This window comes from Muscardinus avellanarius, assembly GCF_963383645.1.
Source record: "Muscardinus avellanarius genome assembly, chromosome: 5".
NCBI lineage: Eukaryota > Metazoa > Chordata > Mammalia > Rodentia > Gliridae > Muscardinus > Muscardinus avellanarius.
The window spans coordinates 123,603,607-123,675,695 of NC_137790.1; the positions used below are offsets into that span (position 1 = coordinate 123,603,607).

At 44.6% G+C, this 72,089-nt stretch overlaps 2 protein-coding genes across 2 annotated transcripts; both read left to right on the plus strand.

Moving 5' to 3' along the window:
• Positions 1-7,059: 7,059 nt before the first annotated feature.
• TM4SF1 (transmembrane 4 L six family member 1) lies at positions 7,060-16,224 on the plus strand (the record flags this gene model as incomplete). The annotated part of the gene is made up of 5 exons (XM_080695490.1): positions 7,060-7,236; positions 9,457-9,546; positions 9,636-9,781; positions 13,423-13,603; positions 15,952-16,224. 5 exons carry the CDS (start codon positions 7,060-7,062, stop codon positions 15,964-15,966), a joined length of 609 nt encoding a protein of 202 aa, XP_080551616.1. The 3' UTR covers positions 15,967-16,224.
• A 40,189-nt stretch (positions 16,225-56,413) lies between these two features.
• TM4SF18 (transmembrane 4 L six family member 18) lies at positions 56,414-67,471 on the plus strand (the record flags this gene model as incomplete). The annotated part of the gene is made up of 6 exons (XM_080696596.1): positions 56,414-56,478; positions 56,555-56,748; positions 59,731-59,820; positions 61,926-62,068; positions 64,278-64,458; positions 67,406-67,471. The coding sequence occupies exons 2-6, from the start codon at positions 56,572-56,574 to the stop codon at positions 67,469-67,471; spliced, it is 657 nt and encodes a 218-aa protein (XP_080552722.1). The 5' UTR covers positions 56,414-56,478; positions 56,555-56,571.
• Positions 67,472-72,089: the final 4,618 nt, after the last annotated feature.

Sequence of the window (72,089 nt, forward strand, 5' to 3'; positions counted from 1 at the left end):
CTGGTTTAAGAGACCCTGTTTCAAAAATACAGAAAATAGGTCTGGGAGTGTAGCCCAGAGGTAGAAGGGCTTCCAGGAACCCCAGTACCACCAAAAAAAAAAAAAAAAAAAAAGAAAAAAAGAAATAACACGGCTGCCATGAGCCATGAAGGGCTGATGAACTGGATTATTCACTCCACTTGGTCTTCCTTCAACACGAAAATTATGCTTATATGGCAATGAAGGGAGTTTCCCCTGAATCATCCTTAAAGCCACATCCTGTACCCTAAATGGACACCATAGAGAACCATGAGAAGCATGGCTTGCTGCTTGTGTGAATGATGGAGATAACTCAAATTTTCAGATTTAAATATTAATATCAATTTTGCCCAGTTTTCATTTTTCATAAGTTTTTTCTTCTTTCTTCTTTCTTTCTTTTTTTCTTTCTTTTGTTCTATATTGTGGATTGAACTAAGGGGCATTCTACCACCAAGCTACAAACCCAGCCCTATTTTTTATTCTTGATTTTTTTTTTTTTTTTTTTTTTTGCGGTACCTGGGACAGAACCCAAGGACATTATACCTCTGAGCTACAACTCTAACCCTAGTTTTTAGCCTTTATATTTGTGAAAAAAGGTTCCACTGAGTTGCAAAGGGCCTCACTAAGTAGCTGAGGCTGTCCACAAACCATGATCTTCTGATCTCCACTTCCCTAATGCTGGGATTACAAGCATGCACCACCAATCCCGACTTATTCTTTATTTTGAAACAGGATCTTACTAAGTTGTGGAGAACCTCACTAAGTAGCTGAGGCTGGCCACAAACCCGCAATCTTCCAGTCTCTGCCTCCCAAATACTGGGATTACAGGCATATGCCACCACACCCAGCTTCATAAGACATTTTAACTTTGCTTAAAAGCAAATAACCTTAGAACCAAACCTATTTAACCCCCCTATTCATTGGAACAAAATTTGGCAAATATTTGTCAAGAGCCAGCTAAATGCCTAACACTGTGCTAGCTGTTGAGCCCTCAAAGAAGGAAATAGAAGGTCTCTGCTCTCTGAGACCTCAGTGAAATAGGCAGGTTGAGGAGAGGACCCTGCACTGTGGTCTGATGGTGGTTGGTGTTAACTGCAGAGTGGGGGTCAGGAGCAGACCTGGCATGGGGGGGGGGCAGAGTGTGATCGAGGGTATGACAGAGGATGTAATAAGTGCAGTCCAGGGAACAGGCAGGGGAGGTGAAGACCAGGGCAGGAGGAACAGTGCCTTGCTTATAATGGGGCTACAAACCCAAAACATGGGGTGGAGAACCATGACCCGCAGGCACCTGTGGGCGCGTAGCACAGTAAAAATACTCCTTTCAAAGGTCGCCATGGTTTGAGGTGATTCCAGAGAAGGTGAAGGGGACTGACGTGAGTTTTTCTATAACTGAAGGAATGCTAGTACTTAAAATTTTGCCAGGGAAGGTAATAAAGGGATCCAATGCATATCGGAGTGATAGAATCCCAGAAAAGTCAATAACACGAGTCATACGTGGAATAGCCACATCTTTCCTGAGAGAGGGGGGGCACAAGTAGGAAGTCAGGATAAGCAGCGTTTATTGAGTGATTGCTAACTGCCACGTGCCTCACGCTTTGCACACGCTGACTCACTTCTGTGTATCACAACCCCGCGAGGCAGATTCTACTATTACTCCTTTTTCAGAGAGGTTCCCTCAGTGAGGACTCCTCTATCCTGCACCTGTTCCCCTTTACTGAACTCATCGCCATCCAAGACACTCTTCTTTTTATTTTATTTTATTTTATTTTATTTTATTTTATTTTATTTTATTTTGGTGGTACTGGGGTTCCTGGAAGCCCTTCTACCTCCAGGCTACACTCCCAGACCTATTTTTACATTTTTATTTGGAAATAGTCTCCTAAGCCAGCGTGCGCGGCTGGCTTCGAACCTGCGCGATCCTCCTGTCTCTGTCTCCCAAGCGCGGGGATTACAAGCGTGCGCCACCATGCCCGGCTTTTTATATTATTTTAAATTTATATATATATATATATATGTATGTATAATTGTCGTGTGTGTGTGTGTGCGTGTGTGTGTGTGTGTGTAAAATGGTGGATTAATCAGCTTTGCATTGTTGTGACAAAAACCTGAGAAAAACAACTTAGAAGAGGGAAGAATTATTTTGGCTCATGGTTTCAGGGTTTCAGTTCAGGGTTGGCTGACTTCAAGGCAGAAATCACATGGTAGGAGGGCTCGGCAGAGGAAAGCGTCTCACCTCATGACAGCCATGAAGCAGAAAGAGAGGGGGGTCAGGGGTCAAGGACAAGATACAGTCCCCAAGGGTAAGCACTCAGCGACCTTCTTCCTTTAACCATGCCCTACCTCCCTATAGTTTTCACCTCCTCCTAGTAGTCCAGTTGAATTATTAATCCATCAAGTGGATTAATCCATGGGTGAGCTCAGCGCCTGCATGATCTAATCAGTTGCTGAAGCCCCACCTCTGCACCTGGCTGTACTGGGGACCAGGCTTCCAAGCATGAGTGTTTGGGGACATTTCAGATTCAGCCCCTAACTAATGGGCACTCCTTACAGGCAGGGATTTTGTTTTGTCTTGCTTATTGCTATGTTCCTAGCACTTAGGAACTTAATAAATACTGGTGAACAATGAACGAATGAATGCTGGAAACCAAGCTACAGAATGGTTAACAACTGAAACCAAAACATATCCTGGCAGCAGCAGGGCCTGGGAATCATGGTGTGAGTAGGAGTGAGGGCTTTGAGCTCCTGAGCTCATAACAGAATTGAACGTGGAGAGAAAAGGCCATAAGTCTGGTAAGAAGAGGCGGAAAACCTTCGATTTGCTTATGCATTCAACTGTTCTCCAATATTTACCAAGCACTTTTTTGTGTGTGGTACTGGAAATGGAACCCAGGGACGTTCTGCTTCCGAGCTATACTTCCATCTTTATTTTTTATTCTTTATTTTGAAACAGGGTCTCACTGAGTTGCCAAGGGCCTCATTGAGTAGCTGAGGCTGTCTTCAAACCGCGATCCTCCCATCTCAGCCTCCCAAATGCTGGGATTACATGCGTGCGCCACCATGCCTGGCTTACCAAGCACTCATAATGATCCGGACATTGGCCTAGGCCCTGAAGAAACCATGGTAACAGGGCAGAAGGTTCCTGAACTCTACAGGAAAGGAGGGGAGATGGACAATAGAACAAGAAGCTTGTGAGTGCACAGAATGATTCCAGGGGATGATAAGTGCTGTGCTAATTATAGAACAGGGTGATGCGGTAGAGAATAATTGGCAGGGATCAGAGAATCACTAGATAGGTTTTCAGAGATGGCATCTTTGAGAAGGTGACACTGAGTATCCCTTATCCAAAATTCTTGGAACCAGAGGTATATTGGGTTTTGGATTTTTTTTTCTGGATTTGGGAATCTTTGCATATACAGAATAAGATATCTCAAGGACGGAACCCAAATCTAAGCACAAAAAATTCATGTATGTTTCATATACACATTATACGCATAGCCTGAAAATGTTTTTGTTATGATATTTTCAGTGCTGCTGTGTTTTGGCTGTGACCTGTCACAGAAGGTCAGGTGTAGCATTTTCCATGGACGGCCTTCACATCGGTGCTCACAAAGTTCCAGATTTTGGAATGTTTCAGACTTCAGATTTTCTGGTCAGGGAGGGTCAGTTTGTACGTGAGCAGGATTGTGCAGAATTACCTGCAGCAGAAGGTAATTCTAGAAATAGGAAGATAGATAGGGAGGGAGAGGTGGGGGCAGGGCCAGGAGGCCCAGGGACTGGCAGTGAGCTGAAACCAGAGTCTGTGGAGATGACAGTTCTGCACAGAAAACAGAGCTCACAGGCAGGAGGACTATTCCAACTCTTCCAGCGAGGACTAAAACCAAGTAATTAAGAAATTGTCCAGAAAAGCACTGCTGGTGGTAAGGTAGAAACCATACCAGAAAAGACCCTGCATCTGCCAGCATTAGGTGATTGGGTAATACACAGAAAACAGAGGGTGCCGTGGAGAAGGACAGGAGGACGGACAAGGGGAAGAGGTTCCTCACTACAGGTGAAATTTGTCAGGGGCTGGAGGCAGAGCTCAGTGGGACAGCGCTTGGCTAGCATGTGGAGACCCTGGGTTCCATCTCCAACACTCCTCCCCGAAAGAGTGAAATTTGTAAGTTCAAGTCTGAAAACACCTTCCACCCAACTTCAAAATTGCAATGTGTCCCCCACGATTTTTTTTTTTTTTTTTTTGGTACTGGGGTTTCTGGAAACCCTTCTACCTCTGGGCTACACTCCCAGACCTATTTTATATTTTTATTTGGAAGCAGGGTCTCTTAAGCCAGCGCGGCTGGCTTCGAACCTGCGCGATCCTCCTGCCTCCGCCTCCCAAGCGCGGGGATTACAAGCGTGCGCCACCACACCTGGCTCCCCCCAGGATTTTTGTTCCCACTGCATAGAGGTTAGGGCTGAGGAGACTTTGGAGGCGCACACAGCGTCTGAGAGCAAGTAATACAAATACTACTTCACAAATGATTCATTTAGAGTGTTTGTGAAAAGATACAGATCGCTGGGTCCCCCGTTTCTAGTTATTATGTTGAGGGTGGGACCCAAAATGTAGATGCAGTTCCGATAGTCCCCAGACAGGCCAATTGAGTCTGCGAACTCCCAGAAGTAGAAAGAAAAACGTGGTTGTGTGTATACGTGGACATTTCTTTTCCTGAGTTGCTATCATTATAAGGTTCTCAGAAACTTGTTAAGAACCTAGCAAGTGGTTAGACACCTCTTGTCAGGTCCCACCCTTCCCTTAAGGACTAAGAAACAGATTCCTGGAATCTAAGTGACTTGTCTGGGCCCAGGAAGCTGGAAATAAATGTACAGAGCTGAGATCTCACTGGGACTTTCTAAGGCCCTCAGTTTCTCCAACCTGCCCTGCTGGCTGTAGGAATGAAGAAAGAAAAAGGAAGGAATTTAAGCAGTTGGGGGCTGGGAGGGAGTTGTCAAAGGCTTGTTCCCCCCTAATTTGGCCCCAGGTGAGACACATCCATAGCACAGAGGATATAAGGATGGGCACTTACCTCTAATACAGTAGGCCCCGCAGTTGCAGGGGCCTGTCTGCAGGCAACACTTGGAGTCTACATGTTTGGTGGTAAGACTGATGTTCGTGTGTGTGTGTGTGTGTGTGTGTGTGTGTGTGTGTGTGTGTGTGTAACCCAAAAGCATTCTGCGTCTGAGCTATACCCCAAGGTCTTTTATCATTATTTTATTTTATTTTATTTTATTTTTACGGATGAAACCCAGGGGCATTTGACCTCTGAGCTACACCCCCTGCCCTATTTTTAATTCTGTATTTTGAAACAGGGTCTCACTAAGTTGCGGAGGGCCTCACTAAGTAGCTGAGGCTGTCCGTGAACTGCGATCCTCTGGTCTCAGCCTCCCTCATTTGTTAATTTTAAAAGCGGGTCTGAGTTGCTGAGGTTGGCCCTGAACCTGCAATCTTCCTGTCTCAGACTCTCAAGTGCTGGGATTATATACGTGTACCACCACTCTGGGGTGGGAGTCAGAGATGGAGTGAGACACTTCTGGGCAGGTGGGAGGTTCCAGGCTTCCCAGCCTGCACTGTGTTTCTATTGATGTATTTCCTGAGGCCTTGCTGGAATGTGACCTCACCCTGTTAGTAAGCTGGGCCAGACTTCCACCCTTCCCAGTCCATCCCATGTGACTAACCCCAGCTGGCCTCCTCTAATTTGGTCTGTATTCTGCCCTCAGTTCTGCCAGTTCCTACAAACTCCGGCCTGAGTTTTAGTTTTCATCATCCTTGCTCATTTTCTTCAGAACCAGCAACTTCCCGCTTTGGTCTTTTTCATCCTCTCTGTATTTTCTCTCCTGTCTTGGTGACAGGACCCCTCAAGATGTGGCCATATCTGGCCACCCCTCCATCCAGCTGACTGGTGCAAACAGCTATTCAAGGGCTAAATTTCTTCAGGGCCCAACCCCTCCTTCTGCAAGGCAACCGCACTGACTTGCCTTTACTGTGCCTTTACGTGGGGAGCCCACGCCAGCTTGTCAAAGATCTTGTTGGGCAGACACCTGTTTGGCTCCGTGCCCTGCTTCGTGGCTTCTGATGTCCCGTCACTCCTGGCCCCTCAGCCTCACCCACCCATGTGGTCTGTTAAGTCTCTTCTCTATTCCTTTCCTTCCCTTTTTTCTTCGTTCCCTTTTTTCCTCTCCTTCTTCTCTTTTCTCCTTGCCCCATGATCGGGACCTGCTTGGCATGATCGGGTTTTGCTTGGCAGCAGGACTCAGGAATAAAAGTGCCCAAACCCACTGTGTTGACTGATGTCACCTCCCTGCGTTGCCCATTCCCTCTGGGGCAGATGTGCAGAACGTCTGGGCTGTGGGATCACCCTCCATGGCTGGCTGCAGGCAGAAAAAAGAAGACTTCTCAGTAATTTTTCTTTTCTATCCCTGGGTGACAGCTTGGACAGTTTGTCTCCAACAGACAAGGAAACAAGCTCAGCGCTCAGGAAACTTGCCCCAGGTCACACTTGAGTCAGCACAGAGGCAGAAATGCCTGCATTTAGAGACCTTGACTAGAAGCTGCACGGGACAGCTTTAAGGAGGACCTCGGGCCACTGTCTCATCCGGAGCTGTCACACCGTGGACACCTGGCAGTTACTGGAAAGTTCAGTCGGGTTTCCCCGGTGCATCCTCTATCCCGGGAAAGCGCTGCTCGGCGATCTCCTTGTGCAGGATTAATCACGTTCTCTGTGGCCCATGACCGAGCCTGTTTCTCAAGTCCTGTCTGCCTCCAGGATTTCATGGAAAGGGCGGAGCATCCTCCTGTTCCCCCCCTAGCCGGAGCCTGCAAAGAGGACCAATGAGAACAGAGGACCTCATCCACCGCTGACTAAGAGCCGGCAGTATTTAAGAGTAGCAGGAATGGGCTGGGAGGTGCTTTTGCTTTCTGCACAGCTGGGCACAGTCTCCTCTGATCTGGGACATCCCTGAGCCAAGACACAAAGAAGGGGAACAAACTCCTACGCTGCCACCGCCACCATGTGCTACGGAAAGTGCGCGCGATGCATCGGACATTCTCTAGTGGGGCTGGCCGTCCTCTGCATCATAGCTAATATTTTGCTGTACTTTCCCAATGGAGAAACAAAGTATGCCTCTGAGAACCACCTCAGCCGCTTCGTGTGGTTCTTTTCTGGCATCGTAGGCGGGGGCGTGCTGGTAAGTCATCCCGAATTCTGACAGCCTTAAACACTCTCCCCTGATTCCTGGAAGCGAAGGTGATTTTTCTTGCAAAGTTTTCTATGGGGCGTGTTTCCAGATCCAGTGGTTTTGTTGTTGTTGCTGCTACTGTTCGTTCTTTTGGAAGCAGGTCACACAAAGGCTATGTTAGGCTTTTTACTAATTTTATTATTAGATGTTGTTCTTATAGATCCTCTTTTAACTAAAAGTACTTTTTTATTTTTTGAGAAACTCTCTTACTTTACAGCTAGAAAACACAGATTTGCTTTTAAACCAGATTTGAGGGACTATCGGGTTTCTAGTGCCGGAGGGGATAGTCATTTAACATGTGCTCTGGAAGGTTAGAGGGGTAGACTAGTTCTAAATCAACAGTTTCGGCTCCAAATTCTCGGCTGTTTATTCTCAAGCATCAGTGAGAGGGATACCTAAGGAACTGAATGCATTGCTATTACAGAGCAAACTGTAGGCTTTCTTCTGGGGTGTGGTGTCCAGAAAAGCTCCTACAGAGTGGCAGGTCAGCGTCTGCAGCTAATAGTGGAATGAGTTGTTTTTTCCAACGTCTGTTTTTAATTGAAGTGAGAGGAATTTGCCTGCCAACCTGGGAGCTGAAAGTATTAGCTTCAACCTCAGCACAGAAAGAATGTGGGCAAACTTGAGTTCGCTACTGAAAAATGCCGGGATTAAGAATTTTAAAGAGAAATTTTATGGAACCGTTGATACTGTACAGATTATTTTTTCTTAGTCAAGTAAAACAACTTCAAGCCTTTAAACCTAATAAACTAATTATGGCATTGCAGATCTGCTTTGAATTGAAGCATCTTTACCATGCTCACATAATCATTAACATAAATGTAATTATCATACACTAGCACAATCATAATCTTTACTATAACACGGTACTTGTTTAAGTTTCTTTTGACTTTACACTTCAAGTATTTTATACTTACCTTCCTTAAAGAACTTTGTTACACTAAAACTGCATTTGTATCTGCAGAGAAGCAGATCATATTTATTATACATAGCTTTCATCTTTCTCACTTACAAAATAGTTTCAGTTATTCTATTAAAGATTTGTTGGGCTGGGCATGGTGGCGCAGGCTTGAAATCCCAGTTCATGGGAGGCTGAGGCAGGTAGATTGCAGGTTCAAGACCAGCCTCAGCAACTTGTGAGGTCCTCTGCAATTTAGTGAGAGCCTGTTTCAAAATAAAGAATAAAAACTTGGGGTGGGGTGGAGTTCAGAGCTACAATACACTTGGGTTCAACCTCCAGTCAGTCTCTGTCTCTCTCTCTCTCTCTCTCTCTCTCTCTCTCTCTCTCTCTAACACACACACACACACACACACACACACACAGAAATACACACAAAAATATTGGTATTGTCTAATATATATATATATATTTTTTTTTTCGGGTTTGGGGATAGAACCCAGGGGCATTTGGTCTCCGAGCTACACCCCCTGCCCCATTTTTTTATTCTTTTATTTTGAAACCAGGTCTCGCTGAGTTGCAGAGGGCCTCACTAAGTAGCTGAGGCTGTCCATGAACCGTGATCCTCCAGTCTCAGCCTTCTGAATGCTGGCATTATAAGTGTGCGCCACCATGCCCCGCTGGTGTTGTCTACATTTTAAAGGGAAAAAAAAAATCAAAGACGGGGCTTAAACTTGGAATCATGGCACATGCCTACAATCCCACTATTTGGAAAGCTGAGACAGGAGGATCACAGGTTCAAGACCAGCCTCAGAGCAATTTAGCAAGATCCTTAGCCACCAAGTGGAACTCTGTTTCAAAATAAAAAGTAAAAAGGGCTAAGGGTATATCTTGGAAGTATAATGGCTTCAATCCCCAGTAGCCCTGCCCCCCCCAAAATACTGGGTTTAATGTTTCTAAAACAGAATTTGCCTCTGGAACTATGTTATGAATGCTTGTGGATAAATGCATTTTTAGGGTATCGTTTTACCCCTTCCGTTCTATATCCTCACCCAAAAGAGTGCTTGGACACAGCACATGAAAACGAAAACAAGTGGATATTACATTTAGAGTTTGTGTCTCCTGGGACTTTTAGTTCCTTTGAGATAGGAAGTCTACTTAAAGTTAGTCGACACCATCAAAAATAAATGTATTTTGCTAAAAGCTGCTCAATCTGACGTACACGAACCTGGAAAAGGACAGTGACTTCAGTTTGTTTGCTTCCTGTGCAGATGCTCCTGCCGGCCTTCGTCTTCATCGGGTTGGAAGAGGACGACTGCTGTGGCTGCTGCGGCCACGAGAACTGCGGCAAGAGATGTGCGGTAGGTCCGGGCTCGCCGGAAGTGATCCCTCCCCTAGACGCCGCCGCGGGGATGCTCCGTGCTCACGCCTTGTGTTTCTCCTTCCTCAGCTGCTTTCCTCTGTCCTGGCTGCGCTCATCGGAATCGCAGGCTCTGGCTACTGCGTCATTGTGGCAGCCCTGGGCTTGGCGGAAGGACCACTATGTCTTGATTTTCATGGCCAGTGGAACTACACCTTTGCTGACACGGAGGGACAGTATGTAATTGCCCTACACCTGGGAACATTATCTTTTCCACCATTTGTACAGTGGTAGCACCTTGAAACTAAATCGCCCCTTCATCTGTCCATCCATCCATCCATCCATCCACCCACCTTGCCAGTGTTTATTCACACCGATTCAGGTGTGGTTCAGGGAATAGGTGTCCAAGGATGGATGGCCAATCCCTGATCTGGGCAGATTCCAAGCGCTGGTCAGTAGATTCACGACTGATTGCTTCCTTCTAATAGCCTCCTGAGGTTACTTCCACTATGACCCTTACTTTACAACGGGAAAGGAGAAGTGTGGGAAGAAGGAAGGAAGGAACCTAAGTCTACCTAGCTAGAAGGTGGCAGTCAGTCCTGGAACCCCAGCAGTCCAGCTGCAGAGTGTTCCCATAACATCTATGTTATATCAGAAAAATTGGCCAAGCAAATGTAATACATCTTACTATTTATAAGAAAGTGTTATAGTATCCTTATGTAACAAGAGTGGCAACTATATGGATTTAATAATTTTTAAAAACCTAGGAAAAATCAAACAATGGCCCCTATCTATACACATGCTCACATGGAATGGTGTATGACACAAACTTTAATATTATTAGGCTAAGTGAGAAAGGTCTTATTCACAACCTTAGTATTAGAATAATTGACGTCCCATTGTTTTATGCTGGCATTTACTTTTTACCATTTATGGAGAAAGGAAGAGAAACAGGAAGGGGGATGGGACCCGATGTGTGTGGTAATGGATGAATCACATGCTCCCATCAGGAGTCGATTCAGCTTTTGAAAGTCTTTCTGATTCAGCTTTTCAAAGCTGAATTTTGAAAGGTTCAGTTTTGAGATTTATGAGTGGAAATTATATTAGTGATGAATTTGAATTGCCCTGATATCAAGGGTATTTGTCCCCCATGAATTGTATAGCATATCATAGTGATATGGATATATATATATATATATATATATATATATATATATATATATATTCCCGCCAGAAGGTCATGAACTTGAAATTAGTTTGACCTGAGTTCAGTCTCAGCTCACACCTACTCTCTCCATACAGAAAAAAAAGTGAACTGTATCTCATTTTCTTTGTGTGTAAAATAAAACCAACGTCAGTTGCCGTGAGGATTAATGAGACAGTGTAGGCAACACTCTGTAGCAGAGACTGACACATTCTGAGCACGGCCACTGCTCGTGTTACTGTTAACTACCAGCTTGCAACGTGCCTAATGCAAGGGTAGCCTTTGATGAGAAATTGGCACTTTGGGGAGTTTGAAGTGTACATGTTCTAATTGTCATCAATGTGATTCATCTTTGTTCGGAACATACTGAATGTACTAGTAGAAAATGATTATTCATGTATGTGCAAATACACAAAACTACTGCATGAAACTACTTCTAAAAAAAAGTCATGACTTATGAAGCTGGAATGTGGGGAGTGGTAGGAGGACCTATAAAGATTTTTTTTTAATAGTTATTTGTATATCCCTCCCAATATCCTGCTCTACCTTCTACAAGAAACCTTTCTCTTCCTCTCTATTTCTCCTCGTTCAAACCTGACCAGAGATTTCAGTATGTGAATTATTAACAGTGCCAAGCTAAGCCACTAGCTAGTTTCTTGTGGTCAAATGAAGCCAAGGAATTTTTTTTGATGTCGCAACTTTAAAATATAGATTTTTGCTCCACTGATGTGTTAGAAAATCAGGGTCAGAAGAATGGAATTTCATTTTGTTTTGTTTTTGTTTTTAATCAACAAGTTGAATCTTTGATTGGCCCACTGAGCTGTTCCAAAGTTAGGTCTCTAGTTCCAAACCCCTTTGTCCTTCCGGAGCAGAAAGAAGTGATAAGAATTACACCAGGCCTCTTTGTGGACTCAAGTCAGTCCTTGATTTTCCCACACGATTGAGTCCTGTTTCATTAAGAATCCAAATATCCTATGATGTGGCAAAGGCTGAAATTCTGGGAAAGTGATCAGAGCTAGATTTTTTTTTTTTCCAGAAAGAATGTCCAGGCATTTAGAAAATGTCTCAAGTTGTAAACGTATAAAGTCAGATGTAGCCTTGGCATGGTTTACTGACCAAAATTTCAAAAAGTGGTTTCAGGTTGCTACTTATCATTCCATTACTTTCATTTGCTTATTTATTTTTAAATTTGTGTGTCTGTGTGTGTGTGTGTGTGTGTGTGTGTGTGTGTGTGTGTGTGGTATTGGGAATTATTTTTTATTTTGAAACAGGATCTTGCTAGGTTGCTGAGGCTGGCCTTGAACCTGCAATCCTCCAGTCTCAGCCTCTCAAGTACTGGGACATGTGTCCCCCTACCTGTTTAAAAACACCAACTGCTTTTCAAATGTGTTGAGTACCTACTATATGCCCAATACTGTTCTGGCAGCTGGAGCTGAGCCTTGCTGAATGGGCCCACATGCAGGTGTTCTTCCTAGGCTAGATGCTCTTTCTCTGGGGTCTTTCACAGTGTCTTTACTCCCCATTGAGATTGCCCACTCTGTTCTTCAGGGCAGAGCCCTGCCTGGTTCACCATTGTGTCCTCAGCTCTGGCTCAGTGTCCAGCTCACACTTTGTTCAACCATCTTTGATGCACAAGGGAATGCAGTGTGCTCCACATAGGTACAGATGCATGGGGATCATGAAAGTTGGATTTAACCCTGTTGTCCCCATTGCAAATCAACTAATTCTTAAGCAAAACTAATTTTGTTTAGCCAGACGTGGTGGCACACACCTGTAATCCCGGTACTTGGGAGGCTGAGACCAGAGGATCGCAGGTTCGAAGCCAGCCTCAGTAACTTAGCGAGATTCTCAGCAACCTAGTGAGATTCTGTTTCAGAACAAAATATATAAAGGCCTGGGGATACAGCTCAGAGGTAGAATGTCCTTGGGTTCAATCCCCAGTACCACAAAAAATAAAAAATGAATAACAATTTTGTTTAAGATGTCTCAATTCAAATTTAACATAGCAAATCTCCAAGCTTTTTAGAATTTGAATAACTTTCAAAAGTAGTGAATTGATTTAAATTCAGTTTAATGAGTGATCTAAGTTAACATATTAAAGTTGTAAAAACTAACTTACATAAAAAATGAATATAAAGAGATATTTTCTAAATAAATATTAATTTGATATTAGTTACAAAGCCATGCTGTTCACACAGAGAGCTATTAAACAACAATAAAATTGGAAAACTAAAACAAATTCTCCATAATCCTACTACCCTAATGGATGAATTGTTTTCATTTTTATATATCTGCTCTTAGGTTATATCCATACACCTACATGAATTTTACTTGGCTTTAAATGTGGCATTTTTAATATGCTTTTGCATTTTTGTCTTTGTTTAAGGGAATTCATGTGTTTTTGAGACAAAAACATTCATTATAAGGTGGGAATTTCTAACCACAGAATCCTATATTAAGAGTCAAAGTTTATAAGTTTTCATCTACGTTCATCATTGCAACAAGATCCTAAATTTCTCCATTTTGGGGATTGGTATGTTTTAGAAGACTATAACACAGGATATTGAACTAATTCATTTCTTTTTTCTGTATAACAACCACCATACAAAAGGGCAGCTGATGAGATGTCCCTCGGGTGATGTCTTGTGTCAGAAGCTCTCCTTTTCTCCCCAGGTACCTTGTGGATACCTCCACCTGGTCCCAGTGCGTTGAGCCCAAGCACGTCGTGGAGTGGAACGTCACCCTGTTTTCTATCCTCTTGGCTCTTGGTGGAATCGAATTCATCTTGTGCCTCATTCAAATAATCAACGGAGTGCTCGGAGGCATATGTGGGTACTGCTGCTCTCACCAACAGGTAAGGACCTGTGGACAATGGCCTGGCCCGGCCCTCTGTGTTCAGTTACTGGAATGCACCGTTCTTTTCATCAGAGGAAAACAAACAGGACCAAGCGTGTTCAATCTACCAGCACTTCTTCTTCCATGGTCTCTGAGGCTATGCGTTCCCAGCATTCAGCTCGGCTCCCAGTGTTAGCCTCCATCCAGGGCTCTGAGTCTCAGGGTTGCTCTTGGTTCTCTGAAGTTGGCTCTCTCTGCATAGGAATGAGCTGCTGGTAGACATGCTCCCCTCTTTGGGCCCAAACCCACTGCTGTCTTCCCTACCACTGCTCTGGTCCAAGAGACAGAGTAAAGGTGCTCAAGCTGCCCCCAATTTGATTGCTTTCATGTTCCCAACTAGTACACATCAAGAAGAGACAACAGTCATTGCATCAGACACTGCGCTAGACCCATTTTTTTCAGATGAGACTCTGACTCAGGTTGTAATACATCAAACCTGGCTTGGTGACTCCCACTTGTAATCCAGTAGTTGGGAAGCTGAGATAGGAAGATCGCAGGTTCACGGCCAGCCTCAGAAACTTAGATTCCGTTTCAAAATGAAAGCAGGGCTGGGTGTGTAGCTCAGAGGTAGCATGCTTCTGAGTTCAATCCCCAGCACTACTGAATAATAGTAATATTAATAGTGAGAACAACAACAACAACAATAATAATAAAGATTGTAATATGTCTAAGATCTCCTGGTCAGAAGGTAACAGCCTTCAAATTCTTGGTCATTTTGTACCAAACCAAATCTCTAACTTTTAACCCATCTGCTACACTTGCTGTCCTGCTCAGTTTTCTACCACTCGTTCCTCATAGGGAGTTACAAAAATGCCTGAACAGCTAAACATGGAGAGTCACGAGTGCCTTTATAAAGCAGTTATGAAAAGCTTTTCACTGTGAAAGAAAACCAGGAAACACTTGTTTCCTGAGGATATGATTTAGGGGAGAAATATGCATTTGTGGCAGGGAAAGTTCTTGCTTCTATGTCCCCCCCCCCCAAAGGTTCATACTATTGAATTGATGGAAGTCCAGCTTAGGTTCAGTTTTAGAAATTTATTTATTTATTTATTTATTTATTTATTTATTTATTTATTTATTTTTGCAGTACTGGGAATTGAATCCAGGGAATTTGACCTCCAAGCTACAGCCCCAGTCCTATTTTATTCTTCATTTTGAAACAGGGTTTCACAAAGTTGCAGGGGTGGGGCCTCACTGAGTAGCTGAGGCTGGCCGTGAACCGTGATCCTCCTGTCTCAGCCTCCCAAGTACTGAGATTACAAGCGTGTGCCACCACGCCCGGCTAGAAAATGGCTTATTTTATGTCTTATTCTGTAAAACAGAATTGGGCAAATGGATATGTATTTAATTTATATTTTTTCAAACCATTTATTTCTCTACTTCAAGATTTCTTAAGCTTCTTTTCAAATAAGACAAAAACCAAATAGGAAACTAAAAAATCCATTGCTATCATGAAAAACTTTGCTGTAAACAAATGGAAACTTTCTATAATTTTTTTTAAGGGGAAATGAGAATAGAAATTCAGTTTTCCTTATCAGGCAAATACAGCAAGATTAATAATTTCTTTGGGATTCTGCCCAATTTCTAGGAAAACAACTGAGTGGGAACCCTTCAGATGTGGAGCTGTTTGCAGGCAACATGGTTGGGGAGGGGCAGAGAAAGAGCCTCTTGGGATTCCCGAAGGCGGCCTATCTTTAGCCTTGAGTTTCATTGGAGGCAGAGACTTAGAGCCAGAGAGCTTTTGGGCACTGGGAACAGGCATTAAGAAGCGGGAGGTCAAAATTGTGGTAGCAGTTTGACAGGAAGTGACCCGTCCCCAGAGCCAGTGGCAAATAGGCTGTGTTCCCATGGAATCACTGCAGGAATGGGGAAGATGGGTTTGCTTTGTTTATAGGACAAAAGAGACTTTCAAAGTACGGGGCTTTCAGTGTAGGACAGTGAGTTCCTAAGTTGGTAGCATTTAATTGGAGAACTTACCCACTGAAGCCTAAACCAGTGAGACACTCCCAGGGAATTATCTCTTGAATCCCTAAGATTACAGCCCCACACAAACACATTCAAAACCAAGCCTGCATGGGTGTCCCACAGTTTCACCAGCCCTTTCTACAGCTCTTTCTGGAGGCGACAATGGGTCAGGTTTGTTCGGGAAACACGTCATGAGCATTGTGTGAACCCCTCATGGTTGGCTAAAGCTCTGCTCAACTTGAGGTCACTGTGCTTCATGTTTGCCCAAACAGAAATGTAAAGGACAGAAATGTCATTGTTTAACCCGATGCTAAACTAACACGTATTTTGTTTTCTTTACAGCAATATGACTGCTAAAGGCACCACCCCAAGATCAAACTGCAAGCCTTTTCTATTTCATTGTAATTTATGTATTTTAATTGTGTTATTGTAAACTTCATACTAGTGTATCATACTCCAACATATTTTACTTTTTAAAAAGTGGATAAAGACTGGCGTCTCACTTGATGTCAGTGTTTGAACTTAGCAGCAAAAAAAAAAAAAAAAGCTTTTTAAGAAATGGAAAAGTCAACCACGCTCCAGGAGTAATCACAGGCTTCATGATGGTCCTCGGCACATCTGAGGCAAACTTTGTAATGTTTAGGCTAAAAATCACATGCTAATTACTATTGTACATACGTGTGTGTGCGTGCGTGCGTGTGTGTGTGTCCAGATGAAAGATGTCTAGTTGCTTTTTTTTTAAGACTAAGAAGGAAGAAATTCAACAACCTGAAAAGAAGTGTTCTCACTGTTTATATGGTGTTTCCCATTTGTATGCCTACGAGGCCTTTTGAACTGCTCCGTGAGAGATAGGTAACTCGCCTGGGTTTAGCGCACTAGTCTAGAACCTCCAACTCGAATCAGTCAAAACATGCCATGCTGGTAGTGGCTGTGAGCATTACCAGATCCTCCATTTTTTCTAACACATAAGAAGCTTTCTGTTCTTTAAAGATCATGTGTGTGTATCATGTGTGTGTAAAGAGAGAGAGGCCGGAACAATTGCATAAGAAGATGGGAAACGGAATAAAACGGTTGATCGGCATCATGGGAAGATGGGGGAGGGGGAGCAAGGGCTGGAAAATCAGGAGGAAATGCCCCCAAACTCGGCTGTTCACCACAAAATAAAATAATTATTACCATTTCGCTTGTTGTTTAGTTTCGTGGTCCGTAGTTTAAAGCTCCTTTTTTTCCTCCCTTTATTTTGTCTCCAGCTTGCAGGGCATATAGCCCGTCACTGAAGGTTCCTGCCTTCTGGTTTCTCAGTCTCCCTTCTCTCCCTCATCCTCTATTCTATTTTCCTGTGCTATCTATAAATTATCATCACTGGACCACCCTATGGGCTCAGCCAGGGAACTGCCCTTTCTTTTGGATGCTCCAGCCATCCAGCTCCTGGGATGGGTGACAGACATCTTCTCTCTTACTGTACAGAGTTAGATTTTCTGGATTGACAGGAACCCTGACCTTCCGGGGACTGTCTACAGAAACGTGCCTTTGCTGTCCACTGTGCTGGGCAGCAGCGGATGGCAAGTTAATAAAGAGCTTTACTGGTGCTCTCCCGTCCCTTGGGGGTGGTCCCTTGCTGGTTCTAACTGGTCTTGTGCCCTGCCCCCGCTGGCAAGCTGCTGAAAGATGCAGACTTTTCCTAAGAATAATGTTTGTACCTAAATCTAGTACATAGAATTGCAAAATAAACCAACGTATTAGAGTATTTTATCAAATATTGTTTCTAAAATTATACTGTAGTTTTGCTTTTTTTTTCCGGTCTAGGGATGGAAGCCAAGGGCATTTAACCTCCAAGCTACCCCTCCTGCCCTATTTTTTATTCTTTATTTTGAGACAGGGTCTCAGTAAGTCGCTGAGGGCCTCACTAAGTAGCTGAGGCTGTCCGCAAACCACGATCCTCCAGTCTCAGCCTCCTGAATGCTGGGATCACAAGCGTGCGCCACCACGCCCGGCTCCTGTAGTTGTGTTAATATCCAGCTCCATCACTATAGCTACGTTGGGTGGTTAGAGATGTGCAGGGTAGAGAAATGATTGGGATGGATGTGAGGGGGGGCTGGGCCAGCCCTCACAAAAAGCAATATGCAAATTCCTGTCCAGCCACCTCAGGAAGCTAAAACACCAGTTTGGTTGGACATACGGATGCATACCATCCCCTAAGCTTGTGCAAAAGTACCTTTGGCAATGAGCATATTTACATTGCCATTTTAGCCTCCCACCCCATGGTTTTGCCTAAACATTGATAGGAAGGTTTCCAATATAGCGAGTTTGGTGCAGGTACGCTGACCTGTGATGTGGAAAAGGGCAGCGACTAACCCCAAAGGCAGACAGGTGAGGAAGGAGGTGTCCAGACTGGACACATACTCACCACGTGGAGGTCTCCGCACCTTGTTCCACTCTCAGAAATAGAGCTTCTTTCTGAAAGTAATCTGTCCTTTAAAACTGCCCACTCAGGTGCCTAAATAAGTCTTTTTTTTTGCTTATCCTAACCGTGTCTTCCATCTGAAATCTTTCAAGAAGAAAAAGAACAGGGGAAAACTGCCACCCTGTAACAGTGTTCACATGGGTCTCAGCTGCCATCTGAGGAGTTGACCTGAGGACATGCTGTACACTTTCCAAATACAGTTGTAATTAAAATGATATTTTGAGATAAACTGCAGCAATTTATTTTGTGTGGTACTAGGGGTAGAACCCAGGGGCTTTTCTACCTCCGGGCTATGCTCCCAGACCTATTTTTTTTTTATACTTTATTTGGAAACAGGGTCTCACTAAGTAGCTGAGAGCCTCACTAAGTAGCTGAGGCTGGCTTCGAACCTGTGCGATCCTCCTGTCTCCGCCTCCCTAGTGCTGGGATTACAAGTGTGAGCCACCACGCCCGGCAACCTGCAGCAATTTAAATGTGATATGAAGGCCGGGCGTGGTGGCACACGCTTGTAATCCCCACGCTTGGGAGGCGGAGACAGGAGGATCGCGCAGGTTCGAAGCCAGTCGTGTAGGCTGGTTTAGGAGACCCTGTTTCCAAATAAAAATATAAAATAGGTCTGGGAGTGTAGCCCGGAGGTAGAAGGGCTTCCAGGAACCCCAGTACCACCAAAAAAACAAAACAAAACAAAAAATGTGATATGAAAACAAATACATTTTGTATTTTACATCAAAGTGTGACCAGTATTGCTGATACTGCTCTGGTTTGTTGAATACAGTCATAACTAATGGAAGTAATATATTTTGGATAGAAGTGATTAAAATCTAGTGCCTTAGCCAGGCGTGGTGGCACACATTTGTAATCCCAGCATTTGAGAGGCTGAGACAGGGTGATCACAGTTTGCCTACAGCCTCAGCTACTTAGTGAGGCCCTTTGCAACTCAACGAAACTCTGTTTCAAAATAAAGAATAATAAAAAAATAGGGCTGTGGATGTTGCAGGAGGTAGAATGCCCCTGTACCATAAAAAAAAAATCTAGCACCCTGCCACACCAGCTGTCTGTCTGTGAATTTCTAGAGAGTCCTTGAAAACCAGGTTAGAATCCCTGTAGCATACAATCCATAAAGAAAGAAAAAAGGCATAACAATTAGTTACAAGACTATTTTTACCTAACTTTACCCTTAAAGGAAAAAAAATAGTGATTATTAACCATTAGAGTAATAATGGCAACTATTTCTTGAGTTCCTTCAATGTGCCAGTTACACTAATTCACTTTTTTTGTTTTTGTTTTTTGTTTTATTGTTTTGAGGTACTGGGGATTGAACCCAGAGGCATTCTACTTCCGAGCTATACCCCCAGCCCTATTTTTTTATTCTTTATTTTGAAACAGGGTCTAAGTTGCAGAGGGCCTCACTAAGTAGCTGAGGCTGGCCGCGACCTTGCTATCCTCCTGTCTCATGTAATTAGTTTTTACACATCTTTATTTCACTTAAATCTCTCAACACTCCCAGACGGTAGTAGCTTTTGTCTTCATTTTATAGTAAAAGCTCAGGCGAGGTTAAATAATCCGCCCAAGATTCTACCTTTAGCAAATAAAAGCCCTGTGATTTTCATCCGGGTCAGTCTAACATGGAGACCCTTCTGCCTCCTCCACATCCCCCGCCACCCCTGCTAGGAGCTCCTCAGCGTTCAGCCCTGAAAGTCAAACACTCCGCCCACCCAATGGGGACTGTGACAGGCCCCTGGGACTCTCTGTCATCCTGATCCCAGAGTACAAATTTGAGTGACTCAAAGTTTCCTCTCGTTTATAAATTCTTTAATAGTAGACACTGTCACTGCCCAGAGGAAAGAGCTTGCACAAGTGACCTTATACCCTTGTTAAGTTTGCCTATGGCCTATACTCTGGATCTGAAATAGTCCAGACCTCTTGATTTGGCTGGAAACTCCCTCAGGGATTGTACTAAAACAGCTTATTATTACCTGGCAACAGAGAATTTTTAAAAATGACCATAGAATTTGAATAACTTGAACGGCACACTTGGCTTCCACGTGTCCATTTACCATGGTTACCAAATTCACTGAGAGCTACTCGCATGAAGGAAATCTCTTGAATAGAAACCTAAGAAAATGGGTGGAATGTTACCTTCATCACAGTTTGAGCATTTTGTATACGTGCGAGGTCTCTTGGATTACATTTCTTCTGACCTTTACCCTTGCTGGGAGCAGGTATTGGGTGAGCAGGGAAATTTGACTTTAATCTTTTTTTCAGAAAAGCAACTTGGTGATATGAATCAACAGTTTACAAAGCCTTTGCATCCATTTTAACCTTTTTCTTTTTAGAAATTTATGTCAAAATAATCAGTCTTTTTTAAAAATAATCAGTCTTTTTTTAGAAATTTATATCAAGATAATCAACAAAGATGCTCACAATAGTTTAGTCTGCAGCAATAGTTATGGGAGTATTGTTTGTAATGCTGGAAAAAAGGAAAAAATATATCTCTGACAACAGGATTTGTTTTGTTTTGTTTTGTTTTGTTTTAGTACTGGGGAAGGAACCCAGGAGCATTTTATCTCCGAGCTACACCCCCAGCCCTATTTTTTATTCTTTATTTTGAAACAGGGTCTCACTGAGTTGCAAAGGGCCTCATTAAGCAGCTGAGGCTGGCTGAGAACCGCGATCCTCCGGTCTCAGCCTCCCAAATGTTGGGATTAGAGGCGTGCGCCACCATGCCTGGCAGGAAGTGTTTTGATAAAATGCAGTCAACACAAAGAAGGGCAAATAAAATAGACCACACATTTCACACATTTCATGAAGGAGTAATGAAAAAGAGTAAACTAGAAAAAAGGCAGGTTGTATAAGTATATGCATATATCTGTGTGTATATACTTAATGTATATTAAAACATAATTTAAATAACATTCCAGGTGATTCTGTCCCAATTCATTTTGTGTACTGATATTTTCTGAAACTTCTACAATAAGTGCATATTACTTTGGGAAGTAGAAAATGAGAATCCATTCTAGAATCATCCAGGAAGGAGCCCGGAGTCTTTAAAAGGAACTTCCCAGGTGTCTGAGAAAACCATTGTTCCTGTGCCCAGACAGAGGATTCATTCTGCTGTAGACACTGGAAATAATTACTCCTGCAATTAGGTGGCGGGATGGGCCGGGTGAAGCAGGCAGTAACCGCAAGGCTAGAAACAGCGCGGGAAGGCCGCAGTTCCAGTTTTGTTTGGGAAATAGAAATATGTGACCTTTATTTACACCTTTACCTTGTGCGCTGGCTTTTTATCAGGGTTTTTTTGTACCAGCGCCTGCATTTTTCTTGTAACTTTCTGAGGAGAGAGGAGGGTTAAAAATTTGGACCAAGCTGGACTTGGTCCAACTTTTTTGGGGAAATGATCCAATGTGCCTTCACCAAGAAAGAAGTTGAGTCACCCACACTAAGCTGGTACAAGTTGTTCTTTCTTCTCCCTTAACATTAAACTTCTTTCTCTTCCTCCCTTCCCTCTGCCCCTGTGCATGTGTGGATGGGGGTGGGGAGCGAGTGAATATTGCTCAGCTTAAATACGTGTTTGGATTACTAAAGTTAAGGAGGATTGCTAGGTTTTTCTGGGGCTCAAGTTTATATTTACTATCCTAAAATAATCTCCCCCTCTCTCTCTCTCTCTCTCTCTCTCTCTTTCTCTCTCTCTCTCTCTCTCTCTCTCTCTCTCCCTCTCTCTCTCTCATTCTCTCATACACTCATGTTTTTCTAATATATAGCAATTAAGAAGAACAAATCGCCGGGCATGGTGGCACATGCTTGTAATCCCCGCACTTGGGAGATGAGACAGGAGGATCGTTGCGGGTTCGAAGCCAGCCTTGCTGGCTTAAGAGACCCTGTATATATATATATATATATATATATATATATATATATATATATATATATATTATATAGAGATACAGAGATATAGATATAGATAGATAGAGTGTCTGGGAGTATAACCCAGAGGTAGAAGGGTTTCCAGGAACCCCAGTACCACCGAAGGGAAAAAAAAAAATAACTGCAAGTGAAACAATTTGGAAGAATTTCTCAAATAAGGAGACGACCTAACTAAGGGGATGGGAGGGGAAGAGGGAAAATCTCTAATACACATGATGTACTTTAACAAACACATCAATATCAATCACTAAGCCAATCATGAGAAGGAGGGAAGGAGAGGGAATGGGGTGGGAACTGGTTAAGGGCTAATTGGGTGATGTGTGCATGTATGTCTCCACCATCTTGCATCCCATTAAGATGTATGAATACAATGCACCAATAAAAATTTAAAAAAAAATAAAAAGTAATTAAAACAACTTTTTTATGATACTGAGGATTGGACTCAGGGGCGTTCTACCTCTGAGCTACACCCCCAGTTCTATTTTCTTATTTTGAAATCGAGTTTCACTAAGTTGCAGAGGGCCTCACTAAGTAGCTGAGGCTGGCAGCAAACCTGCAATTCTCCTGTCTCAGCCTCCCAAGTACCAGGATTACAAATGTATGTCACCATGCCTAGCTAAAAAAGCAATTTATAAAGGTTACAAATGTAATAGCTGCCAGCAATTTTCAGAGAGTTGATTTTAGTTTGAGGACTACTGCTTTAGCCAAGGGGATTGCCTTAGACACTGTAGAGGTAAACACCGGAGAGATCCTTCAGCAGCAACTTTGGTTTTGGTTTCAAACCCTTCTTGGCATTGTCTACTGTGTGAGACAGGAGTGGCCATTGGAATTGGCCATGAGCCCTGTGCATGAATCAGAGATATCTATACACATGTAGCAGAGGGGGGTGTGGTAAGAATCCGCAGCAGGTGGAAAGCTTGCCACAGTCTCCCAGTAGTGAGATGAGCCTAGTGAATCTAGAGACCTTGAAATAGTACATTTGGGCACGGGAGAGTATTGCTTCTACATAAAGAGGAGCCTTTCTCTGTTCTAAGGATTTAGCTATATGAGTTGAGTTTACCTCCAGACCTGTGTCTTCACAAGATTGGGATAGGACAAGAGATGGTTTTTTTGTTTGTTTGTTTTTGTGTTTGTGTTTGTGTTTGTGGGGGGGGGTACTGGGGATGGTACCCAGGGATATACTACATCTGAGCTGCAACCCCAGTCCCATTTTATTTTGAAACAGGGACTCTCTAAGTTATGGGGGACCTCACTAAGTAGCCGAGGCTGGCTGTGAACCTGCGATCCTCCTGTCTCAGCCTTCCAAGTGTACTGGGATGACAAGCGTGGTGCCACCATTGCAGGCTCAAGGGAGATGGTTTTGATTCTTCTTATTTGAGAAATTCTTCCAAATTGTTTCACTTGCAGTTATTTTTTCTTTTTTTTTTCCTTCGGTGGTACTGGGGTTCCTGGAAACCCTTCTACCTCTGGGTTATACTCCCAGACACTCTATCTATATCTATATCTCTATATCTCTATATCTCTATATATCTCTATATATATCTATATATATCTATAACTATATATATATATAGATATAGATATAGATATATATACAGGGTCTCTTAAGCCAGCAAGGCTGGCTTCGAACCCGCAACGATCCTCCTGTCTCATCTCCCAAGTGCGGGGATTACAAGCGTGTGCCACCACGCCCGGCGATTTGTTCTTCTTAATTGCTATATATTAGAAAAACATGAGTGTATGAGAGAGAGAGAGAGAGAGAGAGAGAGAGAGAGAGAGAGAGAGAGAAAGAGAGAAAGAGAGAGAGAGAGAGGGGGGGGGAGATTATTTTAGGATAGTAAATATAAACTTGAGCCCCAGAAAAACCTAGCAATCCTCCTTAACTTTAGTAATCCAAACATGTATCTAAACTGAGCAATATTCACTCGCTCCCCACCCCCATCCACACATGCACAGGGGCAGAGGGAAGGGAGGAAGAGAAAGAAGTTTTGCCAACACCATTTGTTGAACAGGCTAATTTTTTTCCCCAGTGTATGTTTTAAAAGGAAACCAAACTACCAAATTAATGCATGCATATCTATGTTCTTAGCTGCATAATTCACCATTGCCACACTATGGGACCAGCCAAGATGTCCATTAATATATGAATGGATTACAAAACTATGGGATATGTACACAATGGAATTTTACTCAGCCATTAAAGAAAAACACAATTATGGCATTTACAGGGAAATGGATGAAACTGGAGGACAGTATGCTAAGTGAAATTAGTCAGTCACAAAAAATAAGAAATTGGATGCTCTCCCCAATGTTGGCAAAACTGGTTAACCATATGCAGAAAAATAGAAATGGATCCCACTTTCTCACCTTGCAGAAGAGTCAACTCAAGATGGATCAAAGACTTGGAAATTAGACCAGAGACCTTAGGCTCCTTGAAGAGGGCACAGGTCCAACACTGCAACACATAGGCACAGATAAACACTTTCTCAACAAGACCCCAAAGGCACAAGAAACTAAAAGGCAAATCAATATGTGGGATTGCACTAAACTGAAGGGCTTCTGTACAGTGAAGGAAACTATCAAGAATCTCAACCAAAAGACAACAGAATGGGAGAATATTTTTGCCAACTACTCCTCCGATAGAGGACTAATATCTAGAATATACAGAGAACTCAAGAAACTCAGCACAAATAATTCAACAAAAAAATGAGCAAGTAAACTAAATAGGCACTTCACAAAGGAAGAAATTCAAATGGCCAATAAATGCATGAAAACATGCTCAACATCATTAGCAACAGAGACATGCAAATCAAAAAAAAGTGAGATTCACCTAACTCCAACTAGAATGGCAATCATTCAAAACACAAACAACAACATATGCTGGTGAGGATGTGGAGAAGTGGGAACGCTAAGACATTGTTGGTGGGATTGCAAATTATTGCAACCACTTTGGTTAACAGTATGGAGGATCCTCAGAAGAATGGGAACAAACTTACCATACGATCCAGCAAAATAATACTTTTTTATACTCAATAAAATGCACACAAAGTGGATTTTTACTTATATTTACACCATATATATACCAACTAGACCCAGGTACAGGATATTTCCAGCACCTTCATAGAAGACTCCTTCATGCCCACTCCCAGGCCAGCTGACCCCAGCACAACACTGCACACACTTGATGGAGCTTTGCCCTGATTTCTTTTTTTTTTTTTTTTTTTTTTGGTGGTACTGGGGTTCCTGGAAGCCCTTCTACCTCCGGGCTACACTCCCAGAACTATTTTTACATTTTTATTTGGAAACAGGGTCTCCTAAGCCAGCACGCGTGGCTGGCTTCGAACCTGCGCGATCCTCCTGTCTCTGCCTCCCAAGCGCGGGGATTACAAGCGTGCGCCACCACGCCCGGCTTTTGCCCTGATTTCTATCAACATAGATTTATTTTACCAGTTCTTAAACTTTATATAAATCGATCCATAATTTATGTTCTCTTTCATGTCTGGATTTTCAACAATTTCAAATTCTTGAAGTATAAAATGTTGAAGAGATGATGTCCTTTTGGGAAGCTCCAAAAGTGAACCACAAAGTTATCTGCCTGCCTGGGCAAGGATCTTTGAGAAAACAGTCACACTATGCTAATAGAACATGAATATTCTAATAGAACATGAATAATAAAATCATGATAATGACCACTGTCAGCTGAGGAGAAGTTTATGGTTTGAGTGTTTGGTGCCCAAGTTATGTGTGTGTGAGAGGGTAGTAGATGTCTTTGGATATTTGGGCTGTTTGCATTTGGGGGATCTTGGTAAATATGATCATTTTTGTGCATATCTGTTGGCGCATATGTGAAAACCCACTGATATTTGTTCTGCCTTAACAAAGACTCAAACTACCAGTGGAGCTTCTTTTGTTTTGCTTTAGTTGGCATCCCTGGGAACCTAGAATTCCTCCCTGGCCCAGTAGCCCCCAAAGCCTAGCCCATCTCTCCCCAGTGGAGGAGGGACTATCCATCAAACACTGATTCTATATTTATTCACGTCCCCCACCCCCGGGGCTCTGTGCTGCTGGAAAAGCTGAGGCCACAGCTGTGAGCAGGCTTGTCCAAGTTCTGAGAGCTGAGACCTTGACTATGGCACCCACTGTTGCCTTCCCAGCTCCTAAACACCAACCAGAACTGAGGAGGTACTCAGTGGTCAAGGGTCACAAACTACATGGCCAAATCTTGTTTCCTGCCTGCTTTGTCTATCTAGCTCTGGGGATGTGGCCATGCTCATGTCTTTACATATTGTCTGTTACTCTACTGCTTCAGCGGCAGAGGGGAATAAGTGTTTGTGACAGAGAACGTAGGTCTCGCAAAGCCTCAAATATATATTCTCTGGCCCTTTCTTTTTATTTATTTATTTGTTTATTTATTTATTTATTTATTTATTTGGTGGTACTGGGGTTCCTGGAAGCCCTTCTACCTCTGGGCTACACTCCCAGACCTATTTTATATTTTTAAATTTTGAAACAGGGTCTCTTAAGCCAGCGTGGCTGGCCCCGAAACAGCGCGATCCTCCTGTCTCGCCTCCCAATCACAGGGATTACAAGCGTGCACCACCACGCCCGGCTCTCTGGCCCTTTAGATATTTAGAGCTCATTCATCTCTAATCTAGTTGGCCACTCACCTGACTAAAAATGGATGCCCTAGCCAGGCGTGGCGGCACACACTTGTAATTCCGGCATTTGGGAGGCTGAGACAGGAGGATCGTGGTTCTTGGCCAGCCTCAGCTACTCAGTGAGGCTCTTTGCAACTCAGTGAGACTCTGTTCCAAAAAAATAAAGAGTTAAAAATAGGGCTGGGGGTGTAGCTCAGAGGTAGAATGCCCCTGGGTCCATCTCCAGTACTGAAAAACCAAACAAACAATGAATCAATGAGTGCCCTGCTATAATGGAGAAGGGGAAAAACAGGTATTTTTGTTAATTTTAAACTGCACCACGAATAGGAACACTGATTTGTTTTGTCTCTGCATTCTGCTCTTGAATATGTCTGAAGGTTTTTCTCCTTACTGATCTTGCTCCAATTCTCTAGAATAGAACCCAGAGACAGTCTACCTCTGAGCTACTTCCCCAACCCTATTTTATTATTTTATTTTATGGTGTAGCTAGGTTGATGGGAGTCTCGCTACTGAGCTAATTTCTCAGCCCTATTTTATTATTTTAATTTTATTTATCTTATCTAAATTTATTTATTTTACTTATTTATTTATTTTATTTTGTGGTGTAGTTAGGTTGATGCGAGTCTCACTACTTGCTGAGGCTGTACTCAAACCTGTCCTCCTGTCTCAGCTTCCCAAACACTGGGATCACAGATGTGATCTTTATGGGCCTTTTAAATAATTGCCCTCCATAGGTTTGTGTGGGGGTGGGTGTGAGTCCTAATTTCTAATGTTTCCTATTGTATCTGACTTGGTCTCCAAGTGAGAGGAGACTTTTTTGAGCAGGAGAGACAATAGAGTATCAGAGATATAAATCATTCTCATTATAAGACCTTTCATCTCTCCATAAATGAGGGTTAAAACAGTTCTCCCACACAATTACATTTCTGAGTTTCAAAGTGTTTATTATGTGTGTGCTTATGTGGACATGTGATTGATTGCAAATTGCAAATGGCAGGATTTTCTATTTATGGCTGAGTAATATTCGTGTGTGTGTGTGTGTGTGTGTGTGTGTGTGTGCGCGTGCGCGTGCACATTCTTTTCATCCATTTATCCATCAACCAACAAGTCGATTCCATATCTTGTCTAATTTCAAGAATGCTGCAATGAACATAGAGGTGTGGATATTTCTTTGGGACACTGGTCTCTTTTCCTTTGAGTAAATATCTAGAAGTGGAATTGCTAGCTTGTGTGGCAGATCTGTTTTTAATGCTTTGAAGAACCTCCATACTGATTTTCATAATGGTAGACCAATTTGCATTCCCGCCAGCAGTGTGGCTAGGATTCTTTTCCTCCACACCCTCGCCCTCACTTGTTATCTCCTGTCTTTTCAGTAGCAGCTGTTCTTACTGGGGTGAGGCCATAGCTTATGAGAGTTTTGATTTGCATTGGCCTGAAGTTTAGTGATATTAGGACATTTTTTTTAATCTACCCATTGGCCATTTGGATGTCTCTTTTGGAAAAATATCTAGGCAAGTTTCCTTGCCCATTTTTAATCAGTTTATTTATTTTCTATTGCTTCTGTGTCATATGACTTCTTTATGTATTCTGGCTATTAACCCGTTTCCTGATACATGGTTTGTGTATATTTTCTTCCATCCCATAGGATGTCTTTCTTTTTCTTTCTTTCTTTTTTTTTGGTGGTACTGGGGGTGGAACCCAGGGGCTTTTCTACCTCTGGGCTATGCTCCCAAACTTATTTTATATTTTATTTGGAAACAGGGTCTCACTAAGTTGCCGAGAGCCTCACTAAGTAGCTGAGGCTGGCTTTGAACCTGTGCGATCCTCCTGTCTCAGCCTCCCAAGCGCAGGGATTACAAGCGAGCGCCACCATGCCCAGCTCCATAGGATATCTTTTAATTTTATTGATTGTTTCCTTGGTTGTTCAAAATCTATTAGTTTGATATAGTTCCAGCATTTTTATTTGTTTGTTTGTTTGTTTTTATTTATTGTGGTACTAGGGATTGAACCCAGGGGCAGTTTACCCCTAACCTATGCCCCCAGCCCTATTTTATTTTTTATTTATTTGACACAGGATCTCACTAAATTGCAGAAAGCCTCGCTAAGTTGCTGAGGCTGACTGCAAAACTGCAATCCTCCTGTCTCAGCCTGCCTGGTACTGGGATTAGAGGTATACAACTCCACACCCGGCTCAACTTAATTTATTTTTGCTTTTGTTGCCCATGCTTTGATGTTATATTCCCAAAATTATTGCTAATACTAATGCTCATGACCTTTTCTCAATATTGGCATTTTATTACTGTAGGATTCCATCAGAACTTTTTTGCTATATCCCTTTAGTGTTGGCATGTTGTCTCAAGATTTTTTTTTTTATTCCACTTTTAGTTTATTTTTGTCTCAAGATATTCTTTTATTCCACTTTTAGTTTATTCCTTTTCTTTGTGGTTCTGGGGGTGGAACCCAGGGGCCTTCTACCACCGAGTTGCACCCCCAGTTTTATTTTTATTCTTTATTTGGAAACAGGGTCTCACTATGTTGCAGAGAGCCTCACTGAGTAACTGAGGTTGGCCGCAAACCTGCGGTCCTTCTGTCTCAGCCTCCCAAGTATTGGGATTACAAGTGGGTGTGACCACACCTGGCTTCACTTTTGGTTTATTCTTAAGCCGTGGGTTCCTCTGAAATGTGTGGTTTACTTTACACATATTTGCAAAATTTCCAACAGGTGGTGGGGGAAGTATGTGAGATTGGAAGGGATTGTGGACATAGGACAGGAAATATATGTAAGCTGAACTCTCTCTGTGTTCTTTCAGTATGCTGTGAACCTAAAACTGCTTTAAAAAATAAAGTTTCTATTAAAATTTCACCTAATAGCTTTCAAAATTCTGGGCATGGTGACAAATTACTTTATCCTGTAATCCCATTACTTCGGAGGTTGAGATAGGAAGATCACAGGTTCAAGAACAACTGCAAGTAGTGAGACTGTCATGGAGCAAGACCCTGTTTCCAAATAAAAATATAGTGCCGGGGATGTAGCTCAGAGGTAGAATTCCCCTGGGTTCAGTCCCCAGTATCACACACACACACCAGAAAAAATTATCATGCCATACCCGGCATGGTGATGGTGATGTTTGCTTGTCATCCAGCTACTCAGGAGGCTGAGGAAGGATTACTTGAGCCCAATTTAAGACCAGCTTCCCCATCAGAAAAAAAGGAAAGAAAGGAACAAACACAATAGTTCCCATGTCCAGTCTACACTCAAGATCAGTTAAATCAAAATATGTGGGGTGTAACCTAGGCACCCATAATTTTTTAATATACTCCATGCAATCCCAATTACTGTCAAGGATGACAGCTGCTGCCCTAGAAAGTGCTACTCTTGCAGCAGTGACGTTCATTTAGAGTTAGATTATAATCACCTCTTACCTCACAATTAGCATCAGATTAGAATTGCCAATTAAAATCATCTGGGCACTTTTAAAACTGTACAGATCAGCAGTCCCAACTCTTGGAAATTCTGATTCAATTGTTCTGCGGCACAGCACCTTATTCTAGTAGCTTTAAAAAGCTTTTCCCATGCTTCTAATATGCAGCCCACAATGAGAACTACTGATTTCAAGAATGGTAAGTTTCTGGTACATATACTTGAATTTCTCTAGTCCTGCATCCAAGGCAGACATTCCTAATCACTCCCAGAACTCAGGACATGGATTTGAGATCCTTTGCTACTCCTCCTACCAGGCAGGCATCAATAATTGATCAGAGTTGTTAACAGAATCCTTTCTGGCATCTGTGCTTTACACACTTACTCCATCTCCAACCAGAGCTGGCTCTGTTGGACCTGACTTCCCATTTCCTGCCTCACCTCCATGACAGGGAAGGTCCAACATTTTCACAGGAGAGCTTCCCAAGGCCAACTCCATGACAGCTGTGCAGGCTTCAGGACAATGCTACACATTCAGATCTCAAGGACTTTCTGCAAACATTAACTCATCTGTTTGAAAATGTCTGGTGTTAGGAGCTAATGAATGAGACAATATTTACAAAACAGTCAGTGTTCCCAAGATGAAAGGCAGCATGTTATTCACATAAAAGGCACCTTTGCAGGCCTCTGAAAACTCTCAGCAGAGTTGGTCCCCTCTTTTGCTTTGCTGTGACTGTCCACTGGGCCACACCACTCCTCTTGGGGTTCGGGGGTGTGGGAAGAGTAAGTGGTGAGCCCAGCCTGCAGGAGATCAGCCTTTGCCATCTTCTGGTATTGTTACCTCAAGCAAGTTTCTAAATGCATTAGCTTCTCTTCCCTGTCTGTCTGGTGGAGATGCTAATGGCTGACTCAGATAATGTATGTGAGAATGCTGGCCCCAAGCACACACTTGACGTCAGCCATGCCGAGGAGCTGGGCCCCACATGCAGAACATCTGCACTTAAGAACAGGGAAATGGACAGTACTGATGAAGAATCCAGAGAGAGCCTTCCTTCAACTCCATTGAGAGGCAGAAGAACATATGTCTTCAAAAAATTTCCCCTGTGTCTTTAGAGTTAAGAACACACTGAGTCCAGGTTTGCCCGGAAAGTCACGTTTTAGCCACCTGTTTATTGAAAACAAAACCTCTACACAGACATCTAGGGATCTGCATTAAGCTGAACGATGCAGGTGAAAGGGAAGCTTTTATTTCCCTAGTGCATGAGAGAGATTCCTGGAAAAAAAATGCAGAAAAATATCCCACCAGATCTAAATGCACATTTCTGTCACTCTAACATACTTGAAATCGGACTATATCTTAAATTCGAAGGCAGGTTATAGTTTATTTGGCAGCATTTTTTAAGGGCTCATAGAATTAATGGGGCATCTTGAAATCAAGGCACCTTAGATTCTGTAATATATAGCAATGTCTAGGCCTCAGGATTATTGAGGGACACCTTGGGAGGAAAGTGCTGGGATTTATTGTGTACTGCTGCAGAGCAAGCGAGTCCAAAGTGTAGCAGCTTAAGACAAAAAGCTTTCTTTTTTCTTGTCTTTTCTTTTTTTCTCTCATAGTTTCTAGGGGTCAGAAATCCAGGAGCAGTGTAGTTCAGCTTCCAATTTGGGTCTCTGAAGCAGATGAATCAAGGTGTCAGCTGGATCAGTAAACCCACTTCCAAGATCACGAACATGACTCCTCGGTGTTTTTTCTCAAGAGGATACATAACATTCCAGCCTCAGAAGACGGGTGTGTAAGGGCAGAGTAGCCTAGAGAGTCTAGCGGAGGGTGATATTACAAAGATCGGTTATGTTTTGGGAACTGAGGGGTGGAGATGGAAATAATATTGCCACCTCAGCTATTTGGCCATCCTTGGAAAGAAAAGATAAGAGAGAGCTCTGTAAACTTGGGGGTCTTTTCCAAGTCAGAGCTGCTCAGGGTGCACAGAAAAGGAAAGGGCTGAGTTTAAAGGACGTCCGTGTTGGAGACCTGGCAGAGTGTGTGTCGACGGAGGCCGCTGTCCTCTAGGAAGGGTCCCCGTGGCCCCAGCAGGGCCCTGCACCCTGAGGGCTCTCAAGAGAGGAAGCATTTTAAGATGAAGCAACAGATCTTCAACAGCGACATCGTGTGGCCTAGAAAAGTGATGCAGCTCCGGACCATGGCCCCCTTGGGTTGAAAACGCCTGGCCAGGCTGTCAGCCAAAACCTGAAGGATTCAGGAGGAGACACTGACCTTCTGGTGTCTGGGGTATTTGGGGCTCTAGTACTTTTTGTAGCATCAGCACTTTGATATGTTGTAGACACTCATCTTGCCTAAATAATTTCTAGAATAAATTTTACAAGTCAACTTTTTTCACATTTCTGAAAATCTGTAACTCTGTAATGCCGTGACTCCAGGACCCTGAGCATAAACCTGGCTTCATCCTTTCATCTGCTGTGTGGAGAACTAACTTTCTCTCTACAAAGGAATAAAGAAGCCTGGGATGTCCCAGGGTTTGGATTTTAAATAGGATTACACTGACGTATTAACATTCTTCAGCTCAGATGTCTACAGTTTTTTATGGGACTGTTTAGTATTCGTGTGTGTGTATGTGTGTGTGTGTGTGTGTGTGTGTGTGTGTGTGTGTGTGTGTGTGTGTGTGTTACTGGGGGCGGAACCCAGAGGCTTTCTACCTCTGGGCTATACTCCCAGACCTATTTTATATTTTATTTGGAAACAGGGTCTCACTAAGTTGCTGAGAGCCTCACTAAGTAGCTGAGGCTGGCTTCGAACCTGTGTGATCCTCCTGTCTCAGCCTCCCAAGCGTGTGGATTACAAGCATGCACCACCATGCCCGGCTGACTGTTTAGTATTTTTAAGAATCTCCTGGGAAGGTTATTCATGTCACTCACTGTGGATTTGTAGTGGATGCAATGTTTCATGTCATTTCTAGGTGAACACCACCACCACCGTATCCATTTCTTAAATCATTAGCATTTATTAGCATATGGGAGTATGATTCTAAATTAGTCAAATAGGTATAGTTTGTAAGGCATACATTAAGAGCTCTACTGGGTGTCAAGTGTTGTTCTGAGCATGGAAGATATGGTATACAACATAGAAACACAGCTTCTCCACTGAAGCAGTCTATTTGGCTAGGGGGTAAAAAAAAAAAAAATCACAGGATACTTTTAAGAACAGAGAGAGCCAGACTCTTGCCTGTCATCCCAATACCTGGGAGGCTGCAACGAGAAGATCTCAGGTTTGAGGCCAATGTCTGCAGCTTATCAAGACCCTCAGCCACTTAGCAAAACCCTGTAGCAAACCAAAAAGTAAAAAAGGGCTGGAGTGGCCAGGTGTGGTGGTGCATGCTTGTAATCCCAGTACTTGGAGGCTGAGACAGGAATGTCGCCTTTCTTTTGGCAGGGCTTTGGTTGGGTCAATAATTATGTTAGCAAAGCATTTGGTATGCCGTAAAATACATGCTCAGTGGAGATTAGAGATTTGATGGGATGTGATGCTTTTGGAACTGTAAATATTGCTGTCGTATGAGTTACAGCGTTCTCTCTCTGGAGCTCCTCTTCCTACCACCATGTTGCAAAGCTCAAATGGTTTGGATGAGAAGCCCGACTGTATGTTTATAACATTTCTGAACACAGAGCTTCACAAAAGCACTACTGCAGCGCCCTCCATTTTCTATCCTAATCAATGACCTATGGTGACAGACCGACCTGCTGATAAACACCTATCTGGAGTGGAAGTCGCAGAGGAAAATGACTCCATTGTGGAAAAACAATTACCGTAATGACTTTTTTGTTAAACAAACATAAAGCACAATATCCGGGCATTTTTACTGAGAAATATGAAACGTGACTTTAGAAATCGTTTTCCTGTCCTCTGATTTGGACCTCCTCATGTGTGTACATTATCGAGTGAGCTTATAGAAAATACAAGGAAAATTGGGATTAAAACAATATCAAGAGAAAGCCGGGCATGGTGGTGCACGCTTATAATCCCAGCATTCAGGAGACTGAGAAAGGAGGATCGTGGTTCACAGACAGCCTCAGCTACTTAGCAAGGCCCTTTGCAACTCAGTGAGACCTTGTTTCAAAATAAAGAATAAAAAATAAGGCTGGGGGTGTAGCTCGGAGGTAGAATGCCCCTGGGTTCTACCCCCAGTACCAAAATAAATAAATAAATAAATAAATAAATAAATAAATAAATAAATCAAAAGAGGAGCACAGGCCTGTAATTCCAGTCCTTGGGAGGCTGAGATAGGATCGCAGGTTCAAGCCTGGCCTCAGCAAGGTACTCAGCAACTTAGTGAGACCTTATTTCAAAATAAAAAGTAGAAAGAGCTGGGGATGTACCTGAGAAGAAGAATACCCCTTGATTCAATCCCCAGTACCAAAATAACAGCAAAAACACTGAAAGAGCCTTTCTAAACGAGGTCAGGAGGCCATCAAGGGAGAAGGGTTTACAGAAATCCAGCTGCTGCCTGGAATGTGAACTCTGGTCACCTCCACTGCAGGCCGCTAGAAAGATGACTGACACTGGGCCCAGAGTCAAGAGGCACAGCAAGAGGTCATCGAACTCTTGTTTCAGGGGCATTTTCCCCCAGTATGTCCGTACGTTCCTTTAGCTTCTAATGGTCACGTGACCCCCGTCATTTAGCAACTGTTCTTTCTTGATTTCAATACAAGTTTCTCACAACGGAACTTTGACGGCTTTGAACCGCTTGCCCATGTAAGCCCCCGCTTTCCCGGCCTTCTCTGGAGCACCGATTCGGAGCTATCTTCTGAACCTGAGTCTTCCCCCACTGTAATTCCCAAGTCCCCCAGATAAAATACGTTTGCTCTGACAGTTTCTGAGCTTTTTGTTTAATATGCCTTTATTGGTGCATGATAGTCTCACATAATGTAAATCACGTTGACAATCACATACACACACACGGCACTTGGTGGCCCCCCTCCCGCCTCCCCATTTCCCCTTCCCCATACCGAGTACTGAGATTGACACTGGCATATATTCACATATGTACACACAGTCGATGGCAGTATTTCCATTAATGAACCTCAGTCTTCTTTTTCCCCTTCCCTTAGACCTTCTCCCCGATCACTCCACTGAGGTTTTTCTCCATTATCTGGAGTCCCTCTTGTATCCCAAGCCCTCCCTAGCTTGCACATATTAGAGAAAATATATGGCCCTTCACTTCCTGTGACTGGATGGGTGGACAGTGTAATCTGTTGTGAGCAGCTGGATGCAGGTCGATGGAGACCATGAAAAGTACACATGCTGACTTTTTGTGTGTGTGTGGTTCTAAGGATGGAATCCAGGGGCATTCTACCTCTGAGCTACATCCCCTGCCCTATTTTTTATTCTTTATTTTGAAACAGGGTCTCACTGAGGTGCACAGGGCCTCACTAAGTAGCTGAGGCTGTCCGTGAACCGCGATCCTCTGTCTCAGCCTCCCGAATGCTGGGATTACAAGCGTGCGCCACCACGCCCGGCTGGGCTGACTTCTTCATCTCATGCTGTAGAACACGGCTGTGGGAAGGGCAACAGTCCATCCAGCAAAAGGCTAACGGCATGCAGAAGCAGCCGAGAGCCTCACGCCAGGACAGCACAGTGACACAGTGCCCAGTTTGGATCCCAGCTCAACTCTTTTTTATTTTTTATTTTTTTTGGGGGGGAGGCACTGGGGATTGAACCCAGGGGCCTTTTACCTCTGAGCCACACTCCCAGCTTTATTGGATTATGAAACAAGATCTCAATAAGTTGTTGAGAGTCATGCTAAATTGCTGAGGCTAGCCTTGAACCTATGATCCTGCCATCTCAGCCTCCCAAATACTCGGATTACAGGTGTGCGCCACCGTGTCCAATTTAGTCTTACCAGATGGAGGACTTCTGGCAAATGACTTAATTTCTCTGTACCCCAGTTTCCTTTTCCATTAAATGGAAGGTTGTTAGGTGGACTGTTAGCCTGATAACCATCAGGCTATCATGAGGGTTGGATAAATTAATATAGGTAGAATATTTAAACAAGAGCTGGAAGAGAGCAAAAAATGTGTAAGTTCAAGTAAAATATACTTTCTAACTCAGTGTTTTTTCATCTGACGCATCAACAAGGACAGGGTAGGAGATGTTAAATTAACTTTAATATAAAAGTAGTGCCGGGAGTGGTGGCACATGCTTGTAATCCCCACGCTTGGGAGGCAGAGACAGGAGGATCTTGCAGGTTTGAAGCCAGCCGCGCTGGCTTAAGAGACCCTGTTTCCAAAAATAAAAAAGTATAAAATAGGTCTGGGAGTGTAGCCCTGAGGTAGAAGGGCTTCCAGGAACCCCGGTACCACCAAAACAAAAACAAAAACAAAAACAAAAACAAAAACAAAAAAAACAAACTAGTGGTGGGAAATTAACATGGGAATGTCCAATATGAGAGTGCAGAGTGCAGAGGTGACCAGAACAGAGCTCCAACTATGTCTACATCTCTACTGGAAGGGCCTAGGAAATAAACAGGTTGATTTGTTAAAAAGAAAAAAAGGTGAAAGAACTCACAGAAAATAGTCAATAAAATCCCATTCACAGTGACCTCAAATACCTGGGAATAAACCTAATCAAGGAAGTGAAAGACCTCTACAATGAAATTAAAGAACACTGAAGAAAGAAGTTCTAGAAGATGTTAGATGATGGAAAAACCTCCCCTGTACACAGAATGGGAGAGCTGATTTTGTTAAAATGGCATCTTGAAAAGTGATCTATAAGCCGGCATGGCAGTACATGCTTGTAATCCCAGTACTTGGGAGGCTGAGACAGAAGGATTGAGGGTTCTCGTCCAGCCTTGGTTAGTTAGTGAGGCCCTCTGCAACTTAGTGAGACACCATTTCAAAAAAAAAAATAGAGCTGGGGGTGAAGCTTGGAGGCAGAATTTATCTGGATTCCATCTCCAGTACCACCACCACCAAAAAAAAAAAAAAAAAAATCTATATTTTCAATTCAATCCCCATAAAATTACCAAACCATCCCTCACAGAACTGGAAACAATTCTAAAAGTTATATATAAGGCACAAATATCCAAAGCAACCCTGAGAAAAAATTAATAAATAATAATGCTGGAAGTATCATAATATTTGACTTCAAAATATACTCCAAATCCATTATAATGAAACTAGCGGGGAAGATGGCGACTGAGAAAAGCAGTGTTTATGAGTCCTGCTAACACCCAATCTCTATTGCCACAAAATCAGCACTTTTCATAGCCAGAAAACACTATCAGCAGAGAAATAAAAAAATGTAAACAAAAGGGACAGAGAAAAAGAAGACTAGAAGAACAACCAGACACCAGAAACCACCCTACATTGCGGAGCCGCACCTGTGCCATCATGCCTCACAGCACCAGGCTCCAGAGAGGAAAGGTAAACTAGGAGCTGAAGTGAGCAGCTGCGGATCATTTGAGTGTAGTTCAGCAGTTCTTTCAGTGCAAAGAACATCTAAAACTTCCAGTGGCCAAGCTCATCACACCTTCCAGGGACTCAGAACAGAGCTCAAAACCAAAAAAGAAATACACCAGCCTCTGGCTGAGGGAATGGCAGCGGTGCCATATTGCCCGCAACAGCTCCAGATGAGCACGCACAATAACTGTAAGTGAAATTGCGGCCCCTACAGGAGAAATCCCAGTACTGCACCCCCAGGGACTTGAGCAGCTTTGATAATATCCCTGGGTCTGAGATTTTGCAGTCCAACCCAGTGAATGAGTAGTGGTGGCAAAAATACCACACCCTAGTCAGAGCTCCCTGTGGAAAAACACCTAGCCTGGCACCCCCATGGTCTCGCGCAGCCTCAGTGAACTCCCTGGGTCTGAGACTTTACGATACAACCCAGTAAAGGAGTAGTGGCTGCTGAGATTACAACAAACTTGAGATCAAGAGTACCCTACGTGAAGTTGTGGTAGCCTGGGGAAGAACCTAGAGAAGGCACAAACTTCTGAAATCATGGGAAAGAGGAACAATAATAGAGCAATGAACGCCCACAACCCCATAATATCAGAACCTGATAACACAAAAATTCAGAGATCCCCAGAAGATCAAATCAGGAATATAACTGTAGAAATAATATAAGACTTTCAAAAAGAATTTACTGAGAGTCTAAAAGAAATAAAGGATGCAATTTTTGAAGTAAAGGCATCAATTCAAACTATAAATAATTGATTAGACCACATGGAGAATAGAATCTCGCTCCTAGAAGATAATCACTCCAAAAACAAATGCATAATTTATAACTTAGAAAAAAATCAGAGAGCAGAAATCTGACATTGAAGAAATATGGGCCCATTTTAAGAGAGCTAACCTAAGAATAATCGGAATAGAGGAGGGAAAAGAAGGTGAAACCAAAGGGATCAATAATATCTTCAAAGAAATAATAGCAGAAAATTTTCCAAGCATAGAGCAAGAGGTTGATACACAGGTCCAGGAAACTTATAGAACTCCCTTTAGACAGGATCAGAGATGAGAATCCCCATGCCACATATTTGTCAAAATGACCAATGTAGAAGCCAAGCAGAAAATCTTAAAGGCAACAAAAACAAAAGGCCAAATGACATTCAGAGCAAATGAATTAGAATCACTCCAGACTTCCCAAACCAAGTCATGAAAGCCAGAAGGGCTTGGAGTAACATGTTCCAAACTCTTCCAGCCAAAAATTTCCTACCCAGCAAAACTATCTATCAAATTAGATGGGGAAATAAGAAGCTTCCATGACAAACAGAAACTGAAGGAATTCATGTCTTCAAAACCAGCACTAGAGAAAATACTCAAAGAGGTTAACTACAAAGAAGAAATAGGTAATATACACCAGAACCAGAGAAACAAGATTTTCCATCCAGCAGACAACTAAGCAAAGAAGAATATATTCATGTGTTTATAGGTTAAAATCTTTGGAGATTCATTATTTATTTCAGTCTTCTACCAATTTCTAAATCGTATTGCTAAATTGTATTATTTGCATTTATTGTTGCTAATTTTTAGGATTTCTATTTGGAATATTAATATTCCTTCAGATATAGCATTTGGAAATATTTTACCCCATTCTATCAGTAACTTTCAACTCTGTTTACATTGTCTTTGGATGTACAATATATTTTTATTTTTTAGGAAGTTTGTTTATTCTTTTGTTGCCTGTGCCTTTGAAATCATATCTAAGAAATCACTGCCAATTTCAATGTTGTGAAGTGTTATGACCCAGGTTTTCTTCTAAAAGTAGTCTTAAGATTTACATTTAGAACTGCGCATAGCACGCCAGACCCCTGGAGAAACCAGGCCCAGTAAGACGCTGGGTTCTGGGCGGGGGTCGCGGGCTGGGCACGCCAGATGGGGCCCGGGTCGCGGGACTCTGGGCCCCAGGCAGAACTACAAGTAGCACGCCAGACCCCTGGAGAAACCAGGCCCAGTAAGACGCTGGGTTCTGGGCGGGGGTCGCGGGCGGGGCACGCCAGATGGGGCCCGGGTCGCGGGACTCTGGGCCCCGGCCGAACTGCGCGTAGCACGCCAGACCCCTGGAGAAACCGGACCCAGTAAGACGCTGGGTTCTGGGCGGGGGTCGCGGGCTGGGCACGCCAGATGGGGCCCGGGTCGCGGGACTCTGGGCCCCAGGCAGAACTGCGAGTAGCACGCCAGACCCCTGGAGAAACCAGGCCCAGTAAGATGCTGGGTTCTGGGCGGGGGTCGAGCACAGGGCACGCCAGCTGGGGCCCGGATCGCGGGACTCTGGGTCCCGGCCGAACTGCGAGCAGCACGTCAGACCCCTGGAGAAACCGGGCCCAGAACAGAAAAAGATAAAGAAAAACATCGGAGAGGTGGTAAGAAAGCCGACATGGATGCCAGGACACTGGAGATGCAGAAAAAACTTATCTAAATGCACTGGAACTTATGGAAAAATTCGCCGTGAAAGAGGACTGCTATTTCTCTATATTGTTAAGAATCTCAGACATCACATATAAGGAGAGAGTTTAGCGGAGACCAAGGAGAAATGCGGTGTTGAAAGAGTTCTTCGCTATGGTGGTGGAGACTTGTATTCAGGAGAAGCAGAAACCGGATCTTACCAACTTTATTTTTTTGGAGAAATTACACCAAATGTCGAATGCTACCATCACGCATGCTTCGGAACACTGGACAACATTCAGAGTGGAAAAAGAGCCTGAGAAGGATTTGAAACGGTGGAGGCAGTGGCAATGCCAGTGGCCAATATTCGGGGGAGGCAGAGATCTGATACATTACAACTGGAACCTTTGAAATAATAACCACAGAGACAGTGATCGGAACCTGCTGAGGGGTTAGGCGGGCGCCAGGGCCAGTGGCCGACATCGGAGCTTGCTGTGAGGCAAGGCCACTACTGAGGCCTCCGTGGCCGGGATTGGAACCTGCAGAGGGGTTAGACCGATGCTGGGGCCAGCGAGGCCGGCATTGGAGCCTGCCATGATGCAAGGCTTGTGCTAGGGCCTCCGAGGTCGGGTCCGGAACTTGCTGAGGGGTTAGGCCGGTGCTGGGGTCAGCGAGGCCGGCATCGGAGCCTGCCGTGAGGCAAGGCCAGTGTTGGGGCCCCCGAGGACGGGACCGGAGCCTGCTGAGGGGTTAGGCCGGTGCTGGGGCCAGCGAGGCTGGCATCAGAGCCTGCCATGAGGCAAGGCCGGTACTTGGGCCTCCGAGGCCAGGATAAGAGCCTGCCGAGGGGTTAGGCCGGTGCTGGGGCCACCAAGGCTGGCATCGGAGCCTGCCTTGAGGCAAGGCCGGTACTGGGGCCTCCGAGGCCAGGATAAGAGCCTGCCGAGGGGTTAGGCTGGTGCTGGGGCTAGCGAGGCCGGCATCGGAGCCTGCCATGAGGCAAGGCCGGTACTGGGGCCTCCGAGGCCAGGATATGAGCCTGCCTAGGGGTTAGGCCGGTGCTGGGGCCAGCGAGGCCGGCATCGGAGCCTGCCTTGAGGCAAGGCCGGTACTGGGACCTCCGAGGCCGGGATAAGAGCCTGCCGAGGGGTTAGGCCGGTGCTGGGGCCAGCGAGGCCGGCATCGGAGTCTGCCGTGAGGCAAGGCCGGTACTGGGGCCTCCGAGGCCAGGATAAGAGCCTGCTGAGGGGTTAGGCCGGTGCTGGGGCCAGCGAGGCCGGCATCGGAGCCTGCCTTGATGCAAAGCCAGTGCTGGGGCCTCCAAATCCTGGATCGGAGCCTGCCAAGGGGTTAGGCCGGTGCTGGGGCCAGCGAGGCCGGCATCGGAGCCTGCCTTGAGGCAAGGCCGTACTGGGGCCTCTGAGGCCGGGATCGGAGCCTGCCGAGGGGTTAGGCCGCTGCTGGGGCCAGTGAGGCCGGCATCAGAGCCTGCCGTGAGGCAAGGCCGGTACTGGGGCCTCCGAGGCCAGGATAAGAGCCTGCCGAGGGGTTAGGCCGGTGCTGGGGCCAGTGAGGCCGGCATCGGAGCCTGCCTTGAGGCAAGGCCGGTACTGGGGCCTCGAGGCCAGGATAAGAGCCTGCCGAGGGGTTAGGCAGGTGCTGGGGCCAGCGAGGCCGGCATCGGAGCCTGCCGTGAGGCAAGGCCGGTACTGGGGCCTCCAAGGCCAGGATAAGAGCTTGCCGAGGGGTTAGGCCGGTGCAGGGGCCAACGAGGCCGGCAGCGGAGCCTGCCGTGAGGCATGACCAGTGCTGGGGCCTCCGAGGCCAGGATCGGAGCCTGCCGTGAGGCAAGGCCGGTACTGGGGCCTCCGATCCAGGATAAGAGCCTGCTGAGGGGTTAGGCCGGTGCTGGGGCCAGAGAGGCCGGCATCGGAGCCTGCCTTGAGGCATGACCAGTGCTGGGGCCTCCGAGGCCGGGATCGGAGCCTGCCGAGGGGTTAGGCCGGTGCTGGGGCCAGCGAGGCCGGCATCGGAGCCTGCCTTGAGGCAAGGCCGGTACTGGGGCCTCAGAGGCCGGGATCGGAGCCTGCCGAGGGGTTAGGCCGCTGCTGGGGCCAGTGAGGCCGGCATCGGAGCCTGCCTTGAGGCAAGGCTGGTACTGGGGCCTCGAGGCCAGGATAACAGCCTGCCGAGGGGTTAGGCCGGTGCTGGGGCCAGCGAGGCCGGCATCGGAGCCTGCCGTGAGGCAAGGCCGGTACTGGGGCCTCCAAGGCCAGGATAAGAGCTTGCCGAGGGGTTAGGCCGGTGCTGGGGCCAACGAGGCCGGCAGCGGAGCCTGCCGTGAGGCATGACCAGTGCTGGGGCCTCCGAGGCCGGGATCGGAGCATGCCGAGGGGTTAGGCCGGTGCTGGGGCCAGCGAGGCCGGCATCGGAGCCTGCCTTGAGGCAAGGCCGGTACTGGGGCCTCCGAGGCCAGGATAAGAGCCTGCTGAGGGGTTAGGCCGCTGCTGGGGCCAGTGAGGCTGGCATCGGAGCCTGCCGTGAGGCAAGGCCGGTACTGGGGCCTCCGAGGCCAGGATAAGAGCCTGCCGAGGGGTTAGGCCGGTGCTGGGGCCAGAGAGGCCGGCATCGGAGACTGCCTTGAGGCATGACCAGTGCTGGGGCCTCCGAGGCCGGGATCGGAGCCTGCCGAGGGGTTAGGCCGGTGCTGGGGCCAGCGAGGCCGGCATCGGAGCCTGCCTTGAGGCAAGGCCGGTACTGGGGCCTCCGAGGCCAGGATAAGAGCCTGCCGAGGGGTTAGGCCGGTGCTGGGGCCAGCGAGGCCGGCATCGGAGCCTGCCTTGAGGCAAGGCCGGTACTGGGGACTCCAAGGCCAGGATAAGAGCTTGCCGAGGGGTTAGGCCGGTGCTGGGGCCAGCGAGGCCGGCATCGGAGCCTGCCTTGAGGCAAGGCCGGTACTGGGGCCTCGAGGCCAGGATAAGAGCCTGCCGAGGGGTTAGGCCGGTGCTGGGGCCAGCGAGGCTGGCATCGGAGCCTGCCGTGAGGCAAGGCTGGTACTGGGGCCTCCAAGGCCAGGATAAGAGCTTGCCGAGGGGTTAGGCCGGTGCTGGGGCCAACGAGGCCGGCAGCGGAGCCTGCCGTGAGGCATGACCAGTGCTGGGGCCTCCGAGGCCGGGATCGGAGCATGCCGAGGGGTTAGGCCGGTGCTGGGGCCAGCGAGGCCGGCATCGGAGCCTGCCGTGAGGCAAGGCCGGTATTGGGGCCTCCGAGGCCAGGATAAGAGCCTGCTGAGGGGTTAGGCCGGTGCTGGGGCCAGCGAGGCCGGCATCGGAGCCTGCCTTGAGACATGACCAGTGCTGGGGCCTCTGAGGCCGGGATCGGAGCCTGCCGAGGGGTTAGGCCGGTGCTGGGGCCAGCGAGGCCGGCATCGGAGCCTGCCTTGAGGCAAGGCCGGTACTGGGGCCTCAGAGGCCGGGATCGGAGCCTGCCGAGGGGTTAGGCCGCTGCTGGGGCCAGTGAGGCCGGCATCGGAGCCTGCCGTGAGGCAAGGCCGGTACTGGGGCCTCCGAGGCCAGGATAAGAGCCTGCCGAGGGGTTAGGCCGGTGCTGGGTCCAGCGAGGCCGGCATCGGAGCCTGCCTTGAGGCAAGGCCGGTACTGGGGCCTCGAGGCCAGGATAAGAGCCTGCCGAGGGGTTAGGCCGGTGCTGGGGCCAGTGAGGCCGGCATCGGAGCCTGCCGTGAGGCAAGGCCGGTACTGGGGCCTCCGAGGCCAGGATAAGAGCCTGCCGAGGGGTTAGGCCGGTGCTGGGGCCAGCGAGGCCGGCATCGGAGCCTGCCTTGAGGCATGACCAGTGCTGGGGCCTCCGAGGCCGGGATCGGAGCCTGCCAAGGGGTTAGGCCGGTGCTGGGGCCAGCGAGGCCGGCATCGGAGCCTGCCGTGAGGCAAGGCCGGTACTGGGGCCTCCGAGGCCAGGATAAGAGCCTGCCGAGGGGTTAGGCCAGTGCTGGGGCCAGCGAGGCCGGCATCGGAGCCTGCCTTGAGGCAAGGCCGGTACTGGGGCCTCTAGGCCAGGATAAGAGCCTGCCAAGGGGTTAGGCCGGTGCTGGGGCCAGCGAGGCCGGCAGCGGAGCCTGCAGTGAGGCATGACCAGTGCTGGGGCCTCCGAGGCTGGGATCGGAGCATGCCGAGGGGTTAGGCCGGTGCTGGGGCCAGCGAAGCCGGCATCGGAGCCTGCCGTGAGGCAAGGCCGGTACTGGGGCCTCCGAGGCCAGGATATGAGCCTGCCTAGGGGTTAGGCCGGTGCTGGGGCCAGCGAGGCCGGCATCGGAGCCTGCCTTGAGGCACTACCAGTGCTGGGGCCTCCGAGGCCGGGATCGGAGCCTGCCGAGGGATTAGGCCGGTGCTGGGGCCAGCTAGGCCGGCATCGGAGCCTGCCTTGAGGCAAGGCCGGTACTGGGGCCTCTGAGGCCAGGATAAGAGCCTGCCAAGGGGTTAAGCCGGTGCTGGGGCCAGTGAGGCCGTCATCGGAGCCTGCTGTGAGACATTACCAGTGTTGGGGCCTCCAAGGTCGGGACCAAAGCCAGCTTAGGGGTTTGACCGGTTCAGGGGCCAGCGAGACCAGAACTGGGTCCTCCCATGAGGCAAGGCCGCTGCCTGAGCCAGCGAGGTCTGGATCAGTCCACTGAGTAGCCAGGCCACTACTGGGACCATCAAGAGTGGGATTGGTACTTGCAACGCAGCATGCACAGAGAAATATCGCAGAAAATATAAATCAGACGCTTCTCTTAATCAGCAATAACTAGGAGGAAAAGGGCAACAGGAAGAGGTTGAGCTATAGAAAGGGCCCTATAGTGAAGCAACTAATGTGACCAATCAGAGGGTATGTAATACTGGAGGACGGAGCCTCTTTAAAACGCAGGAGGTACATAAACAAATGTATCAAAGTAAATCACCAAAGAAGTGTGGGACGGAGGGAGGGGGAGGGAATGGGACGGGGGCTGGAGGAGGGCTAATTGGATGATGTGTGCTTGTATATCCTCTCAAGTCTTGTACTCCAATGTGATTGATATATGACTACAATGCACCAATTTAAAAAATAAATTAATTAAAATAAAATAAAATAAAATAAAATAGGCCTGGAGGTAAAAAAAAAAAAAAAAAGATTTACATTTAGGTCTTTTATCTATTTTGAGTTAATATCTATATATGGTGTTAGGTAAGGGTCCAATTTTATTCTTTTTCATGTAATTATTATTTTTCAACAATATTTAGTGAAAATATTATTACTTCCTTCACCAAATATTCTTGGAAACTGTGTCAAAAATAATTTGACCATATATGGAAGAATTTATTTCTAGGCTTTTTATTTTACTCCACTGGCTTATATTTCTGCCTTTATAGCAGTACTACACTGTTTCAATTATTGTAGCTCTATAAGGTTTGAAATCAGAAAATGTACATCTTCTAGCTTTGTTCTTTTTTGAGATTGTTTTGGGTATTTAGAGTTCATATTTCATGTTAGGATAGATTTTTTCTGAAAAAAATAAATGTACAATTATTTTACCTTAAAAATATCCTCTGGTAAGAAAGAAAGCAAAAAGAAATACTGAAATGTTATCTCTAAGTGGTCAAAAGTTCGATATCAGACAAATGAATGTTATGTGAGATTATCATTGTTAATTTTGGATAAATTGCTATAATATTAGATGGCAACCATTAAGCCAAGCATGGAAAGGAGGGATGGGGAGGGAATGGTGTGGGGATTGGGTAGGGGCTAACTGGGCGATGTGTGCATGTATATCTACACAAGTTTTTATCCCATTATGATGTATGAATATAGTGCACCAATAAAAAATTTAAAAAATAAAAAATAAGATAAATGCAAATTAAAATTATACCAATATATCATTTCTCACCTACCAGATTAGCAATTCTAAAGCTTGAAAACAAACTGTGTTGGCAAGGCTATGGGGAAAACAAGAACTGCAATACCACACCCATGGAAATGCCAAATGGTACGACCCCTGATGGGAGAAACTGGGCAATATAAACAATTATGGCCAGGTATGGTGGCACACACTTGTAATCCCAGTACTTGGGAGGCTAAAACAGGAGGATGGCAGGTTCGAGGATAATCTCAACAAGTAGTGAGACTTACCAATCAAAATAAAAAATAAAATAGGGCTGGGGTTGTAGCTCAGAGGTAGAAAGCTCCTGGGTTCAATCTCTAGTACCCCCCCCACACACAAAATTATGATTATGCTTTTTACCTTTTGACCCAGAAAATCCACTATAGGAAACTACACTGAAGTTATACTTCCTTCCATCAATATGAAAAGTCATGTATATAAAGCTTTTCATTTGAATATTATTTGTAACAGGTAAAAAATTGGAAATAACCCCAATGCAACAGCGTCAGGATGTGGGACCTGATGAGAAAATTTTAGGTCATGAATGGGTTAATGATAATTATAAAAAGACTTGAGGATTCAAGTTTGCTTTTTTGCTGACTATAGCACACATGGATGCTCTCTTGCCCTTTTGCCTCTGCCATGGTATATCAAAGTAAGAGGACCCTCATCAAATGCCAAAAAGATGCTAGCACCATGATTCCAGATGTCTCAGCCTTCAGAACCACAAATCAAAGTAAATTATTTTCTCTATAAATGACCTTGTCTGTGATAATCAGTTATAGTAACAACAGACTAAGACAACTGACACTAAAGAAATTTCCCAGTGTGCCTCCCTCAAATCAAACAGGACTAAGACAACAACAAATAAGCTTTTCTCTCACCTCTGAGCTTTATCAACTTTTTCTCCCCGGATGCAACTGTTACTGGCTGAGGCCTTTTTGAATGTATCCGCTTTCAGTGTCAAATGCCCCCTCTGATTCTCTGCTTGTGTGAATGGAACAGCTCTCCGTTGCAGGCTGAGGCAGTGCTGAGCTTTGCCAGCAGAGGACAGTAGAGGGACTCTGGAGGGAAAAGAGGATCCTCTTCCTGGGAAACATCCTGTCCCTGCCCCTGTGATGCTGGGCTGCTGTGTGGGCGAAACAAAGATGCTGGGGCCATCGGCTTGCATCAGAGCCTGCCGTGAGGAAGGCTGGTGCTGGGGCCTCCAAGGCCGGGATCGGAGCCAGCTGAGGGGTAAGGCCAGTGTCAGGGCCAGCGAGACCAGAATCGGGGCCTCCCACGAGGCAAGGCTGCTGCTTGAGCCAGCGAGGTCTGGATCAGTCCACCGGGTAGCCAGGCCACAACTGGGGCCGTCAAGAGTGGGATCGGTACTTGCAACGCGGCATGCACAGAGAAATATCGCATAAAATTAAAACCAGATGCTCCCCCTAATTAGCAATAACTAGGAGGAAAGGGGCAACAGGAAGTGGTTGAGCTATAGAAAGGGCCCTATAGTGAAGCAATTAAGGTGACCAATCAGAGGGCATGGAATAGGGAAGGATGGAGCCTCTTTAAAAAGCAGGAGGTACATAAACATATGTATCAAAGTTAATCACCAAACAAGCATGGGATTGAGGGAGGGGGAGGGAATGGGATGGGGACTGGATGAGGGCTAATTGGATGATGTGTGCTTGTATATCCTCTCAAGTCTTGTATTCCAACGTGATGTATGATTACAATGCACCAATAAAAATAAATTAAAAAAAAAGATGGAGCTCATTCCAGAAAGTTCTGTGGGTGCCCCTGCTAACTTCTAGCATGCAGGCGGTCCTCTGGCCCCTTCCCAGTGAGTCCAGCGAGGGGCCCCCACCAACTTCCCCACTCATTTCAACAACACTCCACACAGGCGGTTCTTCTGGAGTTTGGTCATCACATCCCAGAAAAGGTTTTCTATCCTTCAGGCCTTGGCCCGTGGCTCCCCTCGGGGGAAAGTCCAGCTTGCCAGCCCTGGCCTGTGCCTTCCAGCTTGTCAGCTGTGGATCAGCTCTGACCCAGGGAGACCCAGTAAAGAGGGACGACTTCTTTACCATCCAAGAGGCTGCACTGTCTCCAAAGAGGGATGAATCCAGCCTGGAAGAGCACCCCATTCCCAGTTCCCTCCTTCAGGCCTTAGGCTGGGGGGACAGCTCAGAAGTATAGCATCCCTGGGGCCACAGCACCACAAAACAATGAAAATAAAAAAGAGCTTGGGGTGTAGCTCAGAGGTAGAAGGTCCCTGGATTCAATCTCTAGTATCAAATAAAGTACTAACATTAAAACGGATGGAACTATCTTAGCATCTCTTGACTCACTCTTAGACGTTAACATGACCCAGCATTTCAGCCTTGCAACCATCAGCTCAGTATTGCTGTTGTCCTTTGACCTCCACTTATTCTATTAATACGTCTGTTCTTTTAATTATTAAAACAGCTTTCACTTTCCCTTCCCTATTCTCTGTCCAATCACTCCCAATTCTTTCTGTTCCTTTTCTTTTTCCTTTTTTTTTTTTTAAAGTAAGGCATATTGAGATGTAATTTCTCTGTGTGTGTGTGTGTGTGTGTGTGTGTGTGTGTGTGTGTGTGGTATGGTACTGGGGATGAAACCCAGGGGCCTTCCACCTCCAGGCTACACTCCCAGACCTATTTTATATTTTTTTTGGAAACAGGGTCTCACTAAGTTGCTTTGGTTTTAATAAATGTACACAGTTGTCTAACAGCCACCATGATAAAAGTACTATACAAAGTATGTATAGCTCTCCCCCCAAAATTACTATATAAAGTATTTATATCCCCCTAAAAAGTTCTATGTGCCTCTTTGTGGTCAAGCACCCTGCACCCCGGGGAGTGACTGATTTGATCGCCACCCCGGAAGCTCTGTGTGAACGCGCCACACAGTGTGTCCTGGCTCCTTTCACTCAGTGGACTTCTGAGATTCACCCAGGCTGTAGAACCAGTAGCTCATTCCTTTCCACTGATTAGTATTCCTTTTGTAAATGTACAATTTATTTGCCATTTGACTGTTAACTCTTCCAGTCTTTGGTGAATGTGAATAAAGATGCTTTTGCATTCCCATCAGCAAGGAATAAGAATTTCTGTGCTTCTTTGCCAACATTTTGCCTTCATTTCTCCTCTCTCTCTCTCTCTCTCTCTCTCTCTCTCTCTCTCTCTCTCTCTCTCTCTCCCTCTCTCCCTCTCTCTCTCTCTCTCCCTCTCCCTCTCTCTCTCTTAGAAGTAGTAGTAGTATTTGGTACTGGAGATTGAACCCAGGATATTCTACCTCTGTGTTACACTCCATTCCCTATATTATTTTTTATTTTGAAACAGGTCTCTCTAAGTTGCTGAGGGCCTAAGTAGCTGAGGCTGGCCTCAAACCTGTGATCCTCCTGTGTCTCAGCCTCCCACATACTGGAATTACAGTCATGTACCACCATGCCCAGCTTAGCTTTTATTTCTGATGAAATTACTGGGGAGGGGTGACAAAAGGGAGGAAGAGATAAATTCTCCATTGTACTTGATATACATTGCTGTATATCATGTTCATATAGCATGATATACATTCCCTAATTTGTATAATGTAAATTCACAAACATATCAAAGTCAACCACTAAGCTGAACATGAGAAGGATGGAGGGGGAAGGAAATGGGGTGGGAATTGGGGAAGGGCTAAATGAGTGATGTGTGCATGTATGCCTCCACCATCTTGTACCTCATTAAGATGTATGACTACAATGCACCAATAAATAAATAAATTGATTATTTAAAAAAAGAAATTACTGGGATCATCTCTAGACTGTTGTCTTAGCACCACACCTTCTGAATAGCAGTCCATCCTTCAAATTGAAACCAGTATGCGCTTTTAAGTGTCTCTAGCCTTTATTTTCTCTGGCTTCATTTAGATTAAGTCCCGATTCCTCAGTGCTGCGCAACCGACTAAGGCTGGGAAGATGCAGGTTCTACCTGGTCCCTCTAAAGAAATAAAAAGGAGGCATCAATAAAAAGTGAGACTGCCAGGCGTGGTGGCTCACGCTTGTAATCCCAGCATTTGGGAGGCTGAGATGGGAGGATCGCAGTTCAAGGACAGCCTCAGCTACTTAGTGAGGCCCTTTGCAGCTCAGCAAGACCCTGTTTCAAAATAAAGAATATAAAACAAGGCTGAGCGTGTAGCTTGGAGGTAGAATGCCCCTGGGTTCCATCCTCAGTACCGCAAAAGAAAAAAAAAAAAAAAAGGAAGTGACACATGGCTTTTTTTCTGGATGCACCAGGCTAAAATAGGAGGTCTAAGCCTCGGGTACCCAGTGGCAGCCAGCTAGGAGCACAGAAGCTCCACGTGGAGATTTTCCACATCATGCATCTGTCTGTGTATCCGTGTGTCTGTGTGCTTGTGTGCCCACCCACTGAACTGCCTCAGCCCAGTTCATATACCAAAAGTAGCCACTGGCCGGGGCACAGAGTTACGTAAGACAGAATGTCGTCGGCAAGGACATGCTGAGCTGTGTGGCACATGACAGGGGCCAGAAGGAGCCGAGGAGGCCTGACACGCACCATGTTTCAGCTGTCCCCACAAATACAAGCCCCTTTGAGCGCTGAGCCTCATTTCCCTGGTATCCAGACATGGCCGAGTTCAACTGGTTCCAGGTGGCAGATGGAACAGGCTCTTTCCTAACTCAGTGCCACAAAGCAAATACTTCTATTTGGGCAGAGCATTGATTTTCTACTTTGATTTCTCAAGATGAAGTACCCTTCTGATTTGGGGCAGCACTGCCATTCACGCAAGCAAGTGGCTACAAGGCACATTTTCAACCAAATATCAACCCAGAGTTTATTGGCATTGTAGACGTTGTGGGTCAGATAATTCTAGAGAAAGAATTATAAACACAGATCTCAGGAAGACTGTGTCCAATCAGCCCACTCTCTGTTTACACAGCTGCCCTACTGATGCTTTTCTAATGTACTTTTAAGCAAATATTCATTCCCGATGGGTCTCTAAGCCGGACCCTGACCAGGACTTTGTGCCCAAGGTCGACGCAGGAAAGAGCAAGTCATCGACTTTGAAACCCTCGTGATGAAACCAGGCTCTGAATGTTAGCCTTTTCTGCTGCTCCATTTTGATCTTTGTGGCGAACCTTTCTTTTTGATAAACTTATTTCAGATGCTTCCGTCTTCCCCCTTTCCGATCCCCTAGGGGATTAATTCCAGGATGGTACGGTAACCCTGACTCCAAAGTGATTCAGAGGTCGCACACCAGGACTATTTTAGGTGGGGTGTTTCCTCCCAGTCACCGAGCCCCCACGTAGCAGGCATCCTGCGGATTTCCTCGGCTCTGCTGTGGAGAACAGGAAGCCGAGACCATAGGAGCCGGTACGCACAGCAGCCCCGCCACCCCTGCCAGTTACTGGAGACCAGCACACAAAAAAATCCTGATTTAATAAGAATTCCTTGGCAAGAAGATCGGGAGCTTACCGGAGTCCGGCAAGCAGCCTCAAGGATGTTATTTATGAACACACATGCTTTCTTTTTTTTTTTTCAAAGACAGATTAAAAAAAAAAAATTCTTAGGAATGAAATGAAGTCAATGTCTTAGTTCTCTGCAGTGGGGGGAGATTTCATTTGGTATTCTCACTGATGGGGTAACCAAAGACAAGAAAATTGCTCAACTTTCCTTTTCTCAATTTTTTTCAAAATTTCCAGCCAGCCCTGTCTTCTTCACCCACTTCTTGCTGAACTGTCTTCCAAGCGACATTTGACCGTGCATGTCCCCTTGAGTGTTTCTAACTACCTGGAACGTGAAGCCACCATCAGAGGTGCCATTTGCAGATTGACTGGGGACATGAGCCGTCTATGTTGACCTTTCTTGACCTCATTCCATCATAGACACGGCTTGTCTATCTAGCTAATCCATCTGGCGGAAACCCCGTATGTGTTCAGAACAGACTCTAGGCAGCCACAGCCAGGGAATGGGAATCTCCATGTTTGAAACTTTTTGTAATAAAGAACGCATCGGTGCATAAAACTATCAAAGCAAAAATGAACATCAGAAGAGTCCAAAAGGGAACAAGAGTCTCGGGTTTGACTTCTCATTCCTTATCGTGTTTTTAATTTTTTCCTTAGATCTATTTTTTTTCTTTGTACCCATGTAAAACGGGGTTATCTTCGCTTGAGCATCATTATAAGAATTCATCTTGGGGGAGCTTTTTATTGGTTAATTCTTATAAAAACATTTTCACACAAAGCCCAGCACACAGGAGGAACTCAATGAATGTCAATTTATCATGATTACTTTGAGTGAGCCCTGACTCTGAGCGCCATCTGGGAATTCCCGGAAGCCCTGGTGTTTTTACAAGGTGAGAAAAACCCAGAATATTCCACTCTCCATAAACATCAACAAAATAGACTCTCAGTCGCTCCTCTCCAAGTACACAATATTGACAATAAAACGTTTTATGAAATCTCAGCCAGGTGAAAATTTCTTAGCACCTTGCAAATGTCTGACTGAACTCAGCAGCTCCGGGTTTCTCGGCAGTAGCCAACGACCTCCTTCAGCCATCGTCCTCTTCTTCCTCTACTGCCTTTCTGGCTCCTCTTTGCAGCATCTGATAGAACCTCTGTGAGAGCAGGTTTTAAGATGGAGAAAACTGAAAATCAAATAGAGTGGTTTTATTTTTTTTTCAATTGCTCTGCTTAGAAGTCATTGTGAGGGAGGGGGGCATGTTGACCTCCACCTTAAAGGTCACCCTAAATTTCAACCCTGGGTGAAGTTTCTTCATCTCCCATCCTCAGTTCACTCTCCCTCAAGGTCATTTTCTTTCATGCCTCCAAGAGTGCTTTTAACATCTAGTTTTTTCTCCTCCTCCTCCTCCTCCTCCTCCTCCTCCTCCTCTTCCTCTTCCTCCTCCTCCTCCTTCCTCTTCTTCTTTTTTGGTTAGTGGTACTGGTGATTTAACCCAGGGGAATTCTACCTCCGAGTTACACCCCCAGTTTTTTTTTTGTTTTTTTTTTTTACTTTTTATTTTGAAATAGGATCTCACTAAGTTACTGAGACCAGATTCAACACCCTGCGAGCCTCCTGTCTCAGCCTCCTGAGTACCGGGATTACAGGTCTGTGCCTCCACACGCAGCCACACGTGGCTTTCTAAGACTGTCCATTCTCTCTGACAGTTAACAAGCCAATACCTGGTCCTTTCAGTTCCTTCCTCCCACCCTCTTGTCTTCTACCCACCATGGCCACTCAGTCCCAGGGTCACCCCTGGGATCAGTTCAATAGGACCTGTGTAGCCCAACACCACAGACTGCAGACTTGAACTACAGGCATTTATTTTCTCCAAGCCTTGGCAGCCAGAAGCCCCAAGAAAGCTGCTGGGGGGTTGGTTGGTTTCCCCTGAGGCCTCTCTTCTCGGCTCACAGATGGTCACTCTCTCATGTGAACCTTGTCCTGTGCACAGGTGCCCTGGCATCTGGCCTGTGCGTCTGAGTTTCCTCTGCTTAAGAACACTATTCTGAAGCCAGGGCGTGGTGGCGCACACCTGTAATCCCAGCATTCGGGAGGTTGAGACAGGAGGGCCATGGTTCGAGGACAGCCTCAGCTACTTAGTAAGGTCCTTTGCAACTCAGTAAGACCCTGTTTCAAAATAAAGAATAAAAAATAAGACTGGGGGTGTAGCTCAGAGGTGAAAGGTCCCTGGGTTCCATCCCCAATGCCAAAAAAAAAAAAAAAAAAAAAGAACACCAGTCTGATTGGAGTAGGGCCTGTCCTCTTGGCTTCATTGGTACTCAGCCAGCTCTTTGAAGGCCTTATCTTCAGTCCAGTCACATTTAAGGTCATAAAGAGTGGGCTATAGAAAGAGTTCAGTTGGGTGTGGTGGCGCACACCTGTTACCCCAGTACCTGGGAGGCTGAGACAGGAGGATCACAGATTCGTGGGCCTGCCTTACCAACTTAGTGAGGCTCTCTACAATGTAGGGAGACTCTGTTTCAAAATAAAAAAATAAAATAAAGGGCTAGGCATGTAGCTTGGAGGTAACATGCCTCTGGCTTCAATTCTCAGTCACAAAAAAATAAATAAATAAAAGAAGAAGGAAAATAAGTAAATAAATACATCAGGACTCATTTTCTTGGGGATATGATTTAGCCCACGACATGTTTCTAGGTCAGATCTTCACCAGTACCTGGAGCATCTCTATGACCTTAAATCCCCGCAGCCCATTCACTAGCTCCTGCCTTTCTTGCTCTCTCTCTCATAACTCTAAACCACTATCCCTCCTATTGCACCGGGATGCACGGTTCACAAGCACAGCCCCTCTTTGTTGCTGCTCCTGCCCTCTGTGTCCTCAGCCCTCCTGAGCCCGCTACAGCTCCACGGTCCTCCACTACTGTCTCTCTCCTGCGGGGATTCGTGAACTCTCTGCCCATCTCTCTCTACATAGCAATAACTATTCAACTAGAATGATATTTCTCTTGCCAACTACCCTCAAGAACTCTAGTAGATATGCATTTAGGCTGCTTGTTTGTCTTTTGGGGGGAAAAATCTAGTGTCCAGGCTTTGTTGATCCACTTGGATTCAAGACACTAAAGGGAAAAGAAATCACACCCAGGAGCAGGTGCCAAGAAACCTCTTCGAACCCTATCATAGTGCAAGACTGCTAGTTTCTAGTTTCCTTTTATTAGGGTCCAAAAGTGGCTCCATATATCTCAATTTTCTAAAAAAAAAGTATAACTAATGCTATATAAAATTACTCTTATAAAAATAATTATTCTCTTGAATTAAAAGCGCATAATTAGATAGTTTCAGGAGAAAAATAACATGTCACCTGTAAAGACTTCTGGAATCAAAATTTTTAAGATTTCGTGATTCAGACTTCTTTGGGCTTCTGTTATCTGGACTACCTTGACACTTATGTTCCTTTTTAGTTTCCCTTTTAACTGTTAAGGATGACCACAGACTGGAGCTGGAGCTCAGGGATAAGCACTTGCCCAGCATGTGTTAGGTCCTGGGATTGAACCCAGCACTGGAAAAACAAACAAACAAAATTAATAGTGGTTCACAATATTGAGTATCTTTACACACATGACTCTATGGTATTCTTTTTGTACATGTAAACTTATTTAATCTTCATGTTATCCTTTTAGAGAAAGCACGAATTCTTTTATCCCCGTTTCCCAGCTGAAAAGTTGAGACTTAAGATTATTAAGTCAGACAGAATCCCAGCAGCAAGGGGTGGAAACCAGGTCAAGCAGCCCTTGAACTCTTCTCCACTGCTGTCTATGCGTCGTTAGCATCGGTGCCAAGACTCCTTCCTGTAATTATTTTCTTGGACCATCATAATCAGAGAAGACCTGTAGCTCTTTAAGGCAATAATTTAGAAGAGAGAATTCCTAATCTTTATTTCAAACTCACTGTTTATCAAGTCTTAACAAATTACTCACCACCTTCTTGCCAGATGTGGTGGGGCATACTTGTAATCCCAGTACTTGGGAGTCTGAGACAGGAAGTCCACAGGTTCAAGGGGGCCAGCCTCAGCTACTTAGTGAGACCCTCGGCAACTTAGCAAGACTCTGTTTCAAAATTACAAATGAAAGTGCTGAGGATGTAGCTTTGAGGTAGAATGTCCCTAGGTTCAGTCCTCAGTCCTACAACAACAACAACAACAACAACAACAACAACAACAAAGTCACCCACCTTCTTTTATCTCCTCTTCTTTAATGGTAAGAAAGATGGGCATGTGTACCTGCTATGATGGTCCAGAGAGGTAGAGATGAGAGCTGTGAATTCTGGGAAGGAAGGCTATATTGATCTTGTAACAATTGGTGTTTCTCATGCCCGATCCCTTTCTTTTCTGTTTTTTTTTTTTAATTTGTTTGTTTTGTTTTTTTGTTTTTTTGTGGGGGTTTTGGTACTAGGGGTGAAATCCAGGGGCATTCTACCTCTGACCTACACCCCCAGACCCATTTTTTTTCTATTCCTTATTTTGAAACAGGGTCTCACTAAGTTGCAGAGGGCCTCACTATGTAACTGAGGCAGTCCGCGAACCTTGATCCTCCTGTCTCAGCCTCCCAAATTCTGGGATTACAAGCGTGCGCCACCACGCCCGGATCCCTTTCTTAGTCCTTTTTGTAGCCTTTCCACTTTGAAAAGTACTTGGTAAATAGTAAGCTCACAGCAAGGACTGAGTGGAAAAAAGCTACATAAAAAAGAGCATCGAGTCAGGATGACTTAACACGCGTACCCAGCTCTCACAGGAGCCTCCTTAGTAGGTTTCTCTTTAACTCTCCCTCCACTGTCGGCTAAAATTTGCCAGTCTCCATTCCAGCTCCCGCCCCAACTTCCTTCTTCAAACATGCTCAGAGTGAAGTCTTTGGTGCTTGAATCCAGGGGAAAACGACTCATTTTCAAGAGCAGTGAAAAAAAACACGGCATTCCTCTGGCACCGGAGGAAGACCAGCTCAGCTCTCCAGCCGTCGATCACTGTCTATTGTTCTCCCAACAGTGAGCCACTGATTTCACACCGAGATTGTCGGCAGTGGCAGTTGTGTCCCAAGCCCTGGCTCCTCATGAATATGAAGTGACGGGCTCTGACCCAGAAAGCGGTAGGTGATCTGAAAAGAAAAGACAGGTAGGAAGAAAGACGGGCTTTATGTGATTCTGGACTCTTGAAATCTGCAGGTCCTAAACGAGGCAAAATGGGCTCTCGGAAGTGTAAAGGCTGCCTAGGTTGTCTGCTCATCCCCCTCGCGCTCTGGAGCATCACTGTGAACGTATTATTATATTTCCCCAACGGGCAGATTTCCTATGCATCCAGCAATAAACTCACCAACTACGTGTGGTATTTCGAAGGAATCTGTTTTTCAGGTGTGATGGTAAGTGTGACTACAGAGGTTTGGGAGGTGGTGTTAAGGATTGCCTTGGATCTAGTAAAAATAATAATAATAATAATTATAATGGTTCATGGAAAAACCATTCATGTCAGGTCTGGGATTTGGAAGATGGGTGAGGGAGAGAAGGGCAGGCAGTACTTTAAGATTAGGGTGTAGCTTTGTTTTCGATAAGCTACTCAGCAATGAAACTTCGGCGATGTAGGAAATTCGTCTTAATGAAATTTTGTAGGACACTGGCCTGTAAAAATATTATACTGAAAAACATCATGAGCCTTATGTGTCAATTTAAGCTGATTAATCTCCAGTGGTATTTTTTTCCATAACAGATTTTTCTGTCTGCATGCATGGTTTCTCTGGCTTAGGGGGAGGGGGTGAGTATTAGGAGCACTTAAAAAAATCAGAGGTGTGGAGATTCAGACAAACCTGCCTGCAAATTTAAGCCCTGCTGTCTGTTCCATGAGAACCCTGGCAGGTTACTCCAAAACTTATAGCCTTAGTATCCACATTTTAAAAAGGTGAATAAATTATTAAATAATAGGGCTTAAAATAAATCAAGTAAGGTGCCAAGGACAGACACTGATTCAAAGTATGTAACCAGTGGCTCGCATCATCATAAATACTCATTGAAGAAGGGGACACATGACCATTTAATAGTCATACATTATACCTCTACTAACGGAGGATGTTTTAAAATAGAAACTTAAATTGTCAATGGTAAGAATCCATGAGTGTTTTCCTGATGACTTTGTGTTCTTTAAATATAAACAAACCAACAGTAAATCATGTTGGCAACTTAGAGGAAAAGACACCTCTCCTGATCGTCTGGTCGTCTGGTTTCTAAAAATAACATATTGTGCACCATCAGCTCACCAGCCCACTATAAATGAAAAAGGGAATTCATTACACTCCATCTCCACATTTGTGGAGGTGTTTGTTATAATAATTGAATTATATCAGAAGGCAGTTTTCATTTCATTCTGATTTCATTTTGTGTTTGCAGATTAAATTAGTAAACTTTAAAATAGGACGACCCAGTGGTATTGAAGTTGTTATGTAACTGGTATCTACTAATGCTGTTACTGGTGCGTTTAGTACAATATACTGAGGTCCGTGAAAACACTCATGTCCTTGGACTTGGTGATCCCAAATCTTATCATTCATTTTGAGGAAATAACCGAAAATAAAGAAAGAGTGTATAGTAGCATTATTTGTAACAGTGAAATAACTTAAAAATGGCATCCTAACAGAGAAATGGCTAAATATATGTGGTATGTTATTTCCATGCAGTAATGAAAAATTATGATTATGAAAATAGAGCAATATAGAAAATGCATGTTATTTTATGGTAAGTGAAAAAAGATACAACACATTTGGACAAATTGCCATCGCAAATCACAAGGGTTCTGCTTTAGAAGATGCATAAAAAAAGTTATTCTTGCAACTATGTAAAGCTTTTTTTTTTTTTTTTTTTGGTGGTACTGGGGTTCCTGGAAACCCTTCTATCTCCGGGCTACACTCCCAGACCCATTTTTTATATTTTTTTATTTGGAAAGAGGGTCTCCTAAGCCAGCGAGGCTGGCTTCAAACCTGCGCAATCCTCCTGTCTCCACCTCCCAAGCGCGGGGATTACAAGCGTGCGCCACCACGCCCGGCTATGTAAAGCATTTTAATGTATTTATTTCCAGTGTTGTCTGAAATAAGGAGGGTGGTGAAATAATGGGTAATTTTCTTCCACTGCTCATTAGTCCTCTGTATTGCAATTGCATTAAGAAAAATAAATAAATAAAGAGGCAGTCGCTTTTTCAACAGTCAATGCCTGAGCAGCAGAACTCCAGGGGCTAGGGTTAAGTATTTCTGCCACTATTGTAAAGGACCTGGTTCCTGCACTTCAGCTTTATTTTATCATTGTTTCCTTTGGTATATAACTGTAGTGAACTGAGGAGTCGCAGGGAGTAAGTAAGATCAAACCAGGATCAGTTAGAATCTGTAATAACAAATGGTGTTGGAAAGAGAAATATAGGACTACTTTGGCTTATTACCCAGGTAAAATGTAAAGCTGGGAGAAAAGCCTTCTCCAGCTTTATAATTTCTAGGAATTGCTAAAATATACTTTTGAAAGTACATCAAATCATTTTAGGATAAAAGAGAGAAATATAAATAATTAAATGGACAGATAAAGGAATGAAAGATGAAGGAATCTGGCAACCTGAAATGCTGGCTACAAACAAGAAAGTAACAGTGAACCTCAGCTTCAGGATTCATACTGAAAAGGGAGCGCCACGGACGGAGGGAGAACTTCCCAGAAGCTGTTGTCCATACCTGTCTTAGCCAGAAATTATGACAGTAAAGAAATCCATGTTCTCTGCAGAGCTTGAGCCCTTTTCCCAAGAGAGGGAAGTAAAATCCACTGAATTCTTCCAGTGAGTTGATATGATACAGACAAAATACACTGAAAAGTTTGCTTGCAAGGGGAAACCGAACTTGCTTTAAAGAGATAAAGTTTCAGGCGGACCAGGCCTCTCCCTTCTGCTCCGCAGAGGTCAGTAACTGGAGAGAAGCTGGCAAACTGCAAGCCCTGGTGCAGGATTTCCTCCGCCCTCCACAACTGAGTCAGCGGAAAATGCAGGTTGGCGGCCCCAGGTGGCAGTCTCCCGTCCATACTCCGACTCCTCGGTATCTCTTAGCTTCAGCTAATTGCAGACACAGGAGCAACAGCTAATGTTTATCAAGCACTTACTGTGAGCAAACACTAAACCCTAAATGTCACATAGGACTTCCTAACAATCCAGCAAGGTGAGTTTTCGCTCTATTATATGGAGAAGTACTCTCAGGTTCACACAGCCAGAAGGCGGCAGAGCTGGGATTGAAGCCAGGTCTTCCTGACTCAAAGCCTGTGCTTGGAACCCTGTCCTCTGCCGGTCCTCTGAGCTCCATCTCTCACAGGTGATCTCTTCCCTCCCGTAGATGCTGATAGTAGCAGCGATTCTTCTCATACTGGACAGTGATAACAACTATAAATGTTGCCACAGTGAGAACTGCAGCAAAAACTACATGGTAGGAGCAGTGGCGGGGGATGGTTGGGTGGGGGGCAGCTTTATTTGCTCTTGTTCAGAAACAAGTCAGTGTAGGCCGTGTTGTACCACCTGATGAGCCCAGTGTTCAAGGAGTCGACTACAGACAGTGGCTTGCACTTTGCTGACAATATTCTTCCTTCCTTCCTTCCTTCCTTTCTTTCTTTCTTCCTTTCTTCCTTTCTTCTTTCTTTCTTTTTCTTTTCTTAGTAGTACTGGACATTAAACCCAGGGACATTCTACCTCCCAACTACCCCCAATCCCCCATTTTTTTGGGGGGGGTACTGGGGATGGAACCCAGGGGCATTCTACCTCTGGGCTACACCCTAGCCCTATTTTTTATTCTTTATTTTGAAACAGGGTCTCACTGAGTTGCAAAGATACTCACTAAGTAGCTGAGGCTGTCCCCGAACCCAGATACTCCTGTCTCAGCCTCCCAAACGCTGGGATTACAAGCATGTGCTACCACACCTGGCTCTTATTTTTTAATTTTTATTTTGAAACAGGGTCTCACTAGGTTGATGAGACTCTCACTATTTGCTGAGGGTGACCTCGAACCTGTAATCCTCCTGTCTCAGCCTCCCAAGTACTGAGACTCTAAGCGTGCACACACTGGTTCCAATAAGAGGAAGTGATTTTTTTTCTCCCATGCCAAACTACCCTGCTTGGCATCCCCGTTTCTGTCTCCATTTCACCCAAGTGTCCCAACTCTGGGATTTATCCTTTCGATTTGTGTCTGGCCACTCATTTCCTCCTCCATGTATCCGTATATTCCTCCAGCTGCTGTCTTTGTTGCCTTTGCTGGAAGTTGTCACCATCTCTGGGCTTTCTCACCCCCGGATTCTGCGTCACCAGTGCCAGACAATCTTCCAGAAGCTCATTTTAGTCAGGTCACTTCCTTACTCAGAAACCAGTTCATCACTTGTTAGAAACACAACTTATTTTAAGTTTAGGTCAATCAAGGTGAGCCTGGGACTCCAAAGAACAAGGAGGTGCTCAAAGAGGGATAGGGTTATGCTGAGGAGTTGACTTGAAGGTGTATCCCCACTGCCCAAATCTGGACCACATGGGCACCTAACACAGTAACAGCCATTTGAGATGATTGCACATCGAATTACAAAGTCAACGATGGTCTCATACTCTAGCATGTGAAAACATTAAATATCATCTTGACAAAAGAAAAGCAGATGCCACAGCTTGTTATTTTTGGAGAATTCACCCTACCTAAAAAGTAACAGGTCTCAGCTGGGCGTGATGGCACACACTTGTAATCCCAGCATTTGGGAGGCTGAGACCAGAGGATCGCGGTTGGCAGACAGCCTCAGCTACTTAGTGAGGCCGTCCGTAATTTAGTGAGACCCTGTCTCAAAAAATAATGAATAAGCCGGGCGTGGTGGCGCACGCTTGTAATCCCCGCGCTTGGGAGGCGGAGACAGGAGGATCGCGCAGGTTCGAAGCCAGCCGCGCTGACGTAAGAGACCCTGTTTCAAAAATATAAAATAGGTCTGGGAGTGTAGCCCGGAGGAAGAAGGGCTTCCAGGAACCCCAGTACCACCAGAAAGAAAGAAAGAAAGAAAGAAAGAGAGAGAGAGAGAGAGAGAGAAAGAAAGAAAGAAAGAGAAAGAATAAAAATAGGGCAGGGGCTATAGCTCGGAGGTTGAATGCCTCTGGGTTCCATCTTCGGACCCGCAATGAATAAATAAATAAAAATAAAAATAGAAGTAACAGGTCTCAATAAGTCACTTCGAGCTGATGGTTCACACCCGTTGGCCGTGTTTCTGTAGCAGATGATCATTAGTTTAATGTCAAAATTCCAGGGAAAGAAAAAGAAGAAATTTGGCTCAAAATTCGAACTATTTGTAAATTCAGTTTTGATCTAGTTTCCTCTAAGGGGCGCCAAATGAAAAGTCACTTTGAAATGCATTTTTTACAGATCAAATATGTTTGGGTTCCATGTTTGCATCTTTATGTGAGCGTCTGGTACTGCAGCAGGTGTGGCTGAGCAGGGCAGGGTACAGACCTATCACTCACCTGCAACACTCCTTCACCTCACCCCATGGCGCAAACCTTCTTCTGTGTCTAATTTAGACCCTGCTGTCGATGATCTTTTCCGCCCTTGGAATTGCTTTCTCTGGATACTCCCTGGTCATATCTGCTCTGGGACTCATTCAGGGCCCATACTGCCGCACCCTTGATGGCTGGGAATACGCTTTTGAAGGAACTGCAGGACGGTAAGGAGAAATTCCCCAAACCCAGGAACATCTGGCCTCAGGCTCAGGCCCATTCCTATGATTAGTATGGGGACCCCACAATTCTGCTACTTTAATGCAGAATTTTCCTCTTGGTTTACTAATAATCAGATCAATTTATTCATTCCTGCACATACCTTTATTTCCATATTTATTTCTGCAGTCTTTTAATGCAATATCCATTCAATATGGCTGCTATGAGTTTATTCAAACTAAGGGTGTGTTTTTTTTCCCCCTCAAACTTCAGACTGGGGCCCTGTGGCTATCATGGTCTGGTAACTTCTAGAGCGTAAGGCCTGACTAGTTCTTGCAACTCAGTCTTCTTTTGAGGCCAGGATGGACACCTAGTCTGTTACAAAAGTGCAAAAGGGCTTGTCTGGGAGGAAATTATGGTGTCCCTGGGTGGTAATACTCTGGGTCATAGCTGCAGGAAACACAGAATTAGGACCAGGCAGGCCAAACAAGGAAGGTTAGTCTGTGATCCAGAAATAAAATGAGGTGCAGGAGGTTGTGGAAGGAGCCAAACTCTTCCTTAATTTGTCATGAAGAAGGCTCTAGAGCAGAGCCCTTGTGCAGAAGGCTGGTGGCTCGAACCTCCCAATCCCGTATCTCAGACGGTGTCCCTCCAGCCTTGTCCTGGCCTTATGGGCTACCAGCATCTGCAGAGCCAATTCAGAAGGAGCAGGGCCCAGACAGAGAGGCCAGAGAGGCCCCCTGAATCTCCTTGTGTCCATGCTATGCTCAAAATTGTAACCAATGAAATGAGAGAGCATCTCTACCATTCCCTGGGGAAGTTCCACTGTCTTCTCCACACCTGCGATTGGCTCTGTTTGTCTCAGTGAGGTCTCACACGCACACCTAGGCCCGGGACGGTCCAGCTGCCTTCATTACAAAGGTTTCACAAGATGCCATGTGCTCTGACCCCTGGTAGAAGGCAGGTCTTTCCCTCAGACCAGGGCAGGGGAACCTAGACAACAACCTTAGGCCTTCTTGAGCAATTAGAGGAGCCACTCTTGTGGGTCTGAAGCAGCTCAGAAAAGGGGACCTTCAGGGAGAAATTCCTATGGGGACAAAAGACCTATTTTTATATCATCAGCCCTAAACTTTTCCCTACCCCCAAACCAAAGTAGTGCGTGAGTTTCAGGCTGTTCCTGTGCCCCTCCATCACTCCCTGGAGCTGCCTTTGATGTTTGTTTTCACCGGCCTCTTGACCAGGGAAAAATGTGCGCAGGTGAAATATTGCTTACAGACCACACAGGAACGCGATCTCTGGTCTCCCAGGGAAGGTTCCAAGGCCTGGCAAATGCACGGTGGAGCGAGACTGATATCAAAGTGGTGCATTTAAGTTACTCATTTGTGCATTTATTCAACAAGTATTTATTGAACACCTGGGTCTTAGGTTTATTGATAGAGAATCAGAGACATTTACAGGGCTTCCCTTCCCCTTTAGTAACTCACATAGAACTGATCAAAGGTTCCGCTGAGATGGACGCCTTAGGGAAAATGCTGTCCTGGGACCAAAGGTCTCTGATGTTAGAGATATGGATTGATGTCTCTGCCATCCTACTAATAAGCCATAGGATGTCAGGCAAACACATGGATATCTCTGAGCCTCTGTATATTGGGGATCATAATCATTTCTACCTCGCAGGTTTGAGCATTAAATGGAAGCAGTACACAAATACGAGATAAATTTTCTTTACCCTGCACGCTCCTGGATGCCACATGCCAGGCTCCACCTGCCAGTTGGCCAGCAGGTCCAGCCATGGTCTGATGACTGGTGAGATCCCAAATCAGTTCCTATCCAGTAAATACCTATTGATCTTTACAGTATATTAGGCACCACCTCAGGCCTGGCCATTCAGAGATGAACAAAATACAGCCAGTGCCCTCAAAGGGAAATCTGGCAATGAAACAGAAAACAGATACGGATATAGCGATAGAGATGTAGATACATATAGAGAGATAATTACAGCAAGTGCAGTTGTTGATGGGCTGGAGCTGTGTGTGGAGGGTGTGAAGGAAGTATAGGGTGAACTTCTCTCTTCCTCCTTGGCCCTGCTAATGAAGTTTAAAAGAGGAATAGATCATGGCAGAGCCTGGGAGAGACGCAGAAACCCCTCCAGCCATCTGGTTTTAAAGCATCGAATGTGCCCAGGCGCCTTGTTGCTATCTCCCTCCTCTCTCCCAGTTTCCTCACAGACGCCAGCATCTGGACTCAGTGCCTGGAGCCGGCGCACGTGGTCGAGTGGAACATCATTCTGTTCTCCCTTCTCATCGCCCTCAGTGGGCTCCAAGTGATCATCTGCCTCATCCGAGTAGTCATCCAGGTATCCAAGACGCTGTGTGGGACCTACTCAGTCATCATCCAGGTAACATCCTCCCCGGCCCCGTACCTTTTCCACTCACCTTCTCCTTCCTGGAATTCACCCAGTCCCCTAGCATCTCACCATTAGCTTTCCAATTCTATGGATCTCATGGTTACTTAAGCTCTAAATTCTCCATATTTGTCCAGGAGTCTCCTGCGTCTGTTGGCTTGCCTAGGTGGATCCAATCAGCTCAGTGATTGTAAAATTCACATCCTGTGGCCGGACGTGGTGGCGCACGCTTGTAATCCCCGCGCTTGGGCGGCGGAGACAGGAGGATCGCGCTGGTTCGGAGCCGGCCTTGCTGGTTTAAGAGACTCTATTTCCACATAAAAATGTTAAAAAAATAGGTCTGGGAGTGTAGCCCATGGGTGTATACCGGAGGTAGAAGGGCTTCCAGGAACCCCAGTACCACCAAAAAAAAAAAAAAAAAAAAAAAAAAAATTCACATCCTGTGTTGTATAGTGAAGACAGTTTGAGAACTGGGCGTGGTAGCCCACGCTTGTAATCCCAGGACTTGGGAGGCTGAGACAGGAGGATCATGCAGGTTCTAAGCCCGCCTCAGCTACTTAGTGAGGATCTCCGCACCTTAGTGAGACCCTGTTTCCAAATAAAAATATAAAATAGGTCTCTGGGAGTATAGCCCAGAGGTAGAAAGCCCCTGGATTCTATACCCAGTACCACCAAAAAAACAAAAAAACAAAAAAAAAACAGTTTTTGTGTTGTAAGTGAGCACCATTTTTTCATCGTTCAATGTAGAGATAACCAAAAGGATGAAGAAATTTTACCATTATTAAGAATTTCCATGGTTATGAGATAATCAAAGGCTCATAACCTTATCTTGCTACTACTGCTGCTGCATTCAAACTATTAAAACTGCTTCATACTGAGTACAGAGACAAGTGGTCTGAGAAGGGAACTATATCTTTATCCCACTGAAACTACTTCAACTTTATCTGCTAAAATACTGTTAATTGAGTTATGATTGAAATTGTGAAACCTATAAGTGAGATTAGTCAGCTACAAAAAGTAAAAACTTGGCTGCTCTCCCTAATATGTGGAAACGAGGGAGAAAATGGGTCACAGGAAGAACTCTAGATGAAGAAGGAGAAACCTTAGATCAGCAAATAAGGTGCCCCAACTGAGGGGATGAGAAGGGGAAAGAGGGAAATTCTCTAATGCACATGATGTACATTCACAAACATATCAAAGTCATTCACTAAGCCAAACACGAGATGAAAAGAGGATGGTGGGAATGGGGTGGGAAGTGAGGAAGCGCTAAAAGAGTGATGTGTGCATGTGTGTCTCTACCATCTTGTACTCCATTGAGATGTATGACTACAGTGCACCAAAAAAATAGAAATTGCTAGGCCTATTTAACAAGTCAAGAATAAAGAGATATCATCAATGAGAAATCCATATTTTGTTTAAAAACATATGATGCAGAATACCTTTCTGAACAGTTTTAACTAGGTATTTTTTATGCCATGCTATCATGTTTTGATTATAAAACATCAACTCGCCCGATGTGGTGGCACACGCTTGTAATCCCTGTGCTTGGGAGGCTTAGACAGAAGATCACACTGGTTCGAAGCCAGCCTCAGCTGGCTTAAGAGACCCTGTTTCCAAATAAAATATAAAATAGGTCTGGGAGTGTAGCCCAGAGGTAGAAGGCCCCTGGGTTCCATCCCCAGTACCACCAAAACAAAAACAAACAAAAACAAAAACAAACAAACAAAACATCAACTTAAGTTGCTACCTTGGGTTGTAGATTGTTACTCAAGACAAATTATAACTTTACTCACTTGACTTTTCTATTTTTTTTCCAATAGCCTGGAATCATTTGAATAAGGACAAGGATGTTTTCCATTACCAAGAAAAAGCTGTCTACTGACTCTGATATCCACTGTCCACACTTGAGGGCGATATTCAAATGGTGGTGTAACTTCCATTTGGTGTTCACAGTGCCCTGTTTGTGAAATTTACAATCCTCACCGAAAATGCCAATTTTGCCACAATTTCATTTAGAAGTTTTTCAAAGTACTATGTTGTCAAGAACTTCAAAACTGTGTACCTTTTAACCAAACAAGTTCATTTCCAAGAATCTATACTGTAGAAACAAATATGAATATAAGGCAAAATTTTATGCAAATGTGTACATTATGATATTGTTTAATATTCTGGAAAATTAGAAATACCTACAAATGTATAACTTGATGGAAAAGATTAAAGAGTGGTACATTAAGTGTAAAATTATATAGCAATTACATGTGATGTTTTAGAGGTTATCAATAATCTACATAAAAACAGTTTACAAATTTTTGTTTACAGCACTATCATAATTGTTTAAAATAAAGTACAAAATAATAAAAGTTTAGGATAAAACTACAGCTGGAAGAAAATATTAACAAAATATTAGCTATGGTTGATTTGGGTCAAAGATGATCTTTCTTCCTACTTTTTAAAGATCTAAAGCTTTCTCTATTGAAAATATTTTTCTGTAAGTTTTTTAAAACTCATATTTTTACTATTAAAATTTTCCCATTTCTCAACCTTTAGAAGTCATATGTTCTTTCAAGTGTTTCTCAACATTGAGTATCTGTAAACATTGGGGAATAATACTTCAATCAACTTTCAATGAGGAAAATAGTGATATGGATAAGCCAAAAAGAATTTTATAATAATGTATAAAATGTGAGTAAACTCTTGAGTCCTGAGTGTGGTGGATGAGAAACATTTTCTTCAAACATCAGGTGCAAAATTCCATATATGAAGTTGTTCAATTTGTCGTCCGGTTCTGTAATATCATTCCTCTTGGGCCATTTACTTGATTTAAGGATGCCGTGAGGGTTAAAGGCGTATATATGTATGTACCGATTTGTATACACTTGTTGGTATATGTATCTCATACAACAGAGCCTGACACACAATCTGATTTACACGTGGCCCATAGCATAGTGTTAAAGCTGTGCCCTGGAGTCAGATTGCTCAGGTTCAAATCCGGGCTCTGCCTTATTAGCCGTGCAACCTTGGTCTAGTTTATTTGACCTCTCCGTGCCTCAGTTTCTGAATCTGTGAAACAGGAATAATAATAGTGTTGTGAAGATTAAGTGGGCCAGTACATGTAAAACTTTTAGGTCGAGGGCAACTTAAATTAAAACCCAGGTGTGGTGAAAGGTCAAGATTTGGGATGGCCAAGACTTGGAAATACTACAAAACAGCAAAAGGAAAAGAGTTCTGTAGAAGAGAAGTAAGACTAAATGAGTCAGAGAGAGACTGTGTAAGAATGGAAGCAGTAGTGGGAGAGGACAGAAGCTGCTACACTGCGGACCGTGATCAACTGGGAAGGTGAGGATCAGCTCTCATCCAGCCTCCAGAAGAAAACAGGCACCAGCACTCTGCTTTTAGACCCCTGAAACTGACTCTGCACTGCTGTTCTTAAGAACGGCAAGATAATACATTTGTTATGTTTTATGTCATTCAATGTGTGGTTATTTGTCACGGCAGCAAAAAGAAACGAATACACTGACATTTTGAAATAAAAAGAACTTGATAGGAGATTTGATAAAGTCGAGGATTCACCCAGATATTAATGTAAAAATAAAGAGATTTTTGAATTTTTTTTTCAGAGCAAAAATTTAGCTGGGTTCAGTGGTGAATGCCTGAAATCCCAGTAATTGACAGGCTGAGACAGGAAAATTGCAGTTTCAAGGCCAGCCTCAGCAACTTAGTGAGACCCTGCTTCAAAATAAAAAATAAAATGGGGCAGGGATATAGGTCAGAGGTATAATGTTCATGAGTTCAACCCCCAACACTAAAAAATAAAATAATATTTAAAAAATACATAAACAGGGCTGGGATGTAGGTCACTGGTAGAATGCCACTGGGTTCCATTCCTAGTACCACCAAACACAAAACAACAAAAGAGAAAATATCCAAGAAAATGATAGAACCAGTCAAATACTAACCCCAATACTAGGAATTTCTAGAGAGAAAAGAGAACTAGGGGATGCTAGTCGTTTGAAAACCCTGGGATAGCTGGGTGTGGTGGCACACACTTGTAATGCCAGCATTTGGGAGGCTGAGATGGGAGGATCACAGGATCACAGTTGGCAAACAGCCTCAGCTACTTAGTGAGGCCCTTTGCAACTCAGTGAGACTCTGTTTCAAAATAAAGAATAAAAAATAGGGCTGGGAATGTAGCTCAGAGGTAGAATGCCCCTGGTTTTTATTCCCAATACCAAAAAAAAAAAAAAAAAAGCTTAGTATGAAAGAGAATATTCTATACACTTCCAGAGTTGACATAAAAAGTCTGGGGAATCTATTGACTCTAGACTTCTGATCAGCTAAGTTAGGTGGAGTCTGTGGAGCAATACTTTTAGAATTTTGAAGGAAATCATGTCCGTGATGCATGACATTTTTTTCCAATAAGCAAGTTTTCAAAAAATCACCCTGACAGAGAAGCCGTCAGGTAAGAGATTTATCCAGATCGCCGTTTTCAACGCTGAAAGTCTAAGATCAGGTGGCCCAACAGTTCAGCCTCTGGTAAGCCCCAACCCTTGGCTGTGTCACAATGTGTCAGAGAGCATCAAGTCAGGAGCATGCGCAAAAGAGAAGATCACACAGAGACAGGAAGCCGGAAGGATGCAGCGGGAAAGCTTGGTCTTTCCATGACAACCCACTCTCACGGGAACTATTGTGTTCTCGCGAGAACTATACACATTAATCTTAGTCATTTTAAAGGTCACACCTGGTAATTCCAACATCTGTGTCATACCTAAATCTGATTCAGATACTTGTTTCCTCTCTTCAGGCTGTTTTTTTTTTTTTTCCATGTCTTTTGGCATGGGTTGTATTTTTTGTTTGTTAAAGACATAGTGTACTGGATATAGAAACAATAGGCCTTGATTGTGAGGGTTTATGTGATCTGGCTAGTATTTGAACTCTGTTTAATATTTGCTGTAGCTTTAAGTGCTAGAGGCCTCAAAGTCCTTCAGTTCCATTTTTGTCTCCCTCTTGACTTTGGATTTCTCAGGGACAGCTTGTGTCCTGTAGAGTATCTGAGACCACACAGGTTTATATTCGTGACAGCAACTACCAGACTTGGAGGCCAGGGTTTAAATCCTGGCAATAATATTTGGTTGCTCTGGTGAGTTGTTCAAAACTTCTCTATTCCAGTTTCCTCGGCTACAAAAAAAAAAAGACTTAGTAAGATTGCTCTTTCAGAGTTGCTGACACAATTAGAGCTAATGTTTAGAAAGTTGCCAAGAAAAAGCCGACTTTCAGCAAATGGTGGTTATCAGTAGAAGTAAAAGAAATAGACATAGCAGTCACCTGCATCTTCCACGTTGTCTTTAAACTCCCCGTCTTACACTGAGATTCTAACTCCAGTTAAAATGGCAATCATCAAAAATACAAACAATTGAGCCGGGCATGGAGGCGCACGCTTGTAATCCCAGCATTCGGGAGGCTTGAAACGGGAGGATCACAGTTCGCGGACAGCCTCAGCTACTTAGTGAAGCCCTCCGCAACTTAGTGAGACCCTGTTTCAAAATAAAGAATAAAAAATAGGGCAGGGGGTGTGGCTCGGAGGTCAAATGCCCCTGGGTTCCATCCCCAGACCCGCAATAAAATAATAATAATAATAATAATAATAATAATAATAATAATAATAATAAATGCTGGTAAGGATGTAGGGAAAGAGGAGCCTTTATCCACTACTGGTGAGATTGCAAATTAGTCCAGCCACTGTGGAGATCAGTGCCGGAGCTAGCCGGCAAGAGTAGGGGTTCTGAAGTGAGGCGTGAGGATGAAGAGTTTTTAACTCTAACGTGGGGGAACCGCCAGCCTACTATCTCTACTGGTCGACCCCTGTTCGTGGGTCAATATTTCCTACGGGTCGACGACTATGCCTGGGTCAGTATTCTCTATCTCGCGGACGCTCCTGGCCACTGCAGCTTCTGGGTCAATCTCATCTTTATTGTGCCGACGCCGACTTGTTTTTCCAGAGGTATTTATACACAGCTACAGGTCGATCAACATTCTCGTGCTACCACCACCAGAATACAATAAAGACCAATACAAAACACATATTACAGATAGGTCAATCAGTACTCTTGTGTCATTACCACCTGATCTTCTCTCAGACCTTTTTGAACTTTCCATTCCTTTCCCCAAACCTTGTTGACTCTGGGCGAAGGACAGTCAGCTGAGTCAGAGACACCAATCTAGGGGAAAGCCTTAATGGCTCACAACAGATCAGTATGGAGGTTCCTTAAAAGACTGGAAATGGAGCCACCATATGACCCAGCAATACCACTCCTGGGGATCCTCCCCACAAAACTGAAGTCAGATTACTATCAGAACAAATGCATTTCCATGTTTATAACTGTGCAAATCAGGAGCTAAACTATGGGACCAGCCTAGGTGTCTGTCAGCAGATGAAATTATTATAAAATTATGGCATATACATACAATAGAATTGTACTCAGCCATAGAAAAAGAACAAAATTATGTCATTTGCAGGAAAAATTAATGGAACTGGAGAATGCACTAAGTGAGATTAGCCAGTCATAGAAAGTGAAGGGCCATATGATTTTGTTCATGTGTGGAAGCTGGAGAATAAGGGGGGCACAAAGAGATAAATGAGGGGAGACACTCGTGGAATGGGGAGGGGATTTGGGATGGAGGTAGGGAGGAGAAAGGGGAGCTCTGATGATGGAAACAATTCAAAAATTCTTTGTTCAGACATGAACTTATTGTATCAATGTAAATGTTATGTGGGGAGAGGCGAGGGACCCAGAGAAAAACACACAAGCAGTTCTGTATGCACATATGATTTTGTCATTCGGAACTCCACTATAATATATAATTACAATGCACCAATATTAAAAAAGAGCCCATCTTTCCCCCACATCAATTATATCCCCCTTTTTTTGCCTTTTTGGGAGCGACAACTAGAGGCATATGTTTTGAGCAAAAGTTAGAAGACATTTTAGAAATATACACATCTAAACTCCTGAAGCCAATTGTTAAGGTAGTGCAAAAGGAATGTTTGACTTGGAACCCAGTGGCTTCTATCAGACTCCTGGCACCATAACTTGGAATGTGTACCCTTTAACTTAGTTGACCTTCTGAGCTTTAGCTCTCCCATGCACAAAATAGCTGCAAGGAGTGGGGTGTGGGGCACAGAATATTAGAAAAACTACTTTAGGTAATACTTTTTCATTTATAAGGCATTTATATATATATATATATTATAAATCTTTTTACGATTGCAAGATGCTATTATCATTAAGCCCTTGTGTACAATTTTATGTGCTATATTTATTTCTTAAACTTATTTACAGTCCTGAAGGGGAAAGCCAGGAAGAAATCCAAAATTTCTTCTAAGGCATTTGGGCTCACACTTTCTGGCCAAATTCAACAAGTCTTAGCTAAGTTAGTTCTTGGGTGACCAACCAGAAAAGGTGACCAACTTTAAATATTTTGGTACCAAAAGACTGGACTGGGGGAATAGCCCAGTGGAAAAGCACTTGTCTAGCATGCACAAGCCCCTGGGTTTAATCCTGAGCACCACAAAAGACTGATCTTTGCAGGTTATGCAGTAAAGGAAGGATTGCAAAAGATTTTTTCAC